Source organism: Muntiacus reevesi, chromosome 4 (genome assembly GCF_963930625.1).
Source record: "Muntiacus reevesi chromosome 4, mMunRee1.1, whole genome shotgun sequence".
Taxonomy (NCBI): domain Eukaryota; kingdom Metazoa; phylum Chordata; class Mammalia; order Artiodactyla; family Cervidae; genus Muntiacus; species Muntiacus reevesi.
The window spans coordinates 31,424,795-31,485,742 of NC_089252.1; the positions used below are offsets into that span (position 1 = coordinate 31,424,795).

The 60,948-nt window shown below is 44.7% G+C and overlaps 1 protein-coding gene across 2 annotated transcripts; it reads left to right on the plus strand.

Annotated features, from left to right (window-relative positions):
• The first annotated feature begins 8,906 nt into the window (after nucleotides 1–8,906).
• Nucleotides 8,907–60,621, plus strand: ANKRD29 (ankyrin repeat domain 29). Of its 2 annotated transcripts, XM_065932451.1 has the most exons (10): nucleotides 8,907–8,999; nucleotides 22,456–22,566; nucleotides 25,468–25,566; nucleotides 28,035–28,133; nucleotides 31,821–31,919; nucleotides 35,198–35,296; nucleotides 48,074–48,172; nucleotides 49,329–49,424; nucleotides 53,628–53,726; nucleotides 59,556–60,621. In XM_065932451.1, the coding sequence occupies exons 1-10, from the start codon at nucleotides 8,979–8,981 to the stop codon at nucleotides 59,637–59,639; spliced, it is 906 nt and encodes a 301-aa protein (XP_065788523.1). In that variant the 5' UTR covers nucleotides 8,907–8,978; the 3' UTR covers nucleotides 59,640–60,621. The 2 variants fall into 2 exon arrangements, with proteins under 2 accessions (XP_065788523.1, XP_065788524.1); XM_065932452.1 differs by lacking the exon at nucleotides 53,628–53,726.
• The last annotated feature ends 327 nt before the right edge of the window (nucleotides 60,622–60,948 follow it).

Here is a 60,948-nt window from a genome sequence, read left to right on the forward strand (position 1 = left end):
GGAAGTATTTCTCCCTTATCTCTCAGTTGGGAAATGTAGCTTGCCTTGAATAAGAGTTTCTTTCATAAGTTCATCAAGCACTGGAAAACTCAAGAACACGGTAAGCAAAAAGTATTTTAAAACTGAAAGAAAGGCAGCAAAAACTAGTTTTTCAGTTGTTGAGATGGTTTTAGAATTGTCATGCCTCATTTAAATCACTGCTAATCAAAGTGTGGTCTGTGAACCACTGCCAGTCCCTACACTGTCATTGCAAAGAGAAAAATACAAAAACTGAGAGTTTATAAATATTTTTAGCGATTTGATATTGCCATGACATCCAACCATATGATCATTTTCCTCATAACCCAGTTTTATTGTATATTACAAAATACTGGTTAACAGTAGATTGGAATATTTTTAAAATGGTCTTTCTTCACTGCTTAAAAAGCACTAGTGTAAATGATCTCTCCAAATTATCTTCCAGCCTCAGGCCTAGAAAAGTGTGGAAGCCAGAGTGGGTAGGTAAAAAACATTTGTTGATTGATTGCTAATGACTTGATGGGCAGTTTCTAGGCCCATGATGCTCTAATAGTAAGTTAAATCTTTACCATTCACTAAATAATACATACAGCAAATATAAAAAAGTCAGAGTTTTATCAAGTTTTTGTTTTTTTTAAGGGCATGAAATAACCTGCCTAATTCTCTTGGCTTGGTATGAGTAATTAATCATACCCACATTTAGAGAACTCAAAAGAAATGACACATATGCTAAAGGTAAAATTAGCTTTCACTTACTCCATAATAGCACTGACTGATTCAGCTGTCTTTGAGCAAAGAGAGATGGTGTAAGGTGTTGAGCTCCACGTAAGGACAAAACCCATGACTCATTCCTTATGAAGAATAAATGCATCATTGGGTTATATCAGGTGAAAGCCACTCCTTACACTTAGTACAGGAAATCATGTGTCTTCAAAATCGCTTTATATCCTAGAACACCTTTATTAACTCAGACTCCAGATTAAGAAGGCTGAATATACACTAAATATTATGGTGTTTATCTGTAGACCTCTTCCTGCCCCACAGGACCTCAGCTTCAGGGCAGCTTAGATGTGGTTTTGCTCTGACCTCTGCCCTAGTTCCATTAATTGGGTGATGGCCTCCTTCCTGTAGGGCTTCTCTATTGGCTCAGTGGTAAAAGAATCCTCCTGCAATGCAGGAGACATGGGTTCAACCCCTGGGTTGGGAAGATCATCCAGAGAAGGAAATGGCAACCCACTCCAGTTTTCTGGCCTGGGAAATGCCACCGACAGAGGAGCCTGGTGGCCTACAGTCCATGGAGTCACAAGAGTCTGACACGATTTAGCAACTAAGCCACCACCACCTCTTTCCTATGTGATTGAAAGCAAGCCAGTTAGTCTTTATGTGCTTCAGATCACTCACCGGGGAAAAAAACCAAAAAACAAAAAACTTTTTTAATGAGGACAAGGACACCACGAAGAGTAACTGACATAAGGCGTGAACATGTCTGTGACAGTGCTGGATGGGCCCCAGTTGGGGTTCACCATCCTTTTCCCTTCACCTTGCCCTTGCTCCCCTGACCAAGCTTTCACCATGTAGGGCAGTGAAGTAGTTAAGCCCACAGACTGCAGGGCCCTAAACTTGGGTTTAAATCTCAGCTCCCCCATCTGCTACCTTCTGTGACTCTGACTTTGGGCAAGTTATTGAAGCTCTTTAAGTCCCAATTCCTTCATCTGAAAATTTTTACCCCCAGCAAGAGATTTGTGACTGTGGAATGAAGAGCTTCTTAAGGGTTGAAAGCAATGCTAGCATATAGCACGCCTCCAGATTAGGCCAGCTATTGTTCTTTTCCACCCAGTTCCAGCAACAAGCTTTGACCCATTGTGTCTTCATTTCTGGCCCGGGGCCTGCCTAGGACCTGGATTACTCAGCATCTGGAAGCTTTCTTTGCTCCTGCCTTTAGACACCAGCTCTTAATGACTAAATTTCTGTTTTGACCTGCTGACCCCCTCTGCTGCTGCACTTGGGACTCTCCCCAGAGCCCCAGCATCCTAGAAGGCTGCCAGGTATCCTGTGGAAGCTCTCATTGCCTTAGGATCCTCCGGTCAGCTGTTCTGCCTTGTCCACACCTACTTTGTGCTCCCAGACCCTCCAGGACACTGCCCTCACCCCCAGGCTTCTCCGCTTTCTGTTGGGAGCTCCTGGATCCCTGCCCCTCCGTGAGCCCAGCCTGCCCCAGGATTGAGCCAGAGGGGCCTCAGCCCCAGTTCTGACAGCACTTGCTGTGGAACAAGTCAGGGCATGGATCCCATCCTGAGACTGGCACATCACCAGGGGGTCAGAATGCCAGCCCCAGACTGAAGGCAGATGTTACCAGAACTGTTTTGTCTAAAAGCCACGTTCGATTATGGCTCTTCTGGAAGCTTCTGCTGACATTTCTCTTTGCAATGAAATCCTTTAAATTTTTCCATATACATCCTTGTACTTTTGTTTAAGTTTCCTCCTGCTGCCTTATCCCACTTTCTGGGGGAACTGAGAATTCCGTACCTGCATAAAAATCATCAAAGCCAGCAGTGGTCAGTGACCTAAGCTTCCTTTGAGCTGCACCTCTGGGGGAGTGAGGATGGTGGTTCCGTACAGCATGAGATCTCTCATCCAACTCAAAATGAGAGAGAGTGAGTGTGTGTGTGTGTGTGTGTGTGTGTGTGTGTGTGTGTATGCATGCGCGCGTGCGCACAGAGGGCGTGCACACATACATAGAGTATCAGTTAATTTAAAACACACATAGACCCACACAAAGATGGAGTCACAACCCCTTAGCAATCACTTTCACACACATTCCAGGCCCCTCACACACATTCTACCCCCATTTTGGGGATCAGTGATGATTTGAGGTATGGGATGGGGTAGCTCTGCTTTCAGTGAAATCATGATGGTTGTTCTACCAGGCAGTAGCCCTGGTGCAAAAATAGGATTTTTTTTTTTAACCCGCCCAATGGCCTCCCTTATAAGCTAGTATCTACATGCCTTAGATTCCTGAGTAAGAGAAGAAACTCATCAACACAGTCTCCAAATCTCATTAGAGAAAAGTGCATCAGAAGCTTTGGTTTCAGGTCTGAGAAGCTCATGGATCCTCAGATAACCTGTGAAAATTCATTCGTTCATTCAAAAATACTCAGTGAGAACCTGCTGATGTGTGCTAGGATCTGGACTTCTCGTTAGAGCTGCAAAGAGATTGAGATATCACTTCTGACTTAATGTGACCATATGGCTCATAGTCTAATTTTCAGTCTCACTGAAGTTCCTGTAACCCAACACTGCCTTGCAGTATAATCCTAGACTTACCTGTAGGCTGTAGGAGGTCAATCAAAACATCTTCACTTGAGGCTCCTGCCACACTCGAAACCTGCCACTTTTAAGACACAGTTTGATCCCTGGGTTGGGAAGATCCCCTGGAGGAGGAAATGGCTTACCAGTATGCTTACCTGGGAAATCCCAAGGGCAGAGAGCCTGGTGGGCTACAGTCCATGGGGTCACAAAAGAGTTGGACACGACTTAGTGACTAAACAACAACACAGTTACATTACCAAAACAAGGGTTCCAAAAGTCAATCTGTTATTGCCACAAACAAAATTAAACTTGAAGTCCACTCTTGCTCCCATGTGAGACGGTGAGAGAATTTCCATAGCAAGGAAGTCTTCTAGCCCATTTTCCCTAAGGATTGAACTCAGCTTTTTTGGTTTCTTTTAAACAGTTTCGGTTCAATTAAACATTAAGTGAAACCAGTCCCGACTTTGCTAATGATTTAGACTGTGTGCACGTGTCTACTGCACTTTTACCCCTGTGAGTTTAACAACTTGGTAATAAAATGTAAGGACTGAGAGTTCAACTGGTTAGCATTCAGGATCCTCAGTTCATCAAAAAAAATATAAAGTTCTTATGTGGATACTCCAAAGCCTCAGTGGAATGCTTAAGGCAGATTCACTAAGGACGTACCTCTGCCGGGCCCATCCATAATAGCTGCTCTTATTCCCAAGGGTCAGATTACTGACCCAGTGATAAAGTACTTTCCAGTTATTAACCCAGACTTTTTAAACGAATGTTGGAAATCGAGGCAGCTGATAGAGTTGTACAAAAATGCTAGACATCCAAATAAAAATCAAACACTGCAGAAAACATCTGGACATCTGACCAATGAATGAAGGCTCTGGGGCTGCTATTTCGACCCCAGTGCTTAGTCCACTGGGTCAGAGTAGCCTTGAGTAGGGGCAGAAAGCCTGGGTCTTTAAAAGGCCCATGTCAATGTCATGAGATCTGGGCCCTGAAAAGACAGCATGACCTTGGCAAGGTGACTCTCTGCAGTTGAGGCAGTCTCGAAGGGCGAGCAGCTCAGAGTTATCTGCCAACAGCACTCGAATAACTGGGGTGACTCATCACAGCCCCAGCTACCGCCTCTGGTCTCAGGACCACAACTAAAGCTTCTCATCTCACTCCTCGAGTATCTGTTCCAGAGTTTCCTCATCCTCAGCCAGCATATCTGTTCATCTTACCTGGTAGAATAACCCAGGTCCTCATCCCTGAGGAGTGCAAGCCCTGATCACCGTGTACTTCTCAGGCTGGAGTTTCATCCATGGTCCATTTAGCATTAACAGTGATCAAGAGGTACCAAGTAAAGCACCCGGGTTCCATAAGAACTCCTCCTGCTCCCTCTGCTCTGCAGCAGCCCCCCTTCTTCCTAATGATCATGGCCAATTACACCTGCCAAGGTGGTGACTCCCCTTCTCCCCTGCTACTCCTGGACACAAAGAACCTAAAGCGCCCAGGCCATGGCCATAGGTTATAGCTCAATGGAACTATTACTATGCCCACTGGTGGAAGTGTTTTTCCTTTTGAAAACCAGGACTTGTAAACTGGCTGAGCCTAGAGTTGCTGGGACAGGAAACACAAGTGGGTCACTGAGAGTCATGGTAAGTGGGCCCACTCCTGCTCCCACCCCATGATCTGGAGCCCCGCGTATTCTTCCTATGGGACACAGCACCACAGACAGCTCTTTGACTTAAACTGTATATTGTGTCCTAGAAGACAGTACTCTATGCTCCTAAAATATCATTCTCCAAATTAGTGCTTCAACTATGTAACCCCCACACTCAAGTGATTGTCAGCTTTGGATAATATGAATGCCACGGTCTTCAGCCCATAAGTGCACCTCTTTTGCTATAAAGTGGGTTTGACATAACATTACTCTGGATTCTGTGCCAGTCCACTAATCCAACAAACACTCCACAAACTCCCAGATAGTGGTGCTGGCTGACGCCCCACAGGCAGGAACGGCAAACCCACTGCTGGAATGTGTCTGTTCCTGGCAAAAGAAATCATTGGTTTTCCAGGATGAAATGTATCCAGTATAGTCGATTTGCTACCAAATGACCAGGTGACCTCCTCCAGGGATGACGGCATATTGGTCACTCAGTATTGAGGCCTGTTATTGGCCATAAAGTGGCCACAGTAGCTAAATCAGGCTTGGTAATTGGGAGCCCCTGCTTTAGGGCCCATTCACTGATCTTCATCCCTCCCAGCACGGCTGTGCGCCACCAAGCCAGCACTGGGGGAGTCCAATGATGGAGGCTGGTTGATGTCAACTGGTAAGGCATTATGTCTATTTTGTCATTAAGTCCCTTTCTTGTTGAGCATTAAGATATATTAATTTTTTATATTACTGCTCAAAAAGAAAGGCACTAAATGATAAAATAGACACAATGCCTTACCAGTTGACATTAACCCAGCCTACCACATATTACAAAAAGAGGGAGAAGGTTCAGTAAACCAGTCTGACCCACTTCACAGTACTGTCTAGAGCAAGTCCTGCTGCAACATAAACCGGGACAGTGCAAAATCTAGAACAAACACATTACAGCCTGTGTTCGTGTAAACATCAGTGATAACAAATACGGCCTCATTTGAATTGAACACAGATGTCTATTCTTCTGTGTTGTGGGTGTCTATGGAAGAGTGGTGGGTTTTCTAACAGTATAGATATAAAGAACACAATTCCTGAATCTATTCAATAAATGATTAATACATTTTGACCACCTACCATAACTCCAGCTGAAACGAGCCCTTGAAGAAGAGAAAAGACATATGCTAAGACTCAGAGTCTGGCTTTGAAGATTTAAAACTCCGCTGGAGGAGTCAGAAGTAGGAGCAAGGTCTAAAGAAACACAGATCACAGGCTGAGGGATGTGGTACAGAGTGGGGTTGCTGAAGGAGCTCAACAAAGCTGGGAGGGTTGAGCAGCAGTTCAGGAAAGGGCTTGGCCTGGGAGTGACCTCGCTAGGTCAGGACTGGGGTTGCGGCACACCAGACCGAGAGGAGACATAAGAGAGCTGTGGGGATGGGAGGGAGGGGGGTAACGAGGAGAATCCTCTGACAAGTGCGGAGCCCTTCTGTTGGGAAAGGGAAAGTTTTTGAATATGGGGATGGGGCCACAGGGGTTCAAGTTCCTGTATGAGGGCTGGTGGGTCCCTGCTCAGTTTTGGAGCAGGTGGTTTTAGAAGGAGGTGCCTGGCTGTGAGTAGGAGAGTTTTGCTCTGTTTGGGGGCTTCTTCATGAAGATGAACTGACCCAGGCATGCCAGAGGGGGTCCAGGCACATTCTTTCCTGAGACTTTGACAAGAGTTCCATCAGCAGCCCGGCCAGAGACGATGCTCAGAACTACTCTGAGTGGCAAGTGCAGTTGTGGAAAGGAAACAGGCTTTGGAGTCAGAAAGACGTCAAGTTCTAGCCTGATCTCTCATGAGCAGATGACTTCACCTTCCAGAGCCTTAGTTTTTCCAACGATGGAATGGGCATAACACCCATCTCAAAGCATTCTTATAAAGGAAGCACCTTAGCACTCAAAGTACTCTATAGCACTCAAAATATTACTTCTTTTCATTCTCTCTTTTTATCAAAACTGTTAATAAAACAAAACCTATGATGCTTGATCTTACTTATAAGGTAATGTCACATCAAAACTATCTCATCAACGTCAAAACTATCTCATCCATAGACACCAAATGCAGGGTAAAAGTTTTGAGTCATTCTTGATTAAAAAAAAATTTTTTTTATTATTCTTGGTCACACCACATGGTATTCCAGATCTTAGTTCTCTGACTAGGGATTGAACCCAGGATCCCTACAGTAGAAGTACAGAGTCTTAACCACAGGAACACCAGGGAAGTCCCTCTTTCTTGATTTAAACAATTAGAAGTTCCTATCAAATTCTGGTACACTTTTTCTTAAAATTGTTTTAAACACAAAGCAATACAATTTATCCACCGTATTTATACAAGATAAACATTTTATGTCCTTTATGAACTTCAACTTGAAGCTGTATTTCTTAACTTTTAAACTAAAAATTCATTACAAATTTATTTGAGGAAAAGGAAGAGGCTCAAACAGAGATGACAGGGAAAATGAGTGGATTCCTGTAGTAGGAAGGTGTGAGATGTCCACTTTTACTTTAGCATTCATATTTTCTCGAAAGGCTATTACTGCTTTTTATACTTTAAAAATAAAATATTTTTAAGAAATATGACTCTCCCACTTTTATTTCCCTCAAATCAGTCCCGGGCAATCAGCCAGCAGTTTGTATGAGGGAGTGGACAATGACTGCCATACATACTGTGGGTGTGCAGGAAAGGTCAAGAGGAGGAGCTGACTGTGTGATAAAAATGTGGAGGAATATATGTATATTTCAAATTGTGCCCTTCACCGTCAGAAAGGTAAAATACCATTTATCACTCGTTCAATCAAAAGGCTTGTTTCCCAGCTCTTTTCTGCAAGAGGAACAAAACTCAAATTCTTAGAAAAGTAAAAGAAGCAAAAGAAAACGTAGAAGGACAGAAAATAGCCATTTGAAAGAGTTGTAAGATGATGGGTGAAGTTTTTTTTCTCATGTTTCATTTCCATCATCATCATATTTGTGCTGTAATGAAGGCTGAGAGTCATTTGATGCAGACTGCCCTACTGAAGGATGTGTGTGTGTGTGTGTGTGTGTGTGTGGTGTGTATACATGGCTGTGTGTGTGGATCTTTGTATTGATTGTGAACCTGTGTGTGCGGAATGTACAGACTGTGTAGAGACTGCAGTGCGTGCAGAGGGTGTGTGCATGTGAGACAGAAAAGTGGATGTGCATGGAGTGTGTGCGTGGGAGAGACGGTGCGTATGTGAGGGGTGTGGATGTGTGTTTTTTCCTCCTAAACCAAAATTTTATTTTAAATTATTAGGTTTTTAGTGCATATGAAACATCTTCATAACGGAGGACGTATCAGGATGTCAGCATATTGAATTACAACAAAATTTTTATACAACTTTTGAAACATTGATATGCTTATTTCTTTTGTGTATGAACGGCACAGTTAGCTTAAATCAGCTTTGTCGTGGATTATCAAGTAGGTTAAGAGCGGAGCTGGGTTTTCAGAACGTGGCTAGGGTTGTGTGTGTGTGGAGGCTGGAGAGTGTGCAGAGCGGGGTGTCCAGTTTGGATGTGAGAGAGAGAGTCTGGATGTGTGCAGAGTGATGTGAGGTTGTGAGTGTGCAGCGGTGCGTGCATGAACCTCGCGCGCGTGTGTGTGTGTGTGTGTGTGTGTGTGTGTGTGTGTGTAGTGTGTGCACAGTGCGAGCGGAGTTGGGAGTGTTTGTGTGGTAGGTAAGGCGGTGCGGGTGGGGTGGGGATGGGTCGTCTGAGGGGGTGCCCCTTCCCTCCCCTCCTCTCCTCCGTCCCCCCTCCCTCTCCCTCCTCCGTCCCTCCTCCCACCCCCCCCTCCTCCTCATCCCTCCCCCTCCTCCCCCACCCCGACCCGGCCCGGTCTGCGGCGGCGGGAGCGCGCGGCGCCGCGGAGGCCGCCCCTCTGCGGAAGGCGGCGGGAGAGGGAGGGAGGCAGGCCGGTGCAGAACGTCCGGGCCGGAAGCGCGCGGGGCCCGGCGGGGCGGCCGCGGACATGTGCAAGATGTCGTTCAAGGTGAGCGCCGCGCCTGCGGGAGGGCGCGCCGGGCGGGCGGCCGAACTGCAGCGGCGGGGCCGGCACCCTCCGTCCGCCCGGAGCCGCCCGCGGGCCCGCAGGAAGGGGTGGGCGCCGCCCCGAGGTGGGCTGCGGGGACCGGGAGGAAGCGGCCGGGCTGGGCTGCCCCTGTGGTTCGTGATCTGGGGGCGCGGGCTCTGCGGGAGAGGCTTTGCGCACTTCTGGCTGCAGGTGCGGTGAGCCGGGCCGCGGGGCGCCGGGCGGCGGGGACTGTCGCCGGGGTAACGGGCGGGCGGGGACGGGGAAGGAGCCCTGGGTCGGCGCTCCTCGCGGGGACCCGGGCTGCCGCACCGATTCCTGCATCCGTGTTCCCGACCGCCAGCCGCCCCACTGCTGCTTCCTTCCGGAACACTTTCTCGACGCTGGAGCTGAGGGACCAGCGCCGAGCGAGCTGCAATTGATTACCAGGCTGCAGTTGATTACCAAAGAGTTTATTAAAGTCATTCATTTAACCCCCTCATTTTCGGGTGAAAATGAGGTTCACTGATTTGCCTCTATTGAAGATGTTAATAAAAACATTAGTTAAAATGTACTGAGCACATAAAATGTGCCCAACTCTGACCCAGGGGCTCCACGGTTCAAGTTCTGAACCTTCCGGCGTAACCACGAGACGGTACTTTGCCACCGCCGCCGCCCCCACCCCCCCATCTCCACCACCTTTTCTAAATAAGAAAACTAAAACATGGAGAAGTTAAGTAACTCTTCCTACAGCCGTGCAGCCAGTGAGCGAATGGTGTGCAGACTGAAACCCTAGTGAGTCTGCCTCCACGGCAAGTGTGATCCCAGCTCTTACAATAGCTCATTTAAGCAGAGTAACGTCGCTGTGAGATTTGCATCTCAGAAAGATCTCTGAGGGGTGGGCTTCCCAGGTGGCTCAGTAGTCAAGAATCCGCCTGCAGTGCAAAAGACACTGGTTTGATCCCTGTGTTGGGAAGATAACCCTGGAGAAGGAAATGGCAACCCACTTCAGTATTCTTGCCTGGGAAATCCCATGGATAGAGGAGCCTGGCTGGCTATGGGCCATAGGATCACAAAAGAATAGGACAGGACTTAGGGACTAAACAACAACAGTTCAGAGACTAGAACCGAGCTGGGAGACATCTTGTTACCAGACTAGGTACCAGACTAGGGCACAGATTTTGAGAATGGAAGAAAACAGACAAATGTTGAATGACTTAAACATTTTTAATCAGCAGAGTTTAGTGATTGATATTATTCACTGGGCTAGGGAAGGCCAGAGAGAGAAAGATAAAATGCTTGTTGTAGGACATGTAAAGTTTCAGGATGGAGATGAGTCCAAGTAGAGATGTTAGTTAGACAGCTGTACAAACTGGAAGCCCAGGAAGGTAGTCTAGGCAGGAAACAGAGATGACATTTAAGAGTGAACAGTGCTAAGTGGTCGTTGAACCCATGGGATTGAATGTGGCTTCCCAGTGAGATCATGTAAAGATAATAAATTAGAGGACTGAGAACAAATTCCTAAAGAACCTCAGGACTTAAGAATGAGTGGAATAAGAGAAACCCATTGAGAAAATGGGAGGGCGGGGGAATGGCAGGCAGAACTGTATGAGAAGAATCAGAAGCATGTGCAGTCATTAAGCCAAGAATCTCTAGCCTTTCAATAAAGGTGGAGAGGGACGCAGAATTAAATGCCTCAGAGAAATCAAACAAGCTAAGAATTGAAAAGTGCCCATTGAACTTAATAACAGAAGAGGCTCTGGTGACCTTGTTGAGAACAGTTTCAATGCAATGTTGTGTTCAGAAGCCAGACTGTAATAGCTTAAAAAGAGAGTGGGTGGAAACCACAAATGGAGAGAACTCTTTCAAAAAATTGGAAACAGTGACTGAGGTGGGAATCCAGACTTGGCCAAGGGTTTGTTTGCTTTAAAATGGTAGAGACTTGAGCATCTTTTTTATTATTATTATTATTATTATTATTATTATTATTCTTGGTTGCAGCACACAGCTTGGAGGATCTTAGTTCCCCTGAAAGTGAAAGTCGTTCAGTCATGTCCGACTCTTTGCAACCTGATGGGCTATACAGTCCATGGAATTCTCCAGGCCAGAATACTGGAGTGGGTAGCTGTTCCCTTCTCCAGGGGATCTTTCCAACCCAGGGATTGAACCCAGGTCTCCTGCATTACAGGCAAATTCTTTACCAGCTGAGCCACAAGGAAAGCCCAAGAATATTGGACTAGGTAGCCTATCCCTTCTCCAGTGGATCTTCCCAACCCAGAAACCGGTGTCTCCTGCATTGCAGGTGGATTCTTTACCAGCAAGGATTGAACCTGAGCCCTCAGTGAAAGCATGGACTGCCAGGGAAGACCTGATCATCTTTAAATGATAATAGACATTTCAACTCTAATGGCAACCCACTCCAGTGTTCTTGCCTGGAGAATCCCAGGGATGGCAGAACCTGGTGGGCTGCCGTCTATGGGGTCGCATAGAGTCGGACACGACTGAAGCGACTTGGCAACAAGACGTTTCAACAGTAAACAGACAACCTAGTTTTGAAATGGGCAAAGCATCTGAATAGAAGTTTCTCCCAAGGAGATATGCAAATGGTCAATAAGCCACTGAAAGGATATTTGACATCAGTAGCCATCAGGAAATGCAAATCAGAACTGCAGTGAGACACCACAGTCACACCCTTTAGGATGATTATAGTCAACAAGACAGACAATGACAAACATTGGCAAGAATCTGGAGCAACTGAAAACAACAACAAAAAGAAGAATGTGGAGCAACTGAAAACAACAACAAAAGAACGTGGAGAAACTGAAAACAACAACAACAAAAGAACATGGAGAAATTGAAAACAAAACAACAAAGAATGTGGAGAAATTGGAACCCTCCTCCATTACTTGTAGGAATGTAAAATGATACAGCGATAATAGAGAACAGTCTGGTCATTCTTCAAAAAAATTAACCATAGAGTTGCCATAGGACCCAACAATTCTGCTTCTAGATGTATATGCAGGAGAAATTAAAACATCTGTCAGGAATTTATATCTCATGGTGGTGGAGACTGGGAAGGAAGCCCAAGATCAAGCTGCTGACACTTTTGGTTTCTGGTGAGAGCATACTTCCTGGCTTGCAAACAGCTACTTTCTGACTGTATCCTCAGATGAGAGAGAGAGTGAGCCCTCGTGTCTTCCTTTCTTTGTAAGGGCACTCACCCCACCATGGGGGCTCCACCTTCATGGCCTCATCTAAACCTGATTACCTCCAGACATCACCCTGGGGGGTTAAGACTTCAACATACGAACCCAGAGAGGAGAGGACACAAGATTCGGACCATAACATGGTGTATCCATATGATGGATCATTCAGCCAGCAAAAGGAATGAATCTCTCATACGTGCAGCAATGGGGATGGACCTTGAAAACATTATGTTAAGTGAAAAAGGCCAGACACAAAGGCTTCATGTTACAGGTTTCCATTTATATGGTGTTAGTCACCCAGTTGTTTCCGACTCTTTTGCGACCCCATGGACTGTAGCCCACCACACTTCTCTGTTCATGGGATTCTCCAGGCAAGAATACTGGAGTGGGTTGCCTTTCCCTTCTCCAGGGGATCTTCCTGACCCCAGGTTCAAACCTGGTGACTCCTGCATGGCAGGCAGATTCTTACCGTGTGAGTCACTGTGGAAGACCCCTCCCCACCATTCATATGAAGTGTCCAGAATAGGCAAATCTAGAGACAGAAAATAGATTAGTGGTGGCCAGGAGCTGGGGGAGAAGGGGGTAATGGAGAGTGATTGTTAATACTATGAGGTTTCTCCTGGTTGATGAAAATATTCTGGGATAAAGTGATGGTTGTAAAACCTTGAGATTAAAATAAAAACCACTGAATTATATGCTTTAAAAGCATGGGTTTTGGGTTTTGTTTTTTTCTTTTGAATTTTTTATTTTGTATTGGGGTACAGCCAGCTAACAATGTTGTGATACTTTCAGATGAACAGGAATGGACTCAGCCATACATATATATGTATTAATTCTCCCCCAAACCCCCCTTTAAAAAGATGAATTTTATGGTATTGGGTTGGCCAAAAAGTTCATTTGGGTTTTTCATCAGAGTTATGGAAAAACTTGAATGAACTTTTTGGCCAGCCCAATATGTAAAGTATTAGTTCTAAAACTAAAGTAAGTCATGTCTGACTCTTGTGACCCCGTGGACTGTAGCCCACCAGGCTCCTCTGTCCATGGGATTTTCCAGGCAAGAATGCTGGAGTGGGTTGCCATTTCCTTCTCGAGGGAATATTGCCCACCCAATATCAAACCCGGGTCTCTTGCAATGCAGGCAGATTTTTTGACTGACTGAGCCAAGTATCTTCGTACAGAAGTGTTTTAAGATGGGAGCAGGGAGTGCTGAGAAAGATTATGGGTGGAGAGGACGGTCGAGCTGAGTGCTGAAGTTCTCAGAGGTGGGAGAGCAGAGGCACTGATGTTTTGTAAATCGAAAGTCAGGATGAGCTCAGAATTTGGGGTGGGCAGAAGGGAAGATGCCAACATTTTCAGTGAAGAAGGAAAAACGATCCAGAGGCCACAGCTACGTTGGGTGGGGCAGAGGATGAGAAAGGTGGGATGGCCTGAGTCTTGAAGCAGCGGAGATGTGTACACCCACTGAGAAAGGGTGTCTAGAAGTCAGGTGAGGAGAGTCCAACCCCATTCCCCGCCCTAGTGTTTCTATGGGAGCAGGTTTAGCAACCCCTCCCTGCACCCCCATCCCCCGCCCCCCACCCAGGGAGACAGGAGGCTTGGTGCTAGGTGAAGGAGGAAGACAGTGATTTTTTAGAAAGTAGAGGAGTTCTAAAAGGCACATAAAGAAGATCTGAGGGGCAGCAGGGGAGAGTTGCGGGCTGGGTGACTAACCATGTACTAGCCCCAGCTAATATCATGTTGTTTAGTCTCCCAGTCATGTGACTCTTTGCAACCCCATAGACTGTAGCCCACCAGGCTCTTCTGTTCATGGGATTCTCCAGGCAAGAATACTGGAATGGGTTGCCATTTCCTTCTCCAGGGGATCTTCCCAACTCAGGGTTCAAACCCGTGTCTCTTACGTCTCCTACACTGGCAGTTTTACCACTAGTGCCAGAATGTGCCCACAGCCCATGATAAATATACAGGACGTCCCTGGTGCTCTAGTGGTTAAGACTTTCACTTCTAATGCAGGGTGTGTGGACTTGATCCCTGGTTGAGGAGCTATAAGATTCCACATGCTTCTTGGCCAAAAATACAAGACATGAAACAGAAGTAGTATTGTAACAAATTCAATAAAGACTTCAAAAAGTGGTCCACATTAAAAAAAAAAAAAGAATCTTTAAAAAAATAGCAACTTTTGGGAATTTTCTGGTAAGTCCTGTGGTTAGGACTCAGTACTTTCACTGCTTGGGGTCCAGGTTCAATCCCTGGTCAGGGAACTAAGATCCCCCAACCACTTTTATTGTACATTTTTGGAAGGGTTTTTATAATATTGCTTTTAAAATTATTTAGCAACAAATAATCTTTAATTTAGACTTCTCCAGTGGCTCAGTGATAAAGAATCCACTTGCCAGTGTAGGAGACACAGGTTCAATCTGTAGGTTGGGAAGATACCCTGAAGAAGGAAATGGCAACCCCCTCCAGTATTCTTCTTGCCTGGGAAATCCCATGGACAGAGGAGTCTGGTGGGCTACAGTCCCTGCGGTCATAAAAGAGTCAGACATGAATGAGTGAATTAAGAACAGCAACCTTTAATTTACATTTGCCCATGATTTTTCTGCAATTCAGTAGTTCTTGTATATTGGGAAAATCAGACCTGCAGGTTATATTGTGTCAGCAATATTTTGTGAATGTCAATTTTAGCAATTGACGTGTTAACAGTTTGTAGATATTGAATGATGTTTTCATTGACTCTGATTTTGGAGCCATTGTTTCATTTTCATAGGTGGCTGAAAGGTTGGAGGCCCTAGGCCCTTTCTTTCCAAGGCCTGCATTGAGAAGACTCAGCTGTTGGCTGAGTCTGTGGGTGGATAAATAGGGCTTTAGAAACCACAATTTATCTTCTTCTCGATGACTCAGAGTCACCACTCGTAGGACTATTTGCTTCTGAACCACCGGGACACTTGTTTTATCCTTTCTCCGTCATGTTGTCAACAGTCTCTTCTTGCTGGTAGCGCTTTGCCCTCAGTAAATTTCCTCTATCAACATTTTGTTGTAGTTCAGTTGCTCAGTTCTGTCCAACTCTTTGTGACCCTGTTGACTGCAGCATGCCAGGTTTCCCTGTCCTTCACCATCTCCAGGAGTTTGCTCAGACTCATGTCCATTGAGTCGGTGATACCATGCAACCATCTCATCCTCTGTTGCCTCCTTCTCCTGCCTTCAATCTTTCCCAGCATCAGAGTTTTTTCTAATGAGTTAGCTCTTCTCCTCATCTTTGGCCACCTCATCTGAAGATCTGACTCATTAGAAAAGGCGACTGCTAATTTGTTCTGGTTGGGAAAGGAGATACATATTTGCTGGAATTGTTTTTAAAGTAAAAAGAACTCAGAGTGCAGGTCTGAGTCTTTTTTTGTGGAAGAAACCTCGTGGATTTCAGTACATTGACTTTTGTCTTTCAGTTCAATTCAGTTCAGTCACTCAGTCGTGTCTGACTCTTTGTGACCCCGTGGACTGCAGCATGCCAGGCTTCCCTGTCCATCACCAACTCCCGGAGCTTGCTCAAACTCATGTCCGTGGAGTCGGTCATGCCATCCAACAATCTCATCCTCTGTCGTCCCCTTCTCCTCCTGCCTTCGATCTTTCCCAGCATCAGGGTCTTTTCAAATGAGTCATTTGAAAGGTCATGGGAGGGACTCTCACCTGATGAGAGTCACCTTCCCTTCAGGTGGCCAACGCATTGGAGTTTCAACTTCAGCATCACTCCTTCCAATGAATATTCAGGACTGTTTTCCTTTAGGATGGACTGGTTGGATCTCCTTGTAGTCCAAGGGCGTTTTAAGAGTCTTCAACACTACAGTTCAAAAGCATCAATTCTCCGGTGCTCAGATTTCCTTATAGTCCAACTCTCACATCCATACATGACTACTAGAAAGACTGTAGCTTTGATTAGATGGACCTTTGGTGGCAAAGTAATGTTTCTGCTTATTAACATGCTGTCTAGGTTGGTCATAGCTTTTCTTTTATCTTTATAACAGCTATTTCAACTACTCAGGATTTATTCTTCTGGGCTGAGGTTGCCAGAAGTCCAGCACAATTTGTAAGTTAGACCTTAACCCAGTGAGGGGGAGTCACTATTCCAGAGTGTAGATCACTAGATAAAGAATAATACCTGGGTCTTTCTTGATCATGTCTTACCGGAGAGGATTTGTTGTTGTTTAGTTGCTGAGTTGTGTTCATTTCTGTGACCCCATGGACTGTAGCTCGCCAGGTTCCTCCATCCATGGAATTTCCCAGGCAAGAATACTGGAGGGGGTTGTCATTTCCTCCTCTAGGGGATCTTCCTGACCCAGGGATCGAACCGGTGTCTCTTATGTCTCCTGCATTGGCAGGCGGGTTCTTTACCACTGAGTCACCAGGGAAGCCCTGAATACTGGGTTCCATGTTGGTGGTGGAAATTGCTCCTGCCTTGGCCAGACATACAGGAACTTATACTTTCGACCCTTGTTCTGAAAGTACGTAAGTTATCTCAGAATCAGCTCCAGTTCATCAATCATCTGAAATTACTTGGATGAGCCACAGGAAAATAAATTGATAAAGCCATGTATTTTTTTTTGACAGCTTTATTGAAACACAGATCACATACCATATAACTCACCCAGTTAAACTGTCCATTCCAGTGGCTTTTTTTTTTCCTAGCATATTCAGAGTTGTGCAACCATGAGTACAATCCATTTTAGAATATTTTAATCAACCCCAAAAGAAACTATGTACCTGTTAGCAGTCACTGTATTCTCAATAGCCTCCTTTCAGAAAACTGCTAAACTACTTTCTTTTTTTAAATTAATTTATTTATTTAGTTATTATACTTGACAACATTGTATTGGTTTTGCCATATTCTACCTCTGTCAGTTGGCCTCTGCTGAACATTTATGTGTTAAACAGACTTTAAGCATGGTCTTGAGTTCTGAGTTTGGAGACGCCAGTGTTATACAGGCCTACCTCTATGGCAGAATGCCTGAGTAGATAAATCACTTACATTTTTTTTGGTCAGATGTTTAGCTTTTTGGAAAAACCACAGTGGTTTTTGCTATTTTTTAATATTTTATTTATTCGGCTGCCTCAGGTCTTGGTTGCATCATACGGGATCTTTCATTGCGGCACATGGGCTCTAGTTGTGGCGCATGAGCTAAGTAGTGGCAGTGTATGGGCTTAGTTGCTCCTTGGCATGTGGGATCTTAGTTCCCCAGGGATTGAACCAACTTCTTCTGCATTGCAAAGTGGATATTTAACCACTGGTCCACCTGCGGAAGTCCCCTAAATTACCTACTTTTCCTCTGTGGTTTCCTGTCATTTGCAGAACTGTAATGATACTTACAACACAGGTTTAACGCTCAGTTAAGGTTTTTTAAGTGACTGTAAATTTCAGCCATTTAGCACAAAGTGGAACGGTAAGATCTCAAAAACCTCCTTCTGCACGTGGTCTCTCCACCCTTCTTATCTCCTCATTTAATGTGGCTTCTAACACCAGAGAAATTCATCATTGAACAAAGCCAGTGTTCTCTTGATTAAATTAATTATACACACTTAAAATCCACATGATTTTCAATCATTTTTTAAGCCAGTAGTTGAGATCTCTACCCCCTCTTAGCTTTTAATCAAAATTCCATTTCTGTACAAGGAACAACTTCCCTTCTGTGTTTCTCTCCCCTTCCTTCCTGTATTTAATTTCTGGTAGTGTGCTAATGAGCAGTGTGTGAGCCAAAATTCTAACAGTAAAGGAGGGCTAGGGGAAGAGAGGAGAAGATGACATATGTGGAAGATTGTCCCCTGGTTTTCTCACAAGGTATAAGATATAGGATCTCAGACTCTGGACCCAAACAGACTTGGGTTTGAATCCTAGCTCAGTTACTTTCTAGCTGGATGACCTTGAGTAAGTCATTTCTGTGCCTCAGTTTTCTTATCCTAAAAATGGGAACAGTAGCATCTACCTTGTGAGATTGTTCTGGGAATTAAAAGTGTTAGAGCAATGAGAGTGCTCAGCACACTACCTGACACAGGGCAGTAGCCAGCTTAGGTTGTTGTTGCTGTAACTGATCATATCACACCGATAACCTGATGCCAGAGGTGCAGAAAACCAAGAGAGGTTAAATAGTCACCACTGGATTGGTGAAGTGCCTTCGGATTTGTGTGAGGCATCTTCACATGCATCGGCTCCTTTTAAGGCTTAAGGGCTGCCCTTTATAAACCGCATTTTAGGATTATGTGCATACTATGCTCAGAGGACGTTTGGAAGTTTACCAAGCAATGTGGTCTGTAAAGAGAAAGAAGGCCAGGGGAATTTCTCTGTTGGCAGAAGAGGAGCTTGGCATGAGGTTAGGAAGGGGGTCGCCGGGGTCGCCACTGCTTGTTTCTTGCTGTCTCAGGAGGAGACTTCTGCAGGAGGCAGGCAGGGGGATGGCTGAAAGCCTAGCCTCGAGCTCCAGACTGCCTGGGGCTGCAGCATGCCTTGTTGTTCTCACTTGTGTCATCTGAGCAGTAGGGTAGTAATGTTCCCACTTCACTGAGCTGTGTTGCAGAGGATGTGCCAGTGGTATGGAATAAGCATTTGATAAGAAGTAGCTTGGTCTTCCCAGGTGGCGCTAGCGGTAAAGAACTCACCTGTCAGTGCAGGAAACATAAGAGACACAGGTTCGATCCCTGGGTGTGGAAGATCCCCTGGAGGAGGGCATGGCAACCCACTCCAGGCTTGCCTGGAGAGTCCCATGGACAGAGGAGCCTGGTGGGCTACAGTCCACAAGGTCACGAAGAGTCAGACACGACTGAGCGACTAAGCACAGGAGGACTCTGCTTTTAGAGCTCACATTTCTTGAGTGTTTACTATCGAAGTGCATTTGCACATATTACCTCATTTATGCTCTAACAACCCGTGACAGAGGCACAGTTGACCCTCTGTGTCTGCCGGTTCTGCATCTGTGGATTCAACCACAGACCAAAAGTATTCAGAAAATTTCAGAAAGTTCCAAGCAAAAGAGCTTGAATTTGCCCTGCCCTGGCAACTATATACATAGCCCTTACATTGTGTAAGGTATCATAAGTAACCCACAGATGATTTAAAGTATATGAGAAGATATGTGTAGCTTATATGCAAATACTGTGCCAATTTATATAAGAGACATGAACATCCACAGATTTTGGTATCTGCAGGCAGTCCTGGAACCAATCCCCCAAGGATATTGCCTATACTAGCACTATTAATACTATTCTCACTTTCCTGGGGCAGAGAGAACTTAAATAACCCCCCCCACAAGGTCACAGAACAGGGACGCAGCAGGGTCAGGACTTGAACTCGGCTCTCTCTTACCCCAAATCAACAACCTTCTCATGCCTCCACCTGCCAGTAAATCAAGCCCTTGAGGGAAAATGAAAGATTTACACCTTTTCCCAAAGCTCAGTTTCTGGAGCCTTTTATGAAACGGGGATGTCTAGCCTGTGCAGGAGAGGAATCCCCGAGGCCACTCTAAAGGCGGGAGAGGCTCCTGACTGGAGAGCTTGTCATGACAATAGAAGCTTGTGGTTTCCAGATGGTTTTTGAAAGGCATGTGGGGTTAAAGTGAAACAATCACCGAAAATGATTTACAATTTACTTCTCTCAAGTTCTCATGTTTCCGGAAAAGCCAGCAGAGCTGTTTCCATGGTGCATATTAAATTCTCTTCCTGATTCACCCTCCCATACTTCGTGCAGTGTTTCTTATTAAAGGGGCATTGTTTCATGATTTATATACAAGTCAAACCCGCCTGCCATGGCTTCTCGCAGTCACAACTGTAACATCAGGCCCAGCCTGGTGTAAAAGCCACAGACACTCAGTGTGAAAACTGAGACAGTACAGTTTACACCTTCAGGGGAAGCAAATGGTTCACCTGCAATTTAAGGTGAATTTTTTTCCCTCCTAAAGAGCCCGGAAAGCATTGCAAGTATGTTTGTAATCTGCTTATCACTCCCTGCTTCTCCACACTCTCATCCAAGAATGTACAAGAATGCTAAGTTGGGTACGTGCTGAAGGGCTTCTCAAGTGAAATCCTCCCACCCCAGATGCTGCTACCCCTCTGCCACCCCTGGACTTTCCCTGTGTTGGCTCCTTGGAGCAGCCAAAACTGTTGGTGTCTGCTTTTTAACTATTGATAGTGAGTTAGGTACTGTTAGGGCCTCCCTCATAGTTCAATTCCACCAGCAACGCAGGACACCCCGGTTCAATTCCTGGGTCGGGAAGATCAGCTGGAGAAGGGAATATAGTATTCTTGGGCTTCCCTTGTGGCTTAGCTGGTAAAGAATCCACCTGCGATGTGGGAGACCTGGGTTCGATCCCTGGGTTGGGAATATCCTCTGGCGAAGGGAAAGGCTACCCGCTCCAGTATTCTGGCCTGGAGAATTCCGTGGACTGTATAGTTCATGAGGTTGCAAAGAGTCGGACACAACTGAGCAACTTTCACTTTCACTTTTCCCTAGGTCTGTATGTAAAAATGTATCAATATTCTTAGAAGATGTATTACAGATAAAACTCTGGGTCAGATGAGTGCTTTTAAGAAAGAAAGTGTTAGTCGCTCAGTCATGTCCGACTCTTTGTGACCCCACCAGGCTCCTCTGTCCATGGAATTCTCCAGGCAAGAATACTGGAGTGGGTAGCCTTTCCCTTCTCCAGGGAATCTTCCTGACCCAGGGATCAAACCCAGGTCTACCTGCATTGCAGGAGAATTCTTTACCATCTGAGCCACCAGGGAAGCCCTGAGATGAGTGCTTTCAGCCTACCAAAAAAAGTATTTCTGTTAATTTGAATACTAAAAAATATCCTGTGAATTCGTCATTAGTAGCAATACTCTGATTTAAATTTTGCCTGTTGGTTCTAACTTTGTAAAGAAAAGGAAGGAAACTAGCTTTTATAAGCACATATAACATGCCAGATACGGTATTAGCCAGTTAACCTACATCATTTTTAAAATTTACTTCTATTTTTTAGTTGTAGTATGATTGCTTTACAGTTATATGTTAGTTTCTGGTGTACAACAGCATGAATCAGCTATAAGGATACAGATTAATATATCCACTCCATCTTGAGCCTCCCTTAACCTACATCATTTAATTTTTACCATAAACTTCAGGACATGTCATGTGATCTCCATCTAAGCAAGGGAAAACCAGGACTTACCAGGGCCAGTCCATTGCCCAAAACCAGACTTGAAACCCAGAGCTGTCTGGTTCTGCCTGTCCTTCCGCCCCCACCATGGACTTTTCTCTGCAAATCTAAATCAGTGCATTTTAGAGAAGGAGGTGGTGCTTTAGTCAGCTCTGCCACTCTAATTCTGGAGAACTGTTCTCCAGCTCTGTGCCTTCCATAGTCATGGTTTCAGAGTTAACTTAGCAACTTTAAAACGACCCCACACTAGAGTGAAGGATCCACCTGAGGCTGCATAGCATCATTTCATGCCCAGAGTTCTTTGTTCTCAACAGAAACCTCTGGCGAGTTCCAGCTGAATCAAAGAACCTTTGGTAGAGGGAGAGCAAGGCGTTTAACCAGGCGGCTGAAATTGAGTAGAAAGCATTGACAACTCAGAAAGTTAGTTTGTCGCTCGCTCAGTCATACTCATCTCTTTGCAACCCCATGGGCTGCAAACACCAGGCTCCTCTCTCCATGGGAGTTTCCAGGCAAGAACACTGGAGTGGATAGCCATTCCCTTCTCTGAGGGATCTTCCTGACCCAGGGATTGAACCCAGGTCTCCTACATTGCAGGAGGATTCTTTACCATCTGAGCCACAGAAAAGATGCTGGTAAACTCAGAATTGGGAGTGATTTCCCTCCGCTTAGAGATAAGAGACATTTGGGAACATGGCAGAGAAGAAATAGCAGTTAAGCAGAACCTTGGCCTTGAAGGATTGGGGAGAATTCTTTCAAGCAAAAAGGAAACTGAACAAAAAGACACAGAGGCAGGAAAGCGAGGACATTGGTGGGAAATGGAGAATATTAATAGTGCTGTGTAATCAACAACCCTGCTCTCTGCCACAGCCCCAGGCGTGGGTTACCCTCATCCCATAGCCAAGTATACCTCGTATGCAATGATGACCCGCTGCGGGAGGAGCACGCCTCCCAATGATAAGACACATCTGGAAACTCTCCATTTTGAATGGCAGCACGTGTTTACGTAGCAGTGGTCACGTTAATGAAGGTCAATTTTAAAGATTCTGTTTCATTTTGCTTCTGCAGAAGGAGACCCCGCTTGCCAATGCGGCATTCTGGGCAGCGAGGAGGGGCAACCTGACCCTGCTCCGCCTGCTACTGAACAGCGGCCGCGTGGACGTGGACTGTAGGGACAGTGTACGGACCGGCCCATTCGGTACCCGCATGCTAGCAGCTGGCTGTCCCCCGCTGGCATGAGAGCGCTGCTGAATACCTGCCCTTCGCAGTGCTTGTCCCCTTTTCCCTGCGCTTGTCCTCTTTACCATGAGTTTGCTTGCTTCATCCTTTTCAAAAAGTCCAGAGCACCATTGTTACTGTTCAGTTGCTAAGTCATGTCCAACTCTGCGACCCCATGGACTGCAGCATGGCAGGCTTCCCTGTCCTTCGCTATCTCTCCTGGAGTTTGCTCAGACTTATGCAGAGTACCGTGGGGAAACATATCCAGGAAACCATTATCTGCATCAGACAGGAGGGGCCACAGTAGGGGAAGAGACAGGTCCCTGGGAAATCGGAATTGGCCAAGTCCAAGAAGAAAAGGGGTGCGGGGTGATTCAGGAGGCTGCCATGTATGGAGGAGTTGGATTTTTTCTGCCGAGAGATGGAAGCCCCCCACCCAACCTCATTTCCTTCTACCTTTGCAAACATCAATTCACTTATCAGTGATGGCGGGGAACTAAAGCAGGTCCTCCCACCTGCTGGCAGCATCACTTGCGGAGTCCTTCCCTCCCCAGCCAGAGGCAGTGATCTCTGTTCTCAGCAGGACTTCACGTCTCTGGGGACTAAGAGGACCTCAGATGAGGAGAGAAAGGAGATGTTTTGATTTTAGGGATTAAATAGAAATGTTTTCACAGGAGCCTTCTTGTTTTCCTGAAAATAGGGTGTGCCATTTCCAGCTTTTATTACACAAATTTGGTAGGTGATATCAGCCACCAGCCCTAGTGAGGTATCAAAGTTTGCTCCCCTTTGCCCCCCGGGGCATTGGCACAGGACAGCTCAGGGTGCTCCTCCGGACCCACGTGTAACTTCCTCACCACTTGCTCTGTGTCCCAGAGTCAGAGCTCTCTGGCTTGCGCTCAGGCACTCGCTTTCCTCCGATCTCCAGTAGGGTTTGGCCAGTGGGAGCATTGGCGGGAATCAGAGGCTGGGAGGACAGAGATATTGGGGAGTCCAGCCCCCCTATGCTGTCGGGCAGCAACACCCTCACCCCGTCTGTCCAGGGAACCACCACCTGCCTCTCGTGCTTTGGGGCCTGGGCTGGTATCAAAGCCCCACTGTCCCTCCCTGTCGGTCCTCTTCTTTGTGGTTTCCCTACATCCAGAGCATAGCTTTATAAATAGTCTCTTTATTATGCTTTCTTCCAGTTATCCCAGTGTGAATGTACCGTCTGTTCTTTGCCAGGACCCAGACTGATGCGGGGTCTTGGGCATCTGTGAACTGGTTGTCTGGTCTTACTGGGGATTGCTGGCCAGCAGTGCGGTACTGTACAGTTCTGGAGTGGGATCACCCGAGTTCATTGTGGTCTCACCCACTGACCTTGTTGATCACCACTTACTCATTTTTCTTAAAGTCACCCCTCTCCAGACACCCCTGACTCCCAGCTTTGTGTCCCTTCCTACATCCACAGATCCTGCTTCTTCATTCTCTTTCTCCTTTGTCCCAGCCTCTGACTTTTTCTCAGTTGACCATGTTATAGAAGTGAAATGCAATCCATAAGGAAGCATTTTGGGGTAATTTGTTTCATTCATCTTCCCTTACTTTAATATAGATAAAGCCTGACATTTAAAATTTTCTTTGTGAAATGTCCAAGTTAAGTGCTCTGTGCTTCCTCTAGCTCATGATTGATTTGTATTTTGAGACCAATGTGCCCACGATAGAAAATTTTTCTTTTTTTTTTAATTAATTGTAATTGGAGTATAGTTGGTTTACAATGTTGTGTTTCTGTGATACAGCAAAATGAATCAGCTATATGTATACATGTATCCCCTCTTTTTTTGGATTTCCTTCCCTTTTAGCTCACCATAGAGCATTGAGTAGAGTTCCTTGTGCTATACAGTGGGTTCTCATTAGTTATTCAAGTCCTTGAATCATTTTTAAAGTTATTTATTTATTTTATTCATGCATTTTTGACTGTGCTAGGTCTTCATTGCTGTGTGGGCTTTTCTCTTTTTGCAGAGAGCAGGAGTTATTCTCTAGTTGCTGTGTGCAGGCTTCTCATTGTTGTGGCTTCCCTTGTTGCGGAGCAGAGGCTCTAGGACACATGGGCTTCAGTAGTTGCAGCACGTGGGCCCAGTAGTTGCGGCTCCGGGACTCTAGAGTAGTCTCAGTAGTTGTGGCAAACAGTCTTAGTTGCTCTGCGGCATGTGGGATTCTCCAAGATCAGAGATTCAATCTGTGTCTCCTGCATTGGCAGGCAGATTCTTTACCACTGAAGCACCAGGGAAGCCCCAGGTCCTGGAATCTAACGGTAGCAAAGACCTTGGCAATCATCTCATCCAATTGCTCATTTTAAAGATGCAGTAAATGAGCCCCGGAAAGTGTGAGCAGTGTGTCCCTCTGTGCTAGTGGCCCCCGGGGCGCCTGATTCTCACTTCTGTAGCCTCTCATTGCATCTTTACCTGAATAAGTTTGAAGACAAAGAATTCTAAACTCAGAAAACCGACAAGTGTCACTCAGCCCACCTTTTTGCATTAGTAATGGTGTTTTGGCTCAGGAATCATTTAATAGGAGTCATAAAATAAGGCCATTCCATTGCTGCTGCCTCAAAATACAGTAGCCATGGTTCACTTGGACTGTGTTTCTGATGGTAATGGAAGTAAGCGAATGTTTAAATTGAAAACTCCAGCCTCAGCAGTTTGTCATTTTGCTTTCTCCTGCATCATCTGCTTTATAAGACTATTCATGAGGCAGTTTTCTTTACTGCGGGAGCTGTTGCGTTCAGCTCAGCCATGTCCTGGGAGGAGCTGACCTTGGCAGCCTCTTCTCCGGTGCCTCTCTGACGTCATGGTGGCCTAACTGCTCACATGTCTCTCCTCCCTCCAGCATGGGACCACACTCCTCATGGTCGCCTCCTATGCTGGCCACATAGACTGTGTGAAGGAGCTTGTCCTGCAGGGAGCGGACATCAATCTCCAGAGAGAGGTAGGTCAGGTTGGCACGTGAATAATAGTAATGCTGGTGACAGAGCTGTGAAGTTTACACAGTAGTGAGTTGCTAAGAAGGACTGTTGAGTCCTTTGGGACATGAATTCAAGCAAACTCTGGGACATAGTGGAGGACAGAGGAGCCTGGTGTGCTGCAGTCCATGGGGTGGAAAAGGGTTGGACACAACTTAGTTATTGGACAAGGACTAGAGTATAGCCGTCCCAACAAATCTGGGCAGGGGAGATTGGTTCCATGACACCCCCCATCCTATGGATACCAGAAGCCACTGATGCTCAAGTCCTTTATATAAAAGCAGCATAATATTTGCATATAACTACACACATCTTCCCATGTGCTTCTAACATCTCTAGGTTACTTTTAATACCTATGCTCGGTTGCTTCAGTCATGTCCAACTCTTTGCAACCCTAGGGACTGTAGCCCACGAGGCTCCTCTGTCCCTGGGATTCTCCAAGCAAGAATACTGGAGTGGGTTGCCATGCCCTCCTCCAAGGGATCTTCCCGACCCAGAGATTAAACCCATGTCTCCTGCTTTCCTGCATTCATTACCCACTGAGCCACCTGGGAAGCCCAGTTATGTAAATAGTTGCTGGTGCGTGGGAAAAAAAGTTAGAACTTTCTGGAATTTTTTCAATTTTTTTCTGTGGTTCATTGAATTCACAAATGCAGAACTTACTGATACTGAAGGATGACTCTAATCGTTGCTTTTTTCCTATGTGACAGGAAGCCCAGGTTGCAGACCATGTTGTGTCTAAAGAAGGCCCAGGAGGGACCATTGGTTGTACTTTAATTGAACAAAACTCCTCAGGCCCTTGTTGCACCTGACATAACCAAACCTCCTTAAACATTCATATGGTTCACCCTGAGCCTATATCAGTTCTTCCTTCTTCCCGTGGGATGAGATGTTGTAGAATGTATAGGATTTTCATAGAGATCATTATATTTTAGAAGGATCAGGTCACCCACCTGTTGTTAGGGAGGCTCCCTGGCTAGCCTACCTCAGCCATCCTCACCAAACCGTGTCTGCAGAGAGCTGCTCTGACCAGCTGTGTGTTAAATAGGTTCTCCCCCCAAAATACCACCACATGGTGACTATTGGACTGAAATGGGAGCCTGTTTGCACACTCATTCAAGGGAGTCCCAATTGGCTGGAGGATCCATTCTTGGTCCGATGCAGAGGAGCAGTGGAAGACTGGGCATTCAGGCCCAGGGAGGCTGCAGGTATTTCCAGACCAGTCCAGGGCCTGGTGAGTTCACCTTTGTGGAGTCACATCCAAGGTCACACCTAGGGTGAACGTGACCTCAGTCCACAGTGACTCAGACCTCAGGTGGGCATCCATGAGCAAGCTCCAAATGAGACAGCAGTGCTTGGTTCTCCTTGATCCACTCTTATTGGAGGTCCTGCCCTGTAGTTCTTTCAGAAAGGATGATCCCCTGAATTCCCTGAGCCAGGCCATTCTGGAAAAATAGCCAAAGAGAGCCCATTACCTCACCCTGCATGTTTTGGACTCTGGAAGAGAGTGCCTGGCAGTGCTGTGGAACTGACACTCCGAGCAGACTTCTTCCTTGGTTCGTTTGTAATCTGTTCTGCACTATCAGAATATTTGTCTCCTAAAGAAGTACTGCCATTATTTTCTTTATTTGTCTATCTAGACACATAGAGTTGCACACTTTGGTAGTCTTTAAGATTCATGGCTATTAAGAAGATGAGGGGGCTTCCCTGGTGGCTCAGTGGTAAAAAATCTGCTTGCTGATATAGGAGATCCAGGTTTAATCCCTGATCTGGGAAGATCTCACATGACTCGAAAAACTAAGCCTGTGCCCAACTATTGAGCCTGTGCTTTAGAGCCCAGGAGCTGCAACTACTAAACCCAAGAGCTGCAGCTACTGAATCCCACATGCCTAGGGCCCATGCTCTACAAGAGAGGTCACTGCAGTGAGAAGCCCATGCATTGCAACTAATGAGTGACTCCTGCTCGCTGAAAATAGAGAAAAGTCCACACAGCAATGAAATCCCAGCTCAGCCAAAAATAAATAAAATTATTTAAATAAAAAATGATGAGGAGGAGGAAATTCCCTGGTGGTCCAATGGTTAGGACTCCACGCTTCTACTGCAAGGGGCATGAGTTCAGTCCCTGGTCAGGGAACTAACAAGATCCTGCATGCCATGCAGTACAGGCAAAAACAAAAAAAAGAGTTTTCCCATTCTAGCCCAGTTTTCTCATCCAGACCTTGTTACATCTTAAGGTTTCTGGAACCCAGCATTCTCTACCCTGGTCACTTAACCTGAGTAAGGAATATTCTGTTCAAATGTAGTCCCTTCAGGCTAGAGGTTTATATGTAAGGATTTTGTTTTGTTTTGTTTGCAATCATATCAGTCAAATGAAATGTAACCAAATATCTTTAAAACCAGCCTCTCTCTCTCTCTCTCTCTCTCTCTCTCTCAGTCAGGTACAACCGCCCTTTTCTTTGCTGCCCAACAAGGACATAATAATGTCGTGCGATTTCTCTTTGAATTTGGAGCATCCACTGAATTTAGGACCAAAGTAAGAGAATTTTCTTGATTTTATACCCTATTGAAGAATTTCAGCAGTTGTGAGTATTCATTTCTCTTCATTTATAGTATGAATGTTTGCTATGCTACTTACAAGATTTACAAGCTAAGAAGTTGGGTTTCACAAGGTTAAGTTGTAATGATTCAGGGGTAGTCCTAGGAATTCAATTCAAAACATGACATTTTTTACCCTGGGCAAACAATTGGAGAATTTGGCGGGTGGGTGGGGTTGGAGGGTTTGCAGCTTACTTTCTTTCTTGTATTGGTAACTTTCTATTCTGGGACACTAAATTTTGTTATCACAATGGATACAGTAGTAGGTGCTTTATGACTTTTCCTATTCTCTTCTGCTTTTTTCTGCTTCAGGGTTAATCCCAGTGCTGTGATAGGAATTACTGGAAATATTAAGCCAAGCCTAGTGAATCTTGAGAAATTTCTAAGGAGGCTTTGGCAGGCAGTTTATTTTCTGGGATGTCGCCACTGAGATATATAACATACGATTATAGTTCATATGGTTGGGCGAGGAATTATGGTTCTTCCTTAAAGAAGTCATTGATTCTTCACATTTGACATGTGACTAAGATAACTGAGGCTGCAGAAAGATCCATTTATCTTCACAATATGATTTTTCTTGATAATATTTTGTAGCTGAAGAATTTGAACTGTCACATTTTTATAATTGAAAACTTTTGTCTAGCCCAGTCATAAAAAATTCTTGAAAATTTGCCCTAGTTGGAAACTTTTAGGTTTTCTTAATTCATTATATGTGATATGTTGATATCCAGGGAGTTTCCAATGGGGTTTTTTTCCTGTTAAAACACTATGAAGTAGATCTGAATTTCAGAAAGGGTTTCTGTCTTTTCTAAAACCTGCAGTCAGATTGTGTACATGCCCCTAGACATGCTGAGTATAATATACAGTAATCCACAACACATGTGTTCATACTCTTTACGTTAATTATCATTTAATTTTTAATTATAAAAGTGACACAACTAAAAATAAAAAGTGGAAGTTATACAAATCTCAGGCTCAACTCTCAACTAAGTCAAATGACTGTGTGTGACCAGCTGCTTCATTCTTCCTGGGTAACAAGTTAGGGCTGGCCTTTGTACATGAGCCAGACTGTGCTACCCTGGAAATCCATGGAACACAGGCCCAGGGCGAGCAGCTCTGCATATTTCCATTGGGACAGCTGCAGGTAGCCAAGAGCTTTCTCTGGGAAGACAGTGTTGGGAAGCTTTGGGTTTTAATACAGTCCTGTCATCCAAAATTGACTTTGTGTCAACAGCTGTTCTCATTGTAATTAAACTTGCGTGCGTGCTAAGTCATTTCAGTTGAGTCTGACTCTTTGCGACCCCATGGACTGTAGCCCGCCAGGCACCTCTGTCCATGGGATTTGCCAGGCAAGAATACTGGAGTGGGTTACCATTTTCTTCCCCAGGGAATCTGGCCAACCCAGGGATCAAACCTGCGTCTCTTATGTCTCCCTCATTGGCAGGCAGGTTCATTACCACTGGTGCCACCTGAGAAGCCCTATGTCCCCCCAGATGTGTTTTTTCTAAACAAAAGGTATCAGCTCTTCTATAACAATCACCATGTTTTATCTATTCTCTAAACCCAGACAAAGAACTGGGCAGATTGACACAACATAACGTGGAAATGTTGGTGCTCATTGCTATTATTAACCAATTTCTTGATGCCCAGCCACCCCATGCCACGCCCATCTCCACTGACCTCAGCCTTCCAATCTCTCTCCTTCATTTCCTATCCTTCAAAATGCCTCTCTTTCCCACCACATAGCCCGTCCCTCGCTGAAACCTTACTCAGCTGCGTGCATCCTCCAGCATCTTGCAGCTATAGCAAGGGTTTCTCCAAGGGATCCCCCCCCCCACCCGGCACCTGCACCTCACAGTCACCTCTCATGACTGGTCAAAAGCCTATATCTGGAAAGATGGTAATGATAACCCTACATGCAAAACAGAAAAAGAGACACAGAAGTACCGAACAGACTTTTGAACTCTGTGGGAGAAGGTGAGGGTGGGATGTTTCAAAAGAACAGCATGTATATTATCTATAGTGAAACAGATCACCAGCCCAGGTGGGATGCATGAGACAAGTGCTCGGGCCTGGTGCACTGGGAAGACCCAGAGGAATCGGGTGGAGAGGGAGGTGGGAGGGGGGATCGGGATGGGGAATACGTGTAACTCCATGGCTGATTCATGTCAATGTATGACAAAACCCACTGAAATGTTGTGAAGTAATTAGCCTCCAACTAATAAAAAAAAAAAAAATTTTTAAAAAAAGGGGGCAAGATATAAAAATTTATGTAAACTATGACAATTTTGTTATACACATATACATACTATATATGTATATATGATAGTGAGTGGAAATATACCAAATTATTATCAGTAATAGTCTTAGGAAAGTAATATTAAAAATGATTATAATTTTCCTCTTTGCATTTAAAAAAAAAAAAAGCCTATATCTGGGCCTCACTCCAGATCTACTGAATCTGAGGGTGTGGCTTTGAGAGTAGGAGTTTTGTATAAACACTCTATGCCCAAATTTAGGAACCACACTGTCTTGTTTATGATTTGTATTTCAAAACCAGATTCCACTTTCTTCCATTATTTATAATTAGCTCACATGTCTAAATACCCATTCATAGAGCCAAACAAACAGCACAGCAATCCTAGATGGAGAAAGAAAAAACCTCAGCCCAGCACCTGAGAAAAGCCATTAAGGGCTTCAGCTGACCACAGACTCTGAGTCAGTAGTGTGGTGTGGTTGGCGTCAAAGCGAATTCTAATTTAGGTGCAAAGATAAAAGCAAGAGTTGATGGAACCAAGGAATGTCCTGTCAGACCACGTCTACTTTGCAGTGCTCTGTTGAGAGTCCTAGCATCCGTGTTTTAAGAGATTTGGACAGATTGGCATATGTTCAAAGGAAAACGCAAAGTAGGAGCATGCGAAGCATATGGAATATGCTGTAGTTATCCCTGCTCTAAGTGCATGTAGATCTCGTCCAAGAAGCCAGGGGCCCAGAGAGCGACTCCCTAAATACACCTTAATCTCAGAGGCCTACAACTGGGCAGACCCACAGGAAGAAGCTAGTTACCATTCTGGTAATTCCAAGACACAACTGGTTGGTACAGTCTTTCTGTTCTTTGTCTCCTTTATCGAGAGACAAAGAGATGATTCTGCATTTGACATGAGGAATTTCTAAATTAATTATAATAACTTAGTCAAATATCTGTAATGTATCTCAAGCAAGTCACCCGAGCATACAACATAGTGATGTCCTGAAGACGAACTCTAGGGAATTCCCTGGTGGACCAGTGGCTAAGACTCCACACTCCCAATGCAGGGAATCCAGGTTCAATTCCTGGTCAGGGAACTAGATCCCACATGCTGGAACTAAAAGAGTTCTAGTGCCACACTAAAAAGATGTTGCATGCCGTAACTGAGACCCAGAGCAGTCAAAAAACAAAACAAAACAAAAGATGAACTCTGTCATGATTATGAAGAAGAAAGTAAAAGAGATCAAAGAGGAAAAGACAGTTTGTTATTATGTATGGGAAATGCTTTTCCAAAATTCTCACCATGCGAAGAGCATCTGCCTGGTAAGATTTGTGCCTGCCCTATTTCTAATGCATTTATTCTTTGCGTGACCGCAGGATGGAGGCACTGCCCTGCTGGCCGCCAGTCAGTACGGGCACATGCAGGTGGTGGAGACCTTGCTAAAGCATGGAGCCAACATCCACGACCAGCTCTATGTGAGTGTGTTTCAAGGGGACTTTCGGGGGACGCTTGCTCATTGCCTCAGCACATACAGCATCACGGTCTAAATTCTGATGCTGGAAGTGGCATCTGAGCCATCAAGGAAATAAAAGAGTTAACTGGATGAGCCTTTTCTGTGTAGAAATCACGTAATCTTTATTTATCTTTGCTCTTTTAAGTCTCTAGCACATATGAAGTATTTCACATACCTACACAATTAAGATCTTCCAAAATCATGTGATACCTATTTCTTTATAACAAGCCCAGCGTGTGGACTTGCTGAAAACCAAAATAAACTCTCCTGTTGTAGAGTTCTTTGGGCGGAAGAGCACACAAAAAAAGGAAAAATCAAGTTGTTTGGAAGAGAAGTGAGGCTGGATGGGGGAAGATCTCTGAAATACGTGCATGCCGTTGACCTTGAAAGGCATCCACTGCCAGCGTGGGTCTGTTTGCAGCTAATTGGCAATTAGCACATTGCCCAAGTACTCTTAATGGTCGCTGTAATTCTGTAGAATTTATGGCAAATGTTATTCTGGTTTTGGAGGAAGAAGTAAAACATGGGGAGATGAAGTGACTGGACAGTCTCATGGTGAGGAGTGCAAGAATCCCTGCTTCCATTTATCTAGGAGCCGTGTTTGAGGCTATTGTACCACCAGACATGAACCCCGTGCCCAGGAGCACTAGACTTTCATAGCTCTGTAATGAGATGTGTGGGTCTGAACTTTTCCATTTGAACACCCTTTCCAGAGTCTACACGGAACCTCTGACAGATCACAGGCCTCTTTGAAGTGCAGAGGAACTAGCCTTAGCCTTGGCACTTCAAAACCTGCTCCCACTCTGAGCCGATAGCATTCCTGGTACCATGACCGAATTACTTGACTGTGGTCTGAAGGAGTGATTCTCAACTCTGGCTGCACAGGAGAATCACCCAGGGAGCATTAAAAAATTTCACTTCCTGAGTCCACCCAGGCTTCCCCAGTGGCTCACTGGTAAAGAATTCATAACCCCTGGGTTGAGAAGATTCTCTAGAGGAGGTCACGGCCTCCCACTCCAGTTTTCTTGCCTGGAGAATCCCATGAACAGAGGAGCTTGGCGGGCTACAGTTCATAGGGTCGCAGAGTCGGACAGGACTGAAGCAACCTAGTACATAGCACAGCATAGAATTTAACTATTGGTTAACATTCTTCCATCAGGTTCATTGAGGCGGCACTTAATTTTAGAAATGCAGAGTTTCTCCAAGGATCGAACCCAGGTCTACCCGCACTATAAGTAGGACGCTTTACTGCCTGAGCTACCAGGGAAGCCTAGAAATGCAGAGTTTCTAAACTCTTCTGTGATGGGATAACCTAAAAATTCCATGCTCCAGAACTTCCATTTATGTTTAGACTTCTACCCTTACCTGAACAGTCCAAAATAAATGTTTCCATTAACAACAGTTGAAATACAGGGCAAGGGAAGTAGCGTCAATGATTCCTGAAAGCTTCTAGAAAAACAGAACTGTGTAATGCATGGTAAAAAAAAAAAAAAAAAAAATCCAATGAATGCAGGGAAGATCCGTTTTGGAAAATTCATAAGAGTTAGAGCTTCTATGTCAGAGAAGCCTTTCTGTGGCAATACAGTAAGGAACAGCTGAAAATTGTATCCCCGTATCAAACATCTGCTTTAAAATCTGTCCAGGCTGATTAATTTCCTAATGATTGCCTTGGGGGGGGTCTGACTGCTCTGCTGACACCCAGTGGAAAGCCAGCACCCTCTACCTGGTTGGACTTGCAGGGAAGGTGCTATGAGCATGTGGGTAGTGTTCTGACGGGAGGGGTGGTTATTAGCTGGGAGAACTAGTTTTCCACTGTGCATGTGAAAGTCATGAGGCTCACCCTGTCCTGTGAGCGCTGTCTGCGTGGAGAGAGCGCCTGGCAGGAGGCATACTCTGGATGGACCGTTGTACTTGCTGAAATTAACCAATGGTGCATCTTTAAGGAAAAAAAAGCCCAGAAGATGTAGACACCCAGTTAAAAAGAGATCTAAAGAATTTGGTAACAAGCAGTTACTTTGGGTTTTCATGCAGGACTGCCTAGTTGTGTGTATAGGTATTGTTGGAGTCTGCCGGCCTGGCAGGGAGAAAGTTCGTGGACATTCTTACCAGAGTGGGTATTCTGAAAGCATCTTGTGTTTTAAAGCATAGAGAAACTGAAAGTCTGGAGAACATGGATAAGGAAACACAAAAGAGAAGGCAGTAGGGAATATCTAATTAAAAGGATGGGGCTTCCCTGGTTTCGCAGTGGTAAAGAATCTGCCTGCCAATGCAGAAGATGAGGGTTCGATCCCTGGGTCAGGAAAATCCCCCAGAGAAGGAAATGGCAACCTACTTCTGTATTCTTGCCACAATAATCCCATGGACAGAGGAGCCTGGCGGGGTACAGTCCATGGCGTCGCAAAGAATCGGACACAGCTGAGTGAATGAACGGCAACAAACAAAAATTAAAAGGATACTGTTCATACCTGATTCATAAAAGCACACAAAATAGATTTGGGGGATTTGGTTGTTTTTTTGTTTTTTAATTAACATGCATTTGTGTGTGTGTGTGGCTTTTTAGAGTTTTAATGTTCTAAAAAATTTAGATGTTTCGTATTCTATTTTGTATGCTTTCTAGAGCACAACCTCAATAGTTGTGGCACACGGGCTTAGCTTCCCCAAGGCATGTGGGATCTTCCCAAATCAGGAATCAAACCTGTGTCTCCTGTGTTGGCAGGCGAATTCTTTACCACTGAGCCACCAGGGAAACCCTTTGTTTTCGTTTTTTAAATGAACAACTTAGCTCTTAGTGACCAATGGATTGCAATGGAAAATTGTATTAAGTGTGTATTTTTTTTAATCCTAAATAAAAGAGAGTAGACTCTGAGATCACGCAACAAAAGCAGAAGGCGGCTTATGACAAAGCTGTGTGGACAGAGAAAAATGATGACTCTTTGGAAAACCAGTTTTGCAACTAGATGTATCATAAACTCTATGACCAAGATTTTATAGTGTGAACAGTCATTGCATATGTTGTAACTCATCCTTAGACAGCTGTCTGTTTTCAGCTTTACCTTTCAGCCTGACTTAGTGTTATGTTTTAGAACTAGTCTTCAAAGAATAAAATACCATGCATAGTAAAAAGGGGGAAGGGAGGGGTGGAAATGGAAACTTGTGTTAAACATATGTATCAGTATTATAAGATCGAATTTCTTTTAAAATAAATAATTTTCTTAACACTTTACATTTGCCAACTTTCAGGATGGAGCCACTGCACTCTTCCTAGCAGCCCAAGGGGGTTACTTGGATGTGATTCGATTATTGTTATCTTCAGGCGCAAAAGTCAACCAGCCGAGGCAGGTAATGTCTTTTGCTTGCGCATGCGTGTGGGGCGGTGGGCAGGGTGGCTTGCAGTCTGCAGCAGCACCTGCCTAAGATAGCCAATCAGATCTGGGTGTCTCTAAAGCCTTTTTGCCTCTGGATGAAAGTTCATCCTTGACCAAGGTTTCTCTCCTGTTCTTTGCTTTGGGCTCACCTGAAAGCCTGTGAAATCAGGCTGACATCACCAGTCCATATGTGTGGTGTCTGAGGTCAAGTACATACTCTGCCACCTCCTGTTCAAATAAATGATGTCTGCACTGAGGTCGGGAGAGTAGGCTAGACTGGGACATAGGTGAATCGAGGCGGTCAGGGAGCCTTGCCCTTTTTGCTCAGCTCCTCCGCTGCTATGGTGCCTTATCTCTTCCCCACCACTTGTGCTGAGCCAAAGGGGTTCTTAGTGGATTCTGTAGTTTCGTCTCACATTGCAGCACTGTTGAGACTTCATTTACCAAAAGCCAAGATGTTATTTGGAGAATCAATTAACTGATACGTAAAGAAAGGAGCACAAGGCAACCCAGGGCTTCCCTGGCGGCTCAGCAGTAAAGAATCTGCCTATAGTGCAGGAGACACAGGTTCGATCCCTAGGTGGGGAAGATCCCCTGGAGGAGGGCATGACAACCCACTCCACTGTTCTCACTTGGAGAATCCCCATGGACAGAGGAGCCTGGTGGGCTACAGTCCATAAGGTCGCAGGGTCGGACATTACTGAAGCGACTTAGCACGCATGCATGCACAAGGTCACGTTTATAAATGATTAAGAACCATCCAAATGTAAGGCTTTATAATTAGCCTCTCTTCTATCAGAACTACTTCTTCACTAATTCATTTGCTTTTAATGAAACATTTCAGATTAAGGTAACCTTACTTTTCAAGGTAGTCTTCTAGGGAAAAGGGCAAGCTGATGACCTGCCAGGAAATCGCACACAGGCAGATTCCCACTGTGATGCGGTCCTGATGCGGGAAGGCCTGTTTGTTCATCAGGGAGTAGCCGTGGGAACCTCGGGGCTTCCCTGGTGGCTCAGTGGTAAGGAAACCGCTTGCCAATGCAGGAGACATGGGTTCAATCCCTAGATGGGGAAGATCCCCTGGAGAAGGAAATGGCAACCTGCTCCAATATTCTTGCTTGGAGAATCCCATGGACAGAGGAGCCTGGTAAGCTACAGTCCATGGGGTCACAGAGAGTTGGACACAACTTCGTAATTAAACACCACCACCAACAAACGTAAAATGAGTTTTGTGATGATGTGAAATCCAGGAAGTTAAAGAGTAACCCAGCAGTGCCATGGGAACCACAACACATCGCTGCTGTTTTTCATTCCTCAGGAATGAGGATAACCTGGGCGAAGTGCGTGACCCAGCCTGGGAACGGGAGGACCCCGCCCTTGGGTCAAGGGTCAAGTGACATGCCTTCCCAACGACTACATCTAATGCAGCTGTTTGGAATTGTGAGCATCCAGCTCTGAAAAGATTGTTATTTAGGGAGAGGTGTTTTATAAAATGAGAATCACCATGGCAGTGGGGGGCCTGTGGGAAGCGATGAAATTTTTCCTTTCCACAGGGTGCACTAACCCCCTTGTACCCTCAAACCATATCTTTTTACTGCCTTTCCACAAGCTTATAGGTAAAGGTTATCTACCCAGATCAAACTAGTCCAAATTCTGTCTTCTCTGAAAGCGTAAACTCTGCATATTTAATTCCATTTCAAGAAACAAGAAGTGTCAGAAATACAGAAAAAGTAATATCAACCTCAGCTGACTTTGACAAAAGTTACAAAGAGGTTAGGGCTTCCCAGGTGGCTCAGATGGTAAGGAATCCACTCGTAGCGAAGGAGATGCAGGTTCAGTTCCTGGGTCGGGAAGATCCCCGGGAAAAGGGAATGGCAACTCCAGTATTCTTGTCTGGGAAATACCATGGACAGAGGACCTTGGCAGGCTACAGTCCATGGGGCTGCAAAGAGTTGGACTTTACTGAGGGACTAACACTTTCACTTCACTTTCATGAAGAGGTTAAAAAAAATCTAACTGAAAGTTTCCATTAAAATGGCCTGCACATGGTAGACATTTACACAGATAGGACATTTGGAAGGCAATATTTTATTCTGAAATCTCAGCTGACACATTGAATCATTGTCTGAATATTCTTGAGTTTACAAAATAAGGACAGGGATATTTTCCTAGTTTAATTTCTTAAAATTTTTAGGTAAATCTGATTTCTAATTTTTGTTTCACCATCCCATGGAGTCCTGACATTGTATGATATACTATGCCAGGATGTGAACAGAGCTGCACTGAAATTATTCAGCTAATATTTGATCTGAGCTGCAGGGAATCCAAATGGCAGTAGGCAAGACTTTTCCTTGTAATTCTATCACTGAAGAACTAACTGAAAATCCTTTTAGTACTCTTATATCTCTTGTGAGAAGGAGTCATTAATCATAAAGCAAGTCATAGGTAGGTTTGGGAAAGACTAAACTCTTTTCTTCTATCTTTTTTTTAAAATTTTTTAATCCCTAGAAAGAGCTTGAAAAGTTTCCCTTTTAAGTTGTCCTTAATAAAGAGGTCAAGAGTCACAGAGTCACACTGTCACACTGTCATTTAAAACCTCATTTTCAGTTCCGTCTATGCGTCCTTACCAAGTAGAGTTGATATGACTCAGACATTTTTAATCAGTAGCTGAGATGGCTAATTAGTGTGTTTTTCTATCAATAAGGAGTTTCTCAGGTCGTGCCAGCGGTAAAGAATTCGCCTGCCAATGCAGGAGCCATGAGTTCCATCCCTGGGTCTGGAGGATCCCCTGGAGAAGGGAATAGCTACCCACTCCAGTATTCTTGCCTGGAAAATTCCATGGACAGAGGAGCCTGGCAGGCTGCACACCATGGGGTTGCAAACAGTCGAAAACAACTGAAATGATTTAGCACGTCTACCAATATACTTTTCCCATCTCATTTCACACAGCCTATTAAAATGATGCTTTTATGGAGTGGCGAAGGTCGGGCTCTATACCTGGAGATGAGGTTGGCCTGTCATCAACTCATCTCTATCTAGTTCTCTTAATGTGCTAATCAGCATTTCTTTGAAGCTTGACCAACAGGTCATCTCGTAAAGTGCCTTCTCTAACAGAAGCCTTGGTTTGGACTTTTATCCATCCGATCCAAGAGAGATGCTGGGACCCAGATTGGATTGGACCCAGATCCTTTCTCCTGGGTTGTAAGCTTGGAGGGCAACCCAGAGGTGGGCACTGGGCAATGTGGAGTCATCAGATGGGTATGGTGTCCTGAGGGCTCTGAGATGGGAGCGGACAGCAATAGGGAGACCCACCTGCTTTCATATCCTCTGTTGTCAGAAAAGCTGTGTTGACCTCCAGAGGACAGCCTATGGCGTGGGCAGAGTTCCCACGAGGCCTGGAAGGCTGCAGTGCATGGTGATCAGTGACCGGGAACTGGAACAAGGCTCTGATATAGCGCCCAGAGGACACCAGTCCCAGGGGCTTTCTAAGAGCCAGACCCAGACCTCGGGTGGAGAAAGTGAGCAGCTTGGTGGTTATGGGAATATGGACAAGGAAATGAAACATGGTTTCAGTTTTGCTTAGTAACTGTATGACCTCAAGCAAATTTGCTTACTCTCCCTGAATCTCATTGTTTAAAACTGTAAAACCATGATCATAATAGTATCTTCGCTTTGGGAGTACTGTCAGCATTAAAAAAAAAAAATCCCTGTAAAACTTCCTGCAGTGGCCAGTATATTCCAAGGGCTTAGTGAATGTTAGGTTTTGCTGTTTTCATTCCTAGTCCATCCAGGCCTTCCTGCCTCCCTGGAACAGAAAACCCATCAGAAATCAAGGCTGCTCTTTTTCTCTCATAAGCCAAGCAGTGTCTGTCATCTCCAAGTCCTTTCTTGCCTCTGTCTCTCTCACTCCCACTCCTTTTTATTTTGATCGGCTTCCTCTGTCCACTTATCTTGTATGTGGTCCCCAAGTTTCCAGGTTAGATTCCCAAACTCTTGGGGTAGCCATGTCACTGAAGCTCATCCCTGCTCCCCAGGCCATGGCTGGCCTGCCCATCTTTGGTCTGATCACCTGTGACTAGGAGAATGGGTCACAGTGTGGACAATGCAAGCAGCAGGTAGCATCTTCTATAGACTCATTTGCTGGACCAAGGACACAGAATAGAAGGACACAGTAGTGAGAAATGGGCTCCAGGTCAGGGCTCCAGGGCTGGTAGCAAAGTGTTCTCCATATTGAACCCCCCAGTGTTACTGACGAGGTTCCTTGTGATCTCTTGCATGCGTGCAAGATAAGTCGCTTAGTTGTATCCGACTCTTTGCTATCCTATGGCCTAGAGCTCGCCAGGCTCTTCTGTCCATGAGATTCTCCAGGCAAGAATACTGGAGTGGGTTGCCCTGCCCGCCTCCAGGGGATCTTCCAGACCCAGGGATCGAACTCGCATCTCTTACATCTCCTGCATTGGTAGGCGGGTACTTTACCACTAGCGCCACCTGCGAAGCCCTTAATCTCCCCCAATTTAGAACAGAATTGGTCTTCAGCACTTTCTTGTCTGGCTGGAGCCTGCAGGTGAAGTAGCCTAAGTGTAGGTGCTAGAAAGTGCTAGAAGCAAAGAGCTAGTGCCACTTAATATACTTATTGCCATGTGTTCCTACGTGACTCAGTGGTAAAGAATCCACCTGCCAGTACAAGAGAGGCAGGTTCATGGCAACCCACTCCGGTATTCTTGCTGGAAAAATCCCATGGACAGAGGAGCCTGGCAGGCTATAGTCCATGGTGTCACAAAGAATCGGACACAACTGAGCACACACGCACGCACACGGGAGAGAGTGGTTTTAATTCTTTTTTCTAAATCATCTTTAGGAGCCTGAAAAAGGGCGAATAAAATTTAGTCTCTAATACAAGTCATGTCATATACTCCCATCTCATGCTGTGACCTCTGTATAAAAATAGAGGAGACTTGAAAATATTATCTGAAATGGAATGAGGAAATGACAGAGCTGGAAGGAACTGCAAAAATCCCCTATTTAACCATACATCGGGTATAGAAGCTGTTTGGTGATCAGCCACTGTCAAACCCCTCCAGGCATGGGGATCTCATTACTACTTCATCAGCTTATTTAATCTTTAAACAGCCCACCTTATCATTCCTTTTTTGCACTGAGCCAGTGTATCACTTGGTATGCAAAATAAGTCTAAACTGTTTTCTACTTGACATGCATAAATAGTAAATGACAGCTGTCATGACCCCCATGAATCCCATGAATCCCATCTTCAAGCTAAATGTTCTGTTTCTTTTTTTAGTGCCAGTGAGGTTTTAACTTCTGCGTCATGACAGTTTCTTTGATTTAATATACTTTGTATGTTTTTGTCAAGAAGTAAATTAAAACTTTTATAAATATTTTCAGATGTTTTTCCTACTCCTTTTCTCCCCAAAACTCTATAAAAGGCTCTAAATCGACCTGATTGCCATCAGTTTTATTAAAAAGTCATTGTCACAATGAAGATTCTAATAGAAGGAAAATATATGAGAAAGCAAAATTTGTGGTGTAGAGAAGAGGAAAACCTGTCCTCTTCACAGACTAGATAATCAGCTGTTAAATAACTGGATCTGACAGTAATGCTGTAATTCACATTCAGCTTCCTGGGTTCAAAAATCACCTTTGGTGGTAACATAAGGGGGAAGGAAATCCAAGAAAGGGCATATATGTATTGTATAGCTGATTCACTTTGCTGTAGGGTAGAAACTAACACAACATTGTAAAGCAACTATATGTCAATAAAAATTAATTTTTTAAAAAAAGGCAAAAATAAAAATCAGCTTTGGAGAAGTAAGCACCAGTAAGGAAATACACAGATTTCCCCTAGATCTCATTTTCTCAATCAATCTTACCTGCTCAGTCAGTTTTCTCTTAGGGTAACTAGGAGAATCGACTTAAAGTACTTGGAATGCTTTGTAAACAAAAGTTCAAATTAACTTACTGTTTTTCATGATAAATAATATTCAGGTCTGGTTACCATTTTCTAAGCATCTGTTGGCCACTCCTTGTGCTGAGCACATTTCTGTATGCTTTCTCCTTCACAAATATCTCTGAAGCTAATGTTTTTGCAGAAGGCTGACACCGAGGCTCAGAGGAATTTGTCTAAGTTCTCTCAACCAGGAGGCGGTGACTTCTTTTTCCACCTACCATGGCTATTGCAATTAAGGTGGCAACATTTGAGTGTTAGCATCACTGTTACGATATTCATAGTTGTTGCTAATAAAGCACCTCTCAGCCCTTTTCCATGTATTAGCATCAATTAATGCGTGTATGCTGAGTTGCTTCAGTTGAGTCCGACTCTTTGCGACTCTATGAACTGTAGTCCACCATGCTCCTCTCTGTCCATGGGATGCTCCAGCCAAGAATACTGGAGTAGGTTCCCATGCCCTCCTCCAGGAGGGGATCTTCCAGACCCAGGGATTGAACCTGGGTCTCCTGCATTGCAGGCTGATTCTTTACTTTCTGAGCCGCCAGGGAAGCCCCGTGTCATTAACAGAATTTAACTAAAAACTAAGCCCTTGGAAAGCAGAGGAAACAGCGTGCTGGCTTTCTTTCCTTGCCTGCCCTCTGGTGGCCATAATGACAAAAAGTGGATGAACCCAGAGCTGGCTGGAGGGGAAAGTGCATTGGCACCTGGGGAAATCTTTTGTGGAGCCCGGACTCTCTGTCCTGTCTCCTGGGGCCCCACCCATATCCCTCAGCCTGCAGCCAACTGACTTCCCCACCCAGCCTGAGCCAGCCATGCCTATCCACGCCACTGTGACTGTAAATGTTCTTCCTTCTACGTAGAAGACCATTTTCCCTCTCTCCCCACCTGGCAAAATTCTAGCCCTCCCTGGAGACCCAGCTCATACCACCCCATCTGAGAAGCTGACCCTGTCACCCCCACATAGTCAGAGGGTCCCTCTCCAGGTTCATCCTGGGCATTTTGTCTACTTTATTGTGGCACTGCAATCATACTGATATTTCCATGTCTCTTCTGCGCTCGAGAAGGAAATGGCAACCCACTCCGGTGTTCTTGCCTGGAGAATCCCAGAGACGGGGGAGCCTGGTGGGCTGCCGTCTATGGGGTCGCACAGAGTCAGACATGACTGAAGCGACTTAGCAGCAGCAGCTTCTCCACTAGGCTGCATTCCTTTGAGAACTGAGACCAGATCTTGTTTTTAGTACTCCTTCCGAGACTTTGGGCTTCCCTGGTGGCTCAGATGGTAAAGCGTCTGCCTGCAGTGCAGGAGAGCTGCGTTTGATCCCTGGGTTGGGAAGATCCCCTGGAGAAGAAAATGGCAACCCACTCCAGTACTCTTGGCTGGAAAATTCCATGGATGGAGGAGCCTGGGCTACAGTCCATGGGGTCGCAAAGAGTCGGACACGACTGAGCGACTTCACTTTCTTTTCACTTTCCCGAGACTTAGAAGATGCTTAATAATTGTTGGGTGTTTGAATGAGCAAACAAAAGATTGGTTGAATCCTGAATTGGGAGAATCAAATTAAACAATGAGTGCAGAAGTGCTTTGTAAACTCAAAAGTACAGATGAAGGTATTATTTATATCGCTAATGATAAAGAATATACAGTGATGTCCCTGATGGACCAGTGGTTAGAACTTTCTCTTCCAATACAGGGGGTGTGAGTTCAATCCCTGGTTGGGGAGCTAAGATTCCACAGGCCTCATGGTCAAAAAACCAAAAGATAAAACAGAAGCAATATTGTAACAAATTCAGTAAAGACTTTAAAAATGGTGGTGGTTTAGTCACTAAGCAATGTCCTACTCTTGCAACGCCATGGACTATAGCCCACCAGGCTCCTCTGTCCATGGTACTTTCCTGGAGTGCATTACCATTTCCTTCTCCAGGGGATCTTCCCAACCCAGATATCAAACCTGAGTCTCCTGCACTGCAGATAGTATCTTGCATTGCAGGCAGATTCTTTACCCACTGAGCCATGAGGGAAGCCCGTTGTCCATGTTTAAAAAAAAAAATCTTAAAGAATATTCAGATTCAGGGATATGTCTAAGAGGGCCTTGTAGAGCATGAAGTAGGTCAAGGTGTCTCCAGCCTTCTTCCATTCTTTGTTCCAGCACTTCTTCCCCGTATCTCCCCCAAGACAGTGGTGTCAGTGTCCTCTGACCCCCCTCAGCACTACCAGGTCCTTCTAGGCTCCTGGTTTGCCATCACCCACCACCCTGCTCAAAGACCTTGATCCTTTGTCCATTTCAGGACATCAGTGGGCAGTGACCCTCTGGCTGCTGAAGGCGGTACCCTGGAGTTGAAATGATATCCTCCAATGGAAAGTGAAACTCTAGACTCTGTACGCGATCCATCTTGCTCTTTAGCCCGCAGCCCCACTGATGAGTAATTTAGTCTGATCTAACTAAAGCCATCTCTTTGGGTTCCATTACCTTAATTATGTCTGAGGTTAAGGTTGGTCAGTTCTGGGTTCTCCCTCCTCCTGCCCGTCTCTCCAAGTGACCCAGGTTCTCAGAGGTCAAAGTATCACTGTGGCATTGGGGTGGGGGTAAAAATACTCCTGTCTGCTTCCTCCACTGGCCTGTCCAGCTCCCTAGCCTTTAGGCCTCTTGTGCTGGTCCCCTGAAGGGGCAACTGGTCTACCAGACACAGGTCCTGCCATCACCTATGCTCTTGACATTCTGTAGCCTTGTCTCCCCGACCCAGGCTCACTCCAGGCAACTGTTCAGCCAGCACTTCTGATGTCCCACAGGCAGGCAGGGACTCCTGGGTAGATGTGACCAGGGGTATTGGGGGCCACGTCCAGCATTGGTCCAGACGGCTCCCACAACCATTTCTCTTCTACCCGTGAAGCACCAGCCAAGCGCAGAGCTCCTCTAAGGGCGTGCAGTGTTCCTGGGTTTCATCTCAAGAACAGGAGAAAGTCCTTTCCCATCTGGAATTCACCATAACTGATCTGAGTGTTTCTGACACCCGAACTTACCAACCCAGATCCAACCCAGAGCTGGCGGAAAACACAGACACTTGTGACCCCGCCTCCCCGCTCCCTCTCTAGTGAGTCCTTCCTGACACTAGCAGGGTTTTCTAGTTTCCTTTCTGACCAGCAGGAACCACCCTCTTTCCTGTCAAATAATTCTCTGTCTCTTTGATGTTTCACTTTTCCTTCTCTGGAGCAACACACCTCAGTTTCATGACCCCAGTGTTCACAGGAAAAAAATAATCACAGGGAAAATAACACTCAGGAAGTATTACCAAAACCATCACTCCGCTGTAGCTGGGCAGTGCTGCAGCAACCTCCAGAAGACACAGCGTCACATCCTGCATAAAATCATAGTCCCTGGAAACGAGGTGATGGTGGAGGATTCAGAACACAGAAAAAGAGTGGGAGCAACGTCTTTAGCTTTCTGACACTCAGAGGGGCCTCAGAGGAAACCACCCCTCTTCTCTGAGAATGAGGGGCCCCCGCGAAACACGATGCGTTGTGTGAACCGGCCAGTAAAGCAGAGGGGCAGAATCTGGGAGAAATAGGGACAGGCTGGCTTCTCCTTGGTCTGCCCAGCTGGCTCAGTGGTAGAGAATCCACCCGAGATGCAGGGAGCTGCAGGAGATGCGGGTTCCATCCCTGGGTCGGGAAGATCCCCTGGCGGAGGGCATGGCAACCCATTTCAGGAGATTCCCATGGACAGAGGAGCCTGGTGGGCTACAGTTCACAAGGTCGCAAAGAGTTGGACAGGACTGAAGCGACTTAGCACAGCACGCATAGCTTCTCTTCCCTGGGGCTGTCAAATTTGGCTCTGCCTGATGTGCATGCAGGAGAAGGCAATGGCACCCCACTCCAGTACTCCTGCCTGGAAAATCCCATGGACGGAGGAGCCTGGTAGGCTGCCGTCCATGGGGTCGCAAAGAATCGGACATGACTGAGCGACTTTACTTTCACTTTTCACTTTCATGCATTGGAGAAGGAAGTGGCAACCCACTCCAGTGTTCTTGCCTGGAGAACCCCAGGGACGGGGGAGCCTGGTGGGCTGCCGTCTATGGGGTCGCACAGATTCAACTTATGCCATCCATGGGGTCGCACGACTGAAGCGACTTAGCAGCAGCAGCAGATTTGCATGCAACTCGGCTGCTTCCCAGGCATCTTCGCTGGAGCCCTGCACACCCCTGACTTTAAGAAGCCAGGATGTTAGCCATCTGTATGTCTTCTTTGGAGAAATGCCTGTTTAGTTCTTTGGCCCATTTTTTTATTGGGTCATTTATTTTTCTGGAATTGAGCTGTAGGAGTTGCTTGTATATTTTTGAGATTAATCCTTTGTCTGTTGCTTCATTTGCTATTATTTTCTCCCATTCTGAGGGCTGTCTTTTCACCTTGCTTATAGTTTCCTTTGTTGTGCAAAAGCTTTTAGGTTTCATTAGGTCCCATTTGTTTATTTTTGCTTTTATTTCCAATATTCTGGGAGGTGGGTCATAGAGGATTCTGCTGTGATTTATGTTGGAGAGTGTTTTGCCTATGTCCTCCTCTAGGAGTTTTATAGTTTCTGGTCTTACATTTAGGTCTTTAATCCATTTTGAATTTATTTTTGTGTATGGTGTTAGAAAGTGTTCTAGTTTCATTCTTTTATACGTGGTTGACCAGTTTTCCCAGCACCACTTGTTAAAGAGGTTGTCTTTTTTCCATTGTACATCCTTGCCTCCTTTGTCGAAGATAAGGTGTCCACAGATACGTGAATTTATCTCTGGGCTTTCTATTCTGTTACATGAAAAGATGCTCAACATCACTCAGTATCAGAGAAATGCAAATCAAAACCTCAATGAGGTACCATTACACGCCAGTCAGGATGGCTGCTATCCAAAAGTCTACAAGCAATAAATGCTGGAGAGGGTGTGGAGAAAAGGGAACCCTCTTACACTGTTGGTGGGAATGCAAACTAATATAGCCACTATGGAGAACAGTGTGGAGATTCCTTAAAAAACTGGAAATAGAACTGCCATATGACCCAGCAATTCCACTTCTGGGCATACACACCAAGGAAACCAGATCTGAAAGAGACACGTGCACCCCAATGTTCATCGCAGCACTGTTTATAATAGCTAGGACATGGAAGCAACCTAGATGCCCATCAGCAAGCGAATGGATAAGGAAGCTGTGGTACATATACACCATGGAATATTACTCAGCCATTAAAAAGAATTCATTTGAATCAGTTCTAGTGAGATGGATGAAACTGGAGCCCATTATACAGAGTGAAGTAAGCCAGAAAGATAAAGACCAATACAGTATACTAACACATATATATGGAATTTTAAAAGATGGTAATGATAACCCTATATGCAAAACAGGAAAAGAGACACAGATGTACAGAACAGACTTTTAGACTCTGTGGGAGAAGGCGAGGGTGGGATGTTCAGAGAGAACAGCATTGAAACAAGTACACTATCAAGGGTGAAGCAGATCACCAGCCCAGGTTGGATGCATGAGACAAGTGCTCAGGGCTGGTGCACTGGGAAGACCCAGAGGGATGGGATGGGGAGGGAGGTGGGAGGGGGGATCAGGATGGGGAACACATGTAAATCCATGGCTGACTCATGTCAATGTATGACAAAAACCACTACAATATTGTAAAGTAATTAGCCTCCAACTAATAAAAATAAATGAAAAAAAAGATATATAAAGAATTAAAACATATAAAAAATAACCTCTGCTAAAATGCCCTCAGAAAATATCAGCTTCACCTTTGAAATTAGCCATATTTCCTTCATAGTCCAGGCTAATTCTCATTTGTATGACTCTTTGATCAAAAGGAATTAAAATCTGAAAAAAAAAAATATTCATCATCCTGTGTGAAATGATTCACAAGTTGGCATAAAAAAGCTCAATGTAGAGAGTATGAACTTTAGAGTTTGACACATCTGGCTTTTAATCTTGTCCCCAACACTCAATAATTCTGGGCTATCTGGCAGGTTACATAAAACTCAGTGAGACTGAGACCTCTCTGCAAAATGAAAACACAATATCAAGCTTGATGCCTAGCTCATCATTCACCAACTGTGTGACTTTTTTGATCAAGCTGCCTCAACACTGCATGTTTTATGTTTCTTAAGTGTAATGTTATAATGATAGTACTTCCTTTCAGAGTCAGACCAAGAGGCTAATAGAGAATCCTTCCAATATACTGTATCTAATTCTTTATCCATACTTTTATATTATTTTTAAGCTTCCCATATTAAAATCTTCAGGCCCCAGAAAATCTGAATCCTCTTTAGCTTACTATGTTGGGAAATTTGATATTATTTTCTATATTACCATTATCTTCCAGGATTAGATGGCATTCTGCATTATGTCTGAATAAAAATAGATGTTTAAAGGTAGCTGTAATAATGTTAGCAGTTATTATTGTTATTCTGTAAAGACAAAGTCACGGCCACCCTGATTGTACAATTTTTGCACACTCAACTTACGATACTTAAATTCTTATTTAACCAAAGCAAGTTCCCCATCAGTTAGTTCTCATTTGCAAAAATATCCTTTTGAAGTACCATTATGTATTTTGTTGGTTAATAAAAATAATAATGGTTACTTGCAAAAAAAAAAAAAAAAGCCAGGATGTGAATGTTGGCAATTTCCCAGGTGGTCCAGGCACTGCCAAATGCCAGTCTCGGTAGGTGGGTAGAATCGCCCTCGTTGTGTGTGTCCGGGCCCTAACCACTTTCCGCCCCCCACCCCACGCCCCGCCCCGTGCCCTCTCCCCGCAGGACGGGACAGCGCCGCTATGGATCGCCTCGCAGATGGGCCACAGCGAGGTGGTGCGGGTGATGTTGCTGCGTGGGGCCGAGCGCGATGCCGCCCGCCACGTGAGTGCGGGGACCACCGCGCGGGAAGGTGGGGAGGCCTCCCATCGAAGCGTTGACCTCCGAGCCCAGACGTGCGAAGAAGAAAGACGCAGCTTCATTTTGTCTCTAATTCACCAGGGTTTCCTCCCAACCTCCTCCTGCTCTTTAACAGAAACCCCAGGGAAAGGTCTGAATGCATTGAAACCTAGCAACTGCTGCTCGGTCTCTAAGGGGAAAATGTTGGATTCCTCAAGAATATTCCTCCAACCGGAGCTAGCCTCTGGATGACCCGGGAGGATGGGGGAGGTAGGAGACCCGGACCACGGCGGCCCTTGGGGATGTGTCCGCATTGGCTGCTGATCCGCCTGGCGCTGCGCCTTCTGCTGTCCTCTGGGCCGCAGTGCAGCTGGCTCGCGGGGTCTGTGGTTTGGGGTCCCCGCGGTGCCCAGGCTCCCCAGGCTGTAGAGAGCTGCACCACAAGGGTGATTTCTTTACTATAGAAGTCTGTGAGCGAGATGGTCCAAGTACAGCAATTGATGTGTTCCAGCAGGAGAAAGGGGGAATTGGAAAATTTCTTCTCAGGCCAGAAAAGGACAACAGAAACTGAATATTAAATTTTGAACTTGTCTCTTTCCTGCAGATTTCAGTGTGCCCCTTTCCTGTTCTCCCCACAGCACCCATGCACCCGGGGCACACTAGGGCAAGAGTGTATACACGGAAAAACAAAAAGAAAAGCACATTTAAAATTTCAAAACCGTAGATACAGTTCAACAGTCATTAAAAATTAAAAATTTTAAAACTTTTAAAAAGCAGTTCAACCAATTCATTTCTAAGTCGTGAACTGCAAAGAATGCCTCTTTAGTCCATCTATGTTCTAAAAATATCCTCCTGAAATTCCCCAATATTCTAAGGGACTAGAAGACCTTGAATTCCCAAACGGCAGGGTTCTAAGATAACAGAATAAGTCACATACTTTATCTGGTGTTTTACATGCAGAGTTAACTGTTTAATATGCTTTAAAATAATTTTAGTTTAAAAGACATGGCAGCCCTGTGCTTTAGTTTACATATTTTGCCTGTTTCTGACAAGCATGTTCCCAGTTCTCAACAAACATTTCATTCTTAGCCAACACACACATATGTTAATAATCAACTTTTCTTTTCCTTTCTCTGTAAAGGATGGTACAACAGCTTTATTGAAAGCAGCCAACAAAGGATATAATGATGTTATAAAGGAGCTGCTGAAATTCTCACCCACCCTCGGTATTTTGAAGGTAAGACCTGCAGAGAAATTTTACCAAATTGTAAAAGAGAGAGGTTAGAAATTTGATAAGTCTGCAATGGGGACTGCAGTAGAATCCAGGTACCATTTCCTTGGTTAGTTGTATTCTTGCGAGACCATACCTCAGTTCAGTTCAGTCACTCAGTCGTGTCCGACTCTTTGCGACCCCATGAGCTGCAGCACGCCAGGCCTCCCTGTCCATCACCAACTCCTGGAGTCCACCCAAACCCATGTCCATCGAGTCAGTGAAGCCGTCCAACCATCTCATCCTCTGTCATCCCCTTCTCCTCCTGCCCTCAATCTTTCCCAGCATCAGGGTCTTTTCAGCTCTTCTCATCAGGTGGCCAAAGTATTGGAGTTTCTGGTTTAACATCAGTCCTTCCAATGAACACCCAGGACTGATCTCCTTTAGGATGGACTGACTGGATCTCCTTGAAGTCCAAGGGACTCTCAAGTCTTCTTCAACACCACAGTTCAGAAGCATCAATTCTTCAGCACTCAGCCTTCTTTATAGTCCAACTCTCATATCCATCCATGACCACTGGAAAAACCATAGCCTTGACTAGACGGAAGTTTGTTGACAAAGTAATATCTCTGCTTTTTAATCTGCTGTCTAGGTTGGTCATAACTTTCCTTCCAAGGAGCAAGTGTCTTTTAATTTCATGGCTGCAATCACCATCTGCAGTGATTTTGGAGCCCAGAAAAATAAAGTCAGCCACTGTGTCTACTGTTTCCCCATCTATTTGCCATGAAGTGATGGGACCAGATGCCATGATCTTGGTTTTCTGAATGTTGAGCTTTAAGCCAACTTTTTTACTCTCCTCTTTCACTTTCATCAAGAGGCTTTTTAGTTCATCTTCACTTTCTGCCATCAGGGTGGTGTCATCTGCATATCTGAGGTTATTGGTATTTCTCCTGGCAATCTGGATTCCAGCTTGTGCTTCCTCCAGCCCAGAGTTTCTCATGATGTACTCTGCATGTAAGTTAAATAAGCAGGGTGACAATATACAGCCTTGACATACTCCTTTTCCTATTTGGAACCAGTCTGTTGTTCCATGTCCAGTTCTAACTGTTGCTTCCTGACCTGCATACAGGTTTCTCAAGAGGCAGGTCAGGTGGTCTGGTATTCCCATCTCTTTCAGAATTTTCCACAGTTTATTGTGAGCCACACAGTCAAAGGCTTTGGCATAGTCAATAAAGCAGAAATAGATGTTTTTCTGGAACGCTCTTGCTTTTTTGATGATCCAGCAGATGTTGGCAGTTTGATCTCTGGTTCCTCTGCCTTTTCTAAAGCCAGCTTGAACATCTGGATGTTCACGGTTCATGTATTGCTGAAGCCTGGCTTGGAGAAGTTTGAGCATCCCTTTATTAGCGTGTGAGATGAGTGCAGTTGTGCGGTAGTTTGAGCATTCTTTGGCATTGCCTTTCTTTGGGGTTGGAATGAAAACTGACCTTTTCCAGTCCTGTGGCCACCGCAGAACATACCTACAATTTCTTAATTTTGGAGATTGCTGGGCACTGGTAGAAATGGAAAGGTAATAAAAAGGGTGAACCAGAGTCTATAGGTACCTAGTTTTCTAGGGGGGAGAAAAATCAGACAACAGTAATGAAATGTTAAATCAGAGCGTCAACCATATTAATATTAATATATCATTAGAAGATTGGTGAAGTCCTCCACAAATCATGACATGATTTGTGTCCCAGAAAACATGAAGGACAGATACATTTTTTCTCTTCATTTCCTGGATCAAAGAACCACACTGTTAGCCTAGGTCGAATGAAATAAGCTTCAAGCATCTGCACACCTCAGAGACCGTGTCATCCTGAAGGGCTGGGTCTTCCGGAAAACAGAGCCCTCAAAATCCTTTATTAAGTTGTAATCATTTTGAGTTAAAATATTTCTAAACTGGAGGATCTACCAGACATTGGCAGCCTTTTTCAATAAAGGACCAGGTGGCAAATATGTTAGGCTTGGTTGGCTGAACAGTCTGTGTTGGAATGGCTTCACTCAGCGGTGAACAGAGCAAGCAACCATAGAAAATGCAATAACAGCAAAAAGTGTTGCTGCATCTTATCAGACTTCACTGATGGATATTATATTTCTTTTTAAAAATTATTTATTTAGGTTATTTATTTCTGGCTGTGCTGGGTCTTTGTTGCTGTGTGTGTGGTGTTTCTCTAGTTCTGGTTCACATGCTTCTCTTGCTGGGGAGCACGGGCTGTAGGCACCTGGGCTCAATAATCGTGGCTCCCAGGCTCTAGAGCCCAGACTCAGCAGGTGTGGTGCATAAGCTTAGTCGCTCTGCAGCAGGTGGAATCTTCCCAGACCAGGGATCGAACCTATGTCCCCTGCATTGGCCGGCGGATTCTTAACCACTAGACCACCAGGGAAGTCCTAAATTTCTGAGCTTCCATATTTTCACATGTCACAAAAAGGTCTTCTTTTTAAAATTTTTTAAATTCTGGGCTAATCAAGAGGTAAAAAAACAGGTGGGTGTGGGGGGTGGGGCGCCGGTGAAAGAGACTAGATTTGGCCTGAGTGCTGTAGTTTGCTGATTCCTGGTGTACACGCTCCTGTTTTGTTAGAAAGATGACACCAGAACCTGTTGTAAATGTAGGACTGTCGTTTAGCACTTTGAGGATTTATTGATGTATCTGAAGTACTTGCCCTTAGATGACCCCAGAGGCTTTTTGGATGCCTTCTGTCTGACCTTTATATGTTCAGGCTCCACGGCTGATGTCAGCTGATACAGAGCTCCTGTTTTCAGTTCTGGCCTCTCTCACCCCAAGGAGCTAATTCTGATCTCCCATGAGCTTGGAAGTCAAAAAACTATACTTTGTAAAAACTGTTTAGAAAGTAAGAATAAATAGTCTGTGAAAGTGAATTCTCTGTGTATAAAAGAAACAAGCTGCAGAAATGGTCTTTGCGATATCTAGTCTTGTTTCAGACAGCTCTTTCTTAGCTTGATTCTTAGCCATGTTGCGCATAGGCAACGTTGATAGATTGGTTAAGATTTAAGTGAATGTCATGTTATCAGATTAACGTATCACCATGCATGGTAAACATGGTACACAGACATGGAAAACTGCTGCCTTGCCGGAATTTTTCTCTGGGTATGCTATTCATTTAACTTGTCTACAAAATCAGAAAGTTTTATGTGTACATATACAGTAATCAAGTATAATATTAATATTTTATTAATATTATAACGTGTTTTCTTCCATCTTCAATATTAAAGTGGCTACACAAAAATTCACCAATTTTAGCAAGTTTTTTTTTTAAATGATACAACATTGATACAACAGCTGTCAGAATGTAATCTAACAAAACTGCTTCAAATGAAGTTAAAGGCAACTGAGCGCTACTAGAACCATCTTGCAGAAAAAAGCCAAAGGAATGTTTTGACCAATCCAATATCTATATACAGTGATTATATTGAAAACTAAGCTTGCATTTAGGTGCTATTCACAGACATATGTACCTTCTAGAACAAATATTTTATAATTGGCCATTGTTCTGCTATCAGGTTTGTTATATTCTCTTCTCTCCTCCCAGAATCCAGCTACATGCTGCGCAGAGCTGCTTCCTTATGTCAATAAATGTTTGCAGTAAATGTCATAAAATGTCAGCAACCTATTCACTAGGTCCTCCCTGTACCCAGAGATGCTTCAGCTCAGAGCTGAGGGCAGGGAGTGGTCCTCAACCCCACCTGCTCTTACTCTTAAGCCCTGTGGTTCCATCATTGTCCTGCCCCGCTGTGCATGTGGAGTGAGAGCAGCTGGGCTGACAGGCTGGCCCGTAGGTGAGCAAGCTATACCTCCAGCCTCGCAGAAGTGTGTTCACATGAAGCACAGACTCTTAAGAAAAAAAAAGTTTGATGGAGCGTTGTTGTTTTTCCCATAGCAAGTTCTAATGCATCTACAACGGACCAAGTGAGCGTGAAGTCATGGACACACTGGGCAGATCCCTTATTGTACTTGCAAAAGGATGTTGGCAGTATTCATACTGACCGTCTGCAGTGTCCCTGAGGACACTGTATTAGACACTGAAGTGAGTGACTTTGAAAAGGAAAGATAAAGATGAGAAAGGCTCTAGCATTACAGTATCCCCAGTCAGGCTGGTTCATGAGGAAAGCCAAGCCGAGTGCAGACAGCTGTGAGCTGTCACCTGACACACGCTGTCCTTTTCTCCTAGAATGGGACCTCGGCGCTCCACGCGGCGGTGCTCAGCGGGAATATTAAGACAGTCGCCCTGCTCCTGGAAGCAGGGGCAGACCCAGCCCTGAGAAACAAGGTACCGTCTTAGTCATCTTTTCTCTCTGTTGGGCACCTATGAAAAGAGATAAGATCACATCTGCTGAAGCCAAGACAGCATCTCTCTGGCTCCAGTCACTAACTTCATCCTTGGGCATGGTGGTTGGTTTAGTCGCTAAGTCATGTCTGACTCTTGCGACCCCATTAACTGTAGCCCGCCAGGCCCCTCTCTCTATGGGATTCTCCGGACAAGAATATTGGAGTGGGTTGCCATTTCCTCCTCCAGGGGATCTTCCCAACCCAGATCTCCTGCACTGCAGGCAAATTCTTTACCGACTGAACTACCAGGGAATTCTCTTGGGCATAGTAAGAGAATAAAATGTTCTCATTATAGGTTATGAGTGAGCAGTATATTTGAACCCAGCAGGCATGCGTGGTCAGTCACTTCTGTCGTGTCCAACTCTGTATGACCCCATGACTGTAGCCTGCCAGGCTCCTCTGTTCATGGAATTCTCCAGGCAAGAATACTAGAGTGGGCTGCCATGCCCTCCTCCAGGGGATCTTTCCAACCCAGGGATCGAACCCAGGTCTCCCTCACTGCAGGCAGATTCTTTACCATCTGAGCCACTGGGGAAGCCCTTTGAACCCAGAGGTTTAAAAGCCCTATATCATCAGTGATTTTTAGGTAACAGTGGGGCAGGAGGTAGGGGGCAGTGGTGGGGGGGAGTAAGGTTATAAGTGTTCTATCATCAGAAAAGTGTCCTGAAAATGTCAAAATTCTGGTAGTTTAATAACCGTCCTCTATGAGTTGGATACTCATATCTTGAGAATTGCCCGTGCTCTCGGAAAATGTTGCTTTTATATTGTTAACAGGACTTTGACCACAGCTGTAAAGCCAACCCAGATTTTTTTATTGACATACAGTTGAGCAAAATCAACCCATATTTTTATAGCCCCCAAATAATTTTAGCTTTCTATTAAGTCAAACTTGGAGGTGGGAGGATGCACAGTAACCGTGGCGGGGGGAAAAAAGGTTATCATTGTATTACCTCCTACTCAACAGCTGCCTAAGCAGTCAGATATAGAGACTGGGGGCAGAACGGTAGCCTGGAAAAGGTCTGGAGAAAACAACTACTGACTTTTGAAGGAGAAAGTAGGATGGGTGCTTATTAACAGGGGAGGATATAAAAGCAGTTTTCACTTTATACTTATATACTGCTTGAATTTAATAAGCATCTGTTGCTGTGTTGCGTGTTAGTTGCTCAGTCGTGTCCGACTCTTTGAAACCCTATGAACTGTAGCCCTCCAGGCTCCTCTGTCCATAGAATTCTCCAGGCAAGAATACTGGAGTGGGTTGCCATTTCCTCCTCTAGGGGATCTTCCCAACCCAGGGATTGAACCCAGGTCTCCCACATTACAGGCAGATTCTTTACCGTTTGAGCCACCAGGGAAGCCCATTACTGTGATGGATTTTATTAACAATAAAACCAAACCATGTAACATCCCGTGGTGTTTTTAAAAGAAACCATCTTGCAGGGCAGTTAAATAATATGCCAAGAGCCTCTTTTTTCTCATTCCACTTAGCAGGTGGAATTACTATTTCCCCTGTTCCTATCATTGAAGTGCTTGAAGACAATGTTGCTGCTTATCTCTTCCTGAAACACATGGATTTGTTTTCCATTAGCTGACCTGATTGTATCATGAACCCACAAAACCACAATTGCTCCCTTATCTTTGCATCTTGGACACAAATGTCCTAAGATGTCTTCATGGCTAAGCCATCCTGTATTGAGTTAAATCATGGGGGAAGCTTTAGTATCTTTATATAGAAACTGAAAGATGCAGATCTTCCTGTGTCTCCTGGAATCTCATCAATAATGGTTATGGGGAATTTCCAGTGACTGAAATGCTGGACTTTGGACCCTTCCTAAAGCTGTAAGCCAGGCAGCCTGGAAAAGCCAGGCTCTTTAGAGGCAGCTCCAGAAGCAAGAGTGCTGGGATTCCAGCAGCCACATAGGACTCTTGAGGATGTATTCTTGACCTTCATTCATTCATCCAACAAACTCTTAATAGTGCCTGCTAGATATGCTAGTGATAAAGAACATGCCTGCCAGTGCAGGAGACGTTAGAGAAGCGGGTTTGATCCCGAGGTCAGGAAGATCCCCTGGAGGAGGGCATGGTAACCCAGTCCAGTATTATTGCCTGGAGAATCCCAGGACAGAGCCTTCTGGGCTATAGAATGGGGTCACATAGAGTCCATCACGACTGAAGTGACTTAGCACACACAGATAGCATGCACTGCGCTGTGAACCTTATCAATGGAGAGATATTGGTGAAAGAGATTCACATAGTGTCTGACTTCATAGGGCTCACAGTTTACTGGGGAATAAGGATAATTAAGCAATTGCGAGGGGGAAAAAAAAAACAATTGCAATACAGAATGACAAGGGCTGTCAGCAGGAAGTGAAGAATGCTACCGAAGCCTTCCCACAGAGAGAGTCACTTCTCAGCTAGCACAGAAGCACCCGTTTGCTCTCTAGGCTCCAGGACTTCTGCCCTGGGGCAGACACCCAACGAGAGGGTGACCAATGGCCCCAGTAGCTCCTCCCCTTGCACCGTGGCCTTTTCCATGGGTGCAGGGATCCTGTGTTCCTGGTACCCCAGCTGGGGACCCAGCATACAGCTTCTCCCAAGAGCTGTGGGGACAGAGTGGTGTGATGCTGTGGGTCATGAATCCATATTCATGACCTGTGGTCCTGTACTGTCACGAATAAGACGGACTTTAGAGGCAGCCTGGGTGCTAACCATCCTAGCAGTTGACACCACCTCAGCAACCTGATGATTCAGTGGGGACCCACTGGGGGAGAGAAGGAATGAGACCGGGTTTTTAAAACTGTATGGATGACACACAGAACAGTGATGCAATTGGCCAAAATTTTGAGAGTATAAGGCTTATTTTAATGGTAAAGGGTATAGACATTGATGGAGATGGACATATACATTACCACTTAACACGCTTATAGACAGAGATACAGCTTCTTAGATCTGTTCCTCTTCCTGACTGTGGAGGACTCCCCTGGCTACCTGCCAGCCTGTCAATCAAGGACCAACAATTGATGCAAAACAGTTAGTTCTTCTGAGGGTTACTCAAAGACTGGATGGCGCGCAGGTCCATTCTCTGTGAGCATTTTTCTCAGGCCCAGGCGTTAAGCCCATACAAAGTCTGCTCCTGCAGGAACCAAGCTAATAGTAGAATTGACCCCACAGCGGGGCCCTGGCCTAAGGCAGCATCGCACAGCGACTCCCATCTGCCAGCCTGGCACCAGCGTTAGCAGTCCTGTGGGTGGGCAGGAGTGTAGCTGCAGGACGAGGTGCACAGCAGGACCACTGTTTCAAATTCATCATTCCCAGCAGGTGGGGTCAGGGAGCAGGATCCAGTCTAGAAAGTGGGGACTGCAGGAACTTCACCTGAGATCCAGGTTTCAGATGAAGAACTGGGGTTCCAGGTTTAACTGCAGGGGAAAGAAACTACCTCTGAGTTCTCTCCCCAGTTTGAGTAGGTTTCTGCACTTGAATTGCCTCCCCTGAGTTCCCAAGAACATCCTTTTATTCATCTGTAACAACTGTTCTCAAAGTGTGGTCCATGGACAGTTGGGGTGTCCTCCAAACCCTTTCAAAGGTTCTAATAGGTCAGAACAATATTCTTGATAATACAGAGATGGACTTTCCTGGCGGTTCAGTGTTAAGACTCCACGTTTCCACTTCAGGGGGCATGGGTTCTATCCCTGGTCAGGGAAGTTTCTAAAAATTACAATAAAATAATAAGGATACAGAGGCACTATTTGCCCTTTTCCCTGTGCTGCCATTTACTGGGCTTCCCAGGTGGCGATAGTGGTAAAAAAAAAAAAAAAAAAAAAAAAAAAAAAACCTGCCTGCCAATGCAGGTTAGACGTAAGAGACACCAGTTCCATCTCTGGGTCAGGAAGATCCCCTGAAGGAGGGCATGGCAACCCAGTCCAGTATCCTTGCCTGGAGAGTCCCATAGACAGAGGAGCCTGGAGGGCTACAGGCCATGGGGTCACACAGAGTTGGACATGACTGAAGCGACTTAGCACACACAGCCATTTGCTGTAATGGTGCAAAGACAATGGTGGAAGAAACTATTGGCACCTTAGTACACGTCAAAGCAGTGTCACAAACTGTGGCTGAAAATAATTTTACAAACCTCTGTAAGTTATTTTCCATGTTGTAAGTTATTTTATAAAAATTCCAGTTTTATTGGTATTTTCTAAATGACTAGTACAGGATGTTACAAATCAAGCATAGGTTTTAAAAAAAAATCCACTTGCGGATAGATAGACCTATGGATTTTAATGCAACAGAGTAGAAAAATTCATTGATATGGTTCCAGATTGCACACAGCAGTTAATCTTTAAGAAACAGCCACTTGTCCTGTATTGTTGAAGCATCAAAGAAAAATATCTGCTATGATCCAAAAAGGCTGTTAAAATGTTTCTTTCTTTTCCAACTACCTGTCTGTATGAAGCTAAATTTTTTCTCCGTACTTCAGCCAAAACAAAATATCATGGTAGATTGGATGCAGAAGCAGATATGAGAATTTAATTGTCTTCTTTTAAGCTACATAGTAACAAAATATGCAAAACTGTTAACAGTGCTACTCTTCTAACTTTTTTGTTTTTGAAAATTTAGTTCTTTTTCAAAAAATGTACAATTTATGTTAACCTTAATAGGCATATTATTTTCAATGAATTAATAAATATACTTAATTTTTTTCAGTTTTCACTTTTAGTAAGTTAAAAACAAAAGCTCTTTAGCGTCCTCAATAATTTTCAAAAGAGTGTACAAAAGTCCTGAGACTGAAAAGTTTGAGAACCATTGCCCTGTCATGTCTGTTTCTTGGACTAGAGACTCGCTCACAGAATAAATGCTTAAAGAATTCATCTCAGCAGCACTGTGAAAAGAGAGGATGTAGAGTGAGGCTGCATCAGGCAGGGCATGGGGGATACTGAAGCTGCTCTTTCCCATGTGTCTTATGTTCTGGCTATTTCCTGACTCTGCCTTCTCATCCAACAACGAATCTCCCACTGCAACTACTGAAGCCCGCATGCCTAGCGCCCATGCTCTGTGACAAGAGAAGCCACTGCAGTGAGAAGCCCCCCCACCACAACTAGAGAGTAGCCTGCACTTGCTGCAAGGAGAGAAAGCCCCCACGCAGCAACGAAGATGCAGTGCAGCCAAAAATAATACATGAATCTTAAAAAAATAAAATAAAATATGATATGCAAGAACTTATCAAAAAACAGAAACAGACTCACAGATATAGAAAAGAAACTTCTGGTTACCAAAGAAGGAAGTGGGGAGGAATAAATGAGAAGTTTGGGATTGATTAGCAGATACGAACTTCTAAATATAAAATAGATAAACAGTCAGATCCTACTGTATAGCATAGGGAACTATATTTAGTATCTTATAATAAACCATAATGGAAAAGAATATGAAAAAGAACACATATATATACACACACACATATCTGTATATATACCCACACATGTCTGAATCACTCTACACCTGAAACTAACACAATGTAAATCAACTCTACTCCATAAATTGTTTTAAAAAGAAAGAAAAAGTAGTAACAGTGAGGTAAGAAAGTAACTGGTGATATGTACATTTAAGTATATTTAAAAAAAAAAAAACAAACTTTAAAACCTTGATACAAAAGACTAAGTCCAGTGGGGTTTTTCATCAGTGGAGGAGCAGGTCTGGGTGAGGGGCCCCTCTTCAGAGTCCCTAAAACCACACCAACTGTGGTTGAGAATTCCCTCATGCCTCTTTTATTTTCTTTCAGGCCAATGAACTTCCAGCAGAACTAACCAAAAATGAACATATACTGCGTCTCCTCCGAAGTAAAGAAGGACACAGGAAGAGCTAACTCAGTCCCATATTTGACTGAAAGATAGAAATCTTAATCATACCGTCCAAAAATAAATTGCTTTTCAGATAGTGTTGGAAATTCCTGTAAGAAAGAAAATGCCCAGAACGCCCACCCTGGGTCCCTGACCAAGAAGAGCTGTCTGCTGTGTGTCCCGAGTGGAGAGCAGAGCCGCTCAGGGACCCTTCCAATGTAGTGGGCTTCTAGCTCTGGCCTCCAGCCCCACTCCAGGGGGCCTGGGACGTTCATCCGGGGATTGCACAGAAACTCGTTTGAAACTACATCAACTTGGGTCTTTCAGTTAAACTCTTAAGACAGAGTTAAACCCTCTTAGAAACAGAAACAGGAAGCTTTGTTCCTTTAAAAAGACTGAAAGTCTGACCTTCAATTAATTGATGCTCTTTTGCTTTTGTGTTAAATATATGTGAGCTCAAAAATATGGTTCTGTCATATTTTACATGAATGTGTATGTCATTCCAGTATAAAATGTTCTCATCCACCCAAGGCTCCTGGCCATGGTTATTATGAGTCAATAATGGGTGAAGTTATATTATTAAAAAGCCACTTCTGACCTTCCACCATGTGCTTTTCAAAGATGGACTATGGAACTATAAAAAAAGACAAATTGTTCATTTAGCCCTCATCTTATTCCTCATGTGTAAAGGTCATTTTTACCTGGAGTCAGTGTTGCTGGTATGGTAGGATCCAAGTGGCAAATTTGGAAATTCAGAAAATCACAAGCCACAAGCAATGTAGGCTTGTCTGTTTGAGCTGTCACTCTGGGTCTATTGTTGGGAATTTACTTCCTGTGCCATAACTAAGTAGACTTGACATGCTGTGGAATATTGAGTTTCCAACACCACTTTGCTTGATAGAATGACTTCGGAGTCCTTGAATATAATGTGATGTATGTAAGTACACTGTGTTACTGTTACTATTGAAGGAGTATAAGTAATAAAAGACTGTTACTAGTATTTAATAAGTGTTCATCTGTGCATGTTGTTGACCTGATTGATTCCAGGAAAGAAACCTAGGTTTTATTCCTTTGAGGGGGGTCAGAATTTATCTTCAATGCACTTTTAAAAATCAGTGGTGTCTAAACGCCTCAGACGGTGCCTAATTGCACACACAAAAATTAAATCTTTCTGTAACCCACTGTAATAAACACAGATGGCATTTAGGTTATTTAAACACATCTTTAGTTTTCTTGTTCATGTCTGCTGTGGTTTCCAGCCAATGTTCCATGTGAAAACATATTAAAATGGAGGGAAATGTTCTAAACCTAATATATATGCATATATATTTATAT

Excerpts from the sequence above, each read along its gene's own strand:
- ANKRD29 (XM_065932451.1), top strand. The coding sequence starts at position 8,979 with ATGTGCAAGATGTCGTTCAAG. Across the intron at positions 22,567-25,467 it reads ACGTGGACTGTAGGGACAGT|CATGGGACCACACTCCTCAT; the intron begins GTACGGACCGGC and ends TCCTCCCTCCAG. Across the intron at positions 35,297-48,073 it reads AAGTCAACCAGCCGAGGCAG|GACGGGACAGCGCCGCTATG; the intron begins GTAATGTCTTTT and ends CTCTCCCCGCAG.